The sequence below is a fragment of the Phycodurus eques genome, unplaced genomic scaffold, assembly GCF_024500275.1.
Source record: "Phycodurus eques isolate BA_2022a unplaced genomic scaffold, UOR_Pequ_1.1 contig_251, whole genome shotgun sequence".
Classification (NCBI taxonomy): Eukaryota; Metazoa; Chordata; class Actinopteri; order Syngnathiformes; family Syngnathidae; genus Phycodurus; species Phycodurus eques.
In genome coordinates, this window is record NW_026904248.1 from 1 (window position 1) to 57334 (window position 57334).

A 57334-nucleotide genomic window follows, 5' to 3' on the forward strand; every position below is an offset into this window, starting at 1 on the left:
CACACACACACACACACATGACAGTATTGCAGGATGTTGGTGTGCTGAATTAACGCTGATTTTATGTGATTCTTGGTTTAATGACATTTACACTTTTGTGAGACAAATTAACAATTGGTTGGGGAATAATATCAATGTTGGGTGACAATTGCCGACTTGTCCCTTCTCTGGAGTATGTATACAGGAATTATGTAGTCAATTGGCACGGGTATCGTTTGCAGAGTAGTGATTAATTTATATAAGGGTTTGTTTGCAGGTCTGGTCAGGGGCCTCTCCGACGGAAGGAGACGACCTGCTGGTTTGTGTATGGGGTTGTGTGTGGATACTGTGTTTTGGTGTTAAATTAGTCATTTAACATAGGGGGAAATATGTACATTCTGTATGTCTGGTCAAAGAAGGTTATAATCATGACTCTGGTGATCTCCCTGATTATAGTTACAGAAATCTATTTTGGAATGCCTTCAATACAAGGAGAAAGAGTAACAAAGAGGGCCGTGAAGCCAACAGGGGCCCTAGAATTACACATTGGGGTAAAAGACGGAATACCAATTTGAATTGTGTAAGGTGGTAAATTGTGCACGCTGGGGCGACCCGGCGGGATACGATATTTACTTGTGCGCTTTGAGTACAGGACATGCGGGAGCTGGCCGGTATCCGGTGAACCATTGGTTCAAAGCGAACCAGCAGGTGGATTTGTGTTACAGTTGCAAGCAGGTGATTGTCCACTCGAAACCGAGATACTGGGAGCCGACGAAGAATAGAAATTGGCGGTGGAAGGACAGGATCAAATTGGAAAGAGGTAGTATGCACTCGGTTACCCCAGGGGACAGACATCCCGTACTGTTGACCTTGGGTATAGATGTCTCAGGGGCCGATCCCCTAGGACAGATTATTATTAATTGGCTACGTCCGACACAAAGTTCATCTTGTCCGATAATGAGAAAATTTGCGAAAGTACCAGTATAAAAAACATGCGGATCCAGTGGTTTTTCGAACCTCCAAAGTGATGGGATATGACCTGAATAATGAAGTAACATCGGTAATTTTTGGCTTAAGGAAATTACTGTGGAAGGTAGGGACGCAGTCAAAATCTATCAAAAGGACTGTCTTGTTTGTGCTACGATGAATAACCTCAATTGGATTGCATCTTTCAAAATAAGAGTAAGATAACTTTAGGCCCCAATAACAAAACTTTCCCGATCAATTGGCCACCTGGATCCGCAGTTTTGTAAATTCACACTTTTTATTGATTATTAGGATGCGGCCCGATTAAGTAAGATGAGGTCTGATTTGTGGTGGATGTGTGGTGTTGTTCTGTAGTGGGACTTCCTGCCCGGGGAATGGACAGGCACTGGTGCATTGGTTTCTATGATAACCCCTACTGTGATCAAGCCTCTCTCTCAGCAGGAGATCAACCATATGGCGGATTTCACCTGGGAGAGTGACTGGTGTGGGGGTGTTTATTCATTTTCTCAGGAGTCTTGTCCTCAGGTTTGCTTTCAAGGCCTTTGAAGAGAAGAACCCCCACTGCCAAGATCTGCAGCTCCAGCTGAAAGAGGACGGGCAGACAATGAGCGCGCTCGCTGCCTTGATCGACACAGTTTTTTTTTTTCTCTCTCAATTTGCTGTGTTTAAATTAGGTTTTGTTGAGTGTTGTTGTGAAATGGGCTGCAGGTGTAGGGGTTGTTGATCTTCTGATTATCAGAAGATCAACTTGGGGGATTGAAGGGAATATAGAATACTTTATATTCTAATATGTAATTGTAACTAGTTTGGAAAAGAATGTGTATTGGAGTATAGGAGTATATTGCAGGAAGGCCCCCATCGGGGGGGTATTTGGCCCCATCAGGGGGTATTTGGAGACAAATGTTAAGGAAGAAAGGAACTGCGGGGAGCCACTATAAACATTGAATGCAGGAGACCTCTGCAGGCGGCGTCTGGAGCCAGATCAGATAGTTATCATTTGGCCGAACAACGATGACGTCAGATTACGGACCAATCAGACGACAGCGATTCCATACCGGCCTGTTTGAAACATTGTATAAGTCTGGGGTAGAGTCAGATAGTTTGAGTTCGACTACTGTATCTGCTAAGGATAAGATAGGGTAGTTACGAACCCAGAGCTCTGCAAAATGTAGAGACTCCTCTGTCAGGAATAAATTGGTTGTTTTTTATACATTGTTGTGAACGAAGTTCTTTCACGAAAACGAGCACGCTTGGAACCACGGAAGTTAGGAGATTTTAAAACACAGGTTCCTTCATTAGTCATTAATACAGTGCAGTTTGACACCATGTACACTGGTGCATGTACAGTGGATATATAAAGTTGATACACCTGTGTTCAAATGCCAGGTTTTTGTGATAAAAAAAAATTATCCCAAGATAAATCATTTAAAAACTTTCCCACCATTAATATGACCTATAAACTGCACAGGTCAATTGGAAAGTAGTTAAAATAAACAACTGAAATAATGAATGAGAATGTAAATGAGAGTCAACAACACACCTGCTACCATTTAAAGTGCCTCTGATTAATTTCAGCTCTTCTAGTAGGCTTTTCCAGACATTTCTAAATGTTACCAGGTGTGTACAGACTACCATTTAACATGAGTTTGAATGTGATTGGTTTATTCTGAGCACAGCCACATCCCAGTTATAAGAGGGTGTGCAGATTTGTGCAACCACAGTATTTCAGTATTTCTTTTGTACTTTCTCACTCAAAAATATTATTTTCTTCATTCAATTAGGTTGTACAAGTAATAGGTCACATTATTGTGGAAAAGGTTTTGAAATAATTTCACTTGGTCTCTTGTTGTATCAGAACCTCAGACCTCCAGTCAGCCACGCATTGAAGGAAGATCAGCAGGTAGCCTTTGAAACAGTGTGACCTCAAAACAACCATGGTGTTACTGTTACAGACTTATCAGTCAACAGCAATGTTAACCATAACTAGACTGTTGGTGGGTGTTAATTTATCCATCTGACATTCAGTCTCTTGCATGCCTGGTGTGTCATTAACTCTCAAAAATGATTTTTCATCTTCTTTCCTTCCTGGTTTTCTTCGGTGGTGAATAAATCATGCATGTTTACAATCTTTAAGGGTTAAGTGCCACAGGGCTTCTCCCAGCTGTGACTAACACCAAAATCAGAGCAGCATGATATGAATTGTGTACTTTAACCTTTGTGATGGTGTATTACCAATATTCTAAAAACACCCCATTTATATCTCACATTCTTCAGGTGAACAGATGATTGAAGAGCAGCGACGTCGTCTGGCTGAGCAAAAGCAGAGAGCAGCGGCAGAAGCTCAGTGCCAGTGGGAGGCGCTGTATAGCTTGCAGCCTCAACTCATCAACCCCAGGCCCTCCTACTCCCCAGTCATGTCCTACAGTCCCACACTGAGTCACAGGTCTACAGGCCACCCTCCTCTGGTCCAACTCTCCATCCTACACCACCATCCAGCATCAGCCAGAGAGCAGCCCTACGTCACGTTGAGTCTGGAGAGCTCTGACAGTATGAACACCAGTGTGTCCACGGGGAACAACTCCGCCTGCTCACCAGATAATTTATCCAGGTACAGTGATGCCTCGATTTACAAATTCAATTGGTTCTTGAACGGGGTTTGTAAATTGAACATCATTTTACCATAAGAAATAATGTAAACCTGAATAATTGGTTACAGCCTCCGCAAGAGTCCCTATTTTAGTAACAGTTTGTACACTTTGAACACAGTAAGAAGCTATACAATACTGTATATAAGACACGACAAGGTGTGATCGATCAAAAATCTCTATTAACCAAGTCAACAACAAATACAAGCGGATCTGTCCTCCTCATTCAAATGCAACTGCCCTGGATGGGTGTTTTGCGGTGGTTTTTTCGCCTGTGGTTCTGAGTCGATGGTCCCCGGGAGAACACCGGCTTCCGTTGGGCAAGAATGAATCAAGACTTCGAGACACCGTGGCTTTTGGGCTAATTAGATTTATTGAACAAGCCTTAGTGTCATAGCAGCTGCTTACAAAGCCAGAACAAAGAAAAAAGTCCCCGAAACTCCTGGATGCCAGTTTATAAAGGTTTAATTATCTGGGCGTGGAATTAACCCAGCCCCTGAGTTTAACCGGAATGTGGACGCTCCACATGACCATATTTGGAGTGTTCTGCTGGCCACAAGGTGGCACTCTGTACCCACACCCGCCTGCTGGCGTCTAACAGACTGGCCAGGTGAACAAATAGTACCCTTATCTTGTAAGATGCAAAGCAGTCCTCTTTGAAGACCGGAACCCCTGTTGTAAACCAAAGACAGGTTATTGTCTGACAAGAGAAGGAAAACCGTCATAAATGCACAAATGGCTGAAGGAATTCCTTTGATGTAGAAATATAAAGAAAAGATGGTTGGCTTGATTACTGATCTCAAAACACTTGGTCCTCTCAAAAGAATTCAGACTTCGGTACTCTTTAAATATACTCCAGTTTGAAATGTTTCTAAGCTGTTTTTCCTTTCTTTGTTTTCAAATGCGTTTCATCATGTAAAGCACATTGAGTTACCTTGTGTATGAAATGCGCTACATAAATACATTTGCTTAGCTTAGCTTTGCTTTGCTTTCTCAGTGGGAAGTTCCCACTTGGAGCACTTTTTTAAAAAGTGCATATAATATGTGAAACGCCATTATGAAACAAAAGTAAGTTTTTGAACAAACATAACCTCTAAAACGGTTCAGTTGTTAAGATTTGTTCAATTAAAATATGTGAAATTGTTTGAGACTTCACTGTTGTGCCAAGATGCCAAACAGAAAAAGGGAAACACAAACTTTATTTTTCTTAAATTGAGCATTTTATTTGAACACGTTTCTCCTTATTTACCCAGTACTTGCTCTAATTGTGAAATGCAGCCCTACTTTTATTTTGTAAATGAGAGCACATGTGCTCATACTGTATGTTAGATGACCAGAGCAGACTTTGAAAAGGACACTTTCACACCCACCGAACCACACCACCGACCACAGTCACACCTCTGACTTCTTCTGTGTTGACCATCCACAAACAGGATGTGAGACGCATCTTCAAACAACAAAAGATGAAAAAAGCGGCAGGCCCAGACCTTGTGTCCCCATCCAGCCTCAAAGTCTGCGCAGACCAGCTCGCTCCAGTCTTCACACAGATCTTCAATAGGTCTCTGGAACTGTGCGACGTACCATCTTGTTTCAAACGCTCCACTATCTTCCCAGTCCCCAAGAAACCTTCAATCTCGGGTCTGAATGACTACAGGCCTGTCGCCTTGACATCTGTGAACGCCTCAGGCTGGACCACATCAAGAGCGTCATAGGTCCCCTGCTGGACCCCCTGCAGTTTTCCTGCCGAGCAAACTTCCCTCTTGCCATTAACTTCTTAAACAGTTAACTTACAATTCCATTGCAAAATGCTGGCAATTTTTCTTGTCTTGAGTTTGTTGTCGGCGGCAGGGTGGACGACTGGTTAGAGCGTCTGCCTCACAATTCTGAGGACCGGGGTTCAATCCCCGGCCCCGCCTGTGTGGAGTTTGCATGTTCTCCCCGTGCCTGGGTGGGTTTTCGCCCACATCCCAAAAAGATGCATGGAAGGTTGATTGACAACTCTAAATTGCCGGTAGGTGTGAATGTGAGTGTGAATGGTTGTTTGTTTGTATGTGCCCTGCGATTGGCTGGCAACCGGTTCAGGGTGTACCCCGCCTCCTGCCCGATGATTGCTGGGATAGGCTCCAGCACGCCCGCGACCCTAGTGAGGAGAAGCGGCTCAGAAAATGGATGGATGGATGGATATTGTTAGATATATCTTAGTAGTTATCATTTATTTGCTTAGCTTGCATTAGTATTTTGCATTAGTAGCCTGCATTAGTATTATGGACAATATTTAGATAGAAAGATGTCTCGCCTTCAAGAAGATGACTCAGCAACATTTGATGGAAATCAAATGTTGCTGAGTCATCTTCTTGAAGGCGAGACATCTTTCTATCTAAATATTGTCCATAATACTAATGCAGGCTACTAATGCAAAATACTAATGCAAGCTAAGCAAATAAATGATAACTACTAAGATATATCTAACATTTCCCTCCTGTTTATCATGTATTTGCACAAATTCTCATATCATCTTACAGTCACTTCATTTCGATTTTTAACTGTAGAATCATTTTTATGAAACAAATACATTTACACCCAGAGTAGATTTGTCATACATGAATGTTATAGTTTAAACATCGTAATCATCTGGATCAGGAAACAAATCAGTTAAAGCATAATCATCATCATCATCATTATCATCATCATTATCTTTATTATCAAACAGTAATGGATACATCAGCTCCATACGGTTCTCCATGGGGGTTATGGCTGTGGTGATTAATCTACTGATTAAAGCTCGAATGTATGGGATACAACAACATCCACAAAATGTCAGAATGGCTGCAAAAACAGCAATTGATATCAATATTGGTGAAATTAGGGTTTTATATTTACCAAAAACGTCCATCCAGCTGTCCCACAAAGAAGTGTCTACCCCAGAGTGGCTCTTCATCTTGTGATTGAGGGTCCGTAGACCATCGATGGCTCTGGTCAAGCTGCCATCCGCAGCAGTATTGTTTGGAATGTATGTACAACATTGTTCTCCAAACATACCACAAACACCTCCCTCTCTTGCGAGGAGCATGTCGACAGCTATGCGATTCTGGAACGTCATTAAAGAGGTAGCCTTGAGCTGCTCATGTACAGCTTCCAACCCACTCTGAGTCCAATTTCCTAATCTCTGTACATTGAAGTGGATGTAGTTTATCCTATCAACATTTTTATTAATCGTACACCACCAGCATATGAAAGACTCAAATCCTCCTGCAACTTGGTCAGCCAATTTGTATTGATTTGGAACCCCACGAGGAACACCTATGGCGTTGATGTATATTTTATGTTGGATAATTTTGCCTCTGCCAGGATAAATCTATTTTTTGTCTATGTTCTAGATTGGACAAAAACATTGGTGCCCTTTCCATTAAATCTTGAACAGGCATAGGGTATACTGACACATGCAATATCAAAGTGATAATAGTTCACAATCCAGATCTTTAGGTAATCTATCAAACAGTCTATCATCTCCGGACCACCACCAGCTGCGGCTCCGTGATACTGGCATAAATTTTGGTCCGACTTTTAAGGTTACTTTACACCGTGTGTCATTCAGTGGTCCTAATTTTTTGCCTTTACCAATCATGTTTGTACAAGTGAAATTATTTGGTGCTACTAGAGTAGAAAACATCGGTTTGTTTTTATCTGCTTCTGTTACGGGATATATAGGATCCCATGATTTACATCCCTTAGTTGGTACAGTAGCGTTCATTAATGGAATAATACAATTTTGTGATAATTGTGCCGGAACTATTCGCAACAAAGGCCTTGGACCCATGCAAACCACACAATCTTTTTTTGCTACATTTGCTGCTTGTTCCACCAATAGTAACCAATTGTTATTTTGTCCTGAAACTCCTGTGACTACAAGGAACCAATCATCAGTAGTTATTTTGTTAACCATTAACATGTGTCCACCTTTCTTTGAAGTTTTTAATGGCATTTCTGGTTTAACGCGGTTCCCATAACACAATGCTACTTGGAAGTGGGGATCTTTTCCGCCAGTATATGCCCACAAACTCACCATCAAACACATTGGGTGACTCGACTTGTATGTCAATATTAAATTATGGGTCGTTTTGCTTAAGTTAAACTTCTTTCTATGTTCTTTTGCTGCTTTTAATGACCAATTGGACCAATCATAACCTGTTTCACCAATGAGGTATTCCCATCCAAAGCCTATAGATGCATACCAGTCATATTTATCTCCCCAATTCTGCCCATTCTCTTGAGCTTCATTGGTGAGAGCCGCATATGGAATTATGATTAAAGTATCTTGATTTCGGGGGGCACAAAATATTAACCTGTTTTGCCGCATTTGGAAGCTATTCCCACAGTTCTGATCATCAACTGTACTCCTTTTGGTACGAGTTAATGATTCAACATTTTTTTTTTATTGGGTTGGTCATATTGGTCCAGTTGGTAGGTAATTTCCTATCTAAAAAATGCGTTGTATCGTTTAGTGTGGGACTTCCCACGTACCACATAAACAAAACCAACACTATAGTAACCAAAGTTGCTGCGTAACAGCTTATCGAATCTCGTAACCAACGCGGGTGTGCCATTCTGCTGAGTTCTCACTAAACGGGTTGGTGTCTTTTTTCTTCACTGACCAGCAAGCGTTTTCAGAATCTACACATCTGCGCCCGCTCCGTTATCAGACTTTTGCTCACCTTCCCTATTTGAGTACTCAGCTGAAATGACTCTTTTACAGTGTGTTAAATGAACCCACGTGTTTCTTTCTGCTATTTTTTATTGTCCCATTCATTCTTTCCACTCGACCTACACTCTGAGGGTGGTGGTAAGCACAATGGTTTTTCAAATTGATGTGGAACATGGTTCCTATTTTATTGATTATTTGATTTACAAAATGAGTCCCATTATCACTGTAAATGGTTTCAGGTATGCCATATTTTGGAATGATGTCTTTACATAGTGCTTTTGCCACCGTCAGAGCATCAGGTGATTTTGTTGGGAATAATTCGATCCATTTAGAAAATGCATCTATGATAACCAAACAGTATTTCTTTCCTTCACTTTGATTTAATTCTATATAATCCATGTGAATGCATTGGAAGGGGTATGTAGGCACTGGAAATTGACCTCTAGTAGGTCGTAATTGCCCTTGAGGATTATGTCGTGCACAGATCATGCATGCTCTACAATAATTCTTTGCATATAAATTGAAACCATAGGTTGTAAAGTGTCGATGTATCTGTGCCACCATCCCTCCTGTTGAGACATGTGACACACCATGGCTCAATATAGCAGCCCATTTGAATAGGTTCTTTGGAAGTATTTGTTTCCCTTCTATGCTAATATAAATATCATTTTGTAGCCTTGAACCTCGTTTTTCCCAATAATTGCGTTCTTGTTGTGGACTCTGTTGTTGCATATCTTTTAGTGTTTGGTCATCTAAGGTCTGTTGCTCAATATTTTTTCTTAATCCCAAAAATGGTTTATAGGCTGCCTTTTTCGCGGTTTTGTCCGCAAATGCATTCCCTCGAGAAATTTTGTCAGTGCCAGATGTATGTGCAACACATTTGCAAATCGCCACTTTTCGTGGATGCTGCACTGCCTGTAACAATTGTTTAAGTAATTCAGCATGCGTTACTGGTTTCCCTGTTGATGTAATCATTCCTCTGTTATCCCAATATTGTGCAAAAACATGAACTGTGGAATACGCATATTGGCTATCAGTATAGATTGTAACATCCTTGTTTATCATCATTTTGCATGCTTCGGTTAATGCTACTAATTCAGCAGCTTGGGCAGAGTAGTGTGACGGTAGCGACTCAGCTTTTAGCACAACAGTATCAGTTTCTACTGCGTAACCTGTTTTTATCTTTCCTAGTTCATTTTTTTTTTTTCGAAGAACCATCTACATACAGAACCTGTCCATTATTCAAAGGTTGATCTTTCAAATCATTTCTACATTTAGCAGTTTTTTCAGCCAATTCCTGACAATCATGCTGCGTGCCCTCATCAGGTAAGGGTATTAGTGTGGCTGGATTTAAGGTTGTGCATCGCTCAACAGTCAAATGTGGTTGTGACAGCAAGATGGCCATGCAAGATAAATGTCTTGCAGGTGATAAAAACGCCATATTGGTTTGCAATAGGAGAGCAGACACTGTATGTGGGTCCTTAAGAGTTAATGGATGAAATAACACAATCGTGGAACTGCTCTCTATTGCCATTGAAGCTGCCACAACTGCTCTGACACAATGCAGTAATGCACACGTCACGTTGTCTAGTCTAGTTGAAAAATAAGCTATTGGTCTCAGTTTATCACCATATTGTTGTGTAAGTACGGAGGTCATGTCATAGTGTTTACAATCTACAATTTGAATGAATGTTTTATCATTAAATTTGGAAGGCCGAGCGCAGCCCTGGACACCAAATGTTGTTTAATGTCACAGAAGGTCTTTTCCGCCTCTGTATTCCATAGAACAGGTGATGTCATTTTAAGGTTTGCTTCATACATAAATTTTGACAATGGTGAAATAATTTCTGCATAATTTTGAATCCATGCTCTCCCTTAATTTGTCAGACCTAAAAATGACATCATATGTTTCTTTGTTTGTGGTTTAGGGTTTTTTAAAACTGTAGCTTTTCTGCCTTCTAATATAGTCCTTCCTCCTACACTTAGATTATGTACCAGATATTTGACTTGTTTTTTACACCATTGCAATTTATTCTTGTTAACTTTATGTCCCTCCTCTGCTAGATGACACAGTAAGGCTAATGAATCTTTGCATGTCACGCCCTCCTGGGGGAGTGAATTTAGACATGCTTGTTATTATTACTTGTGAATAAATGGTTGGACTTTCACAGTAACCTTGTGGTAATCTAGTAAAAATATATTTTCTCCCTCAAATTTAAATGCAAACCAAATTTGACTGTTCTTTTCTATTGGTATAGAAACGAAAGCATTGCTTATGTCAATATTTCTTCATCAATTTCAGTGAGGATCATTTGGTCCAATCATACAGGATGCATGTGTCTCCCTTCATCAGCCTGCGTTGTCCAAAACATCGCATTCCTGATTAGACCAGTTGACGCACTGTATTCCAGTTTGTTTTCTATTTGTCGCCAATCATTTGTCTCCTATCCTTGTTTCAGTAATGTTCCCACAGATATTGTCCCAGATTATCGCACTACAAGTGACTTTAAACTGTATACATTTCTTGAAGTCTCGGCACCCTTAGCCTTTATTAGTCATTCAAACTGCTCTAATCACGAGAGGACCTTTTTGCAAAATTGTCCAAAAAAAATAAAAATTGTACCGGCATTACCAGATTACTTGCAACCTTTTATTGCTCAGTGACTGTTTTTCTCAATGTCTTTAAGTTCCCCCCCCCCCCTTCCTAGCTGGCCAGCGCTTAGAGTTTTTTTATAGAGCTTTGCTAACGTTAAAAAGAACAAAAAAGTGAAACAATTTCTCTTCATAAAGGGGAATAAAGTTGAATATGTTTCATAAGCAAAAATGGTTTCCTCCACTTTCTGTTCATGTTTTGGTGTGGTATAGTCAGTGGCGGTTCTCGCATGACTGGGGCCCTGTGCGAGACCCTCTTTCTTCCCCCCAATCCTAACAAAACACATACCAAAACACAAAAACACACTGGAGTGAATAAAGCAACAGCAAAGAATAATTGAAATTAAGGAAATGGAGAATTATAGCAACATACATCGATCATTGCACAAATGAAACAAAAACCTAAGGGAACGTTATTGCAAATAAAGAATTATTTCGAATTTGTTTCCTTGTATGTTTGGTTTTTCCTAATAACAATTACATTGTTTAGTCATTTTCTCCATGCAAAACCATTTTTGCATTACATAAAAGGTTATCCCCTCCTTGAGCCGTCACCTTGTCGTGGTGGAGGGGTTTGTGAGTCCCAGTGATCCTCGGAGCTAAGTTGTCTTGGGCTTTATGCCCCTGGCAGGGTCACCCATGACAAACAGGTCCTAGGTGAGGAACCAGACAAAGCACGGCTCAAAGACCCCTAATGATGACGACAAACAATGGACTTCGTTTTCCCTTGCCCGGACGCGGGTCACCGGGGCCCCCCACTGGAGCCAGGCCTGGTGGTGGGGCTCGAAGGCGAGCGCCTGGTGGCCGGGCCTGCACCCATGGGGCCCTGGCCGGGCACAGCCCGAAAGGGTAATGTGGGTCCCCCTTCCCATGGGCTCACCACCTGTGGGAGGGGCCATAGGGGTCGGGTGCAGTGTGAGCTGGGCGGTGGCCGAAGGCGGGGACCTTGGCGATCCGATCCCCGGCTACAGAAGCTGGCTCTAGGGACGTGGAATGTCACCTCTCTGGCAGGGAAGGAGCCCGAGCTGGTGTGTGAGGTCGAGAAGTTCCGACGAGATATAGTCGGACTCTCCTCCACACACAGCTTGGGCTCTGGTACCAGTCCTCTCGAGAGGGGTTGGACTCTCTTCCACTCTGGAGTTGCCCACGGTGATAGGTGCCGAGCAGGTGTGGGTATACTTATTGCCCCCCGGCTCGGCACCTGTACGTTGGGGTTCACCCCGGTGGACGAGAGGGTAGCCTCCCTCCACCTTCGGGTGGGGGGACGGGTCCTGACTGTTGTTTGTGCCTATGCACCAAACAGCAGTTCAGAGTACCCACCCTTTTTGGAGTCCTTGGAGGGGGTGCTGGAAAGCGCTCCCGCTGGGGACTCTATTGTTCTGTTGGGGGACTTCAATGCTCACGTGGGCAATGAGAGTGAGACCTGGAAGGGCGTGATTGGGAGGAACGCCCCCCCCCCCCCCCCCCCGATCAGAACCCGAGCGGTGTTCTGTTATTGGACTTCTGTGCTCGTCATGGATTGTCCATAACGAACACCATGTTCAAGCATAAGGGTGTCCACACGTGCACTTGGCACCAGGACACCCTAGGTCGCAGTTCGATGATCGACTTTGTAGTCGTGTCATCGGACTTGCGGCCACATGTCTTGGACACTCGGGTGAAGAGAGGGGCGGAGCTGTCAACTGATCACCACCTGGTGGTGAGTTGGCTCCGATGGTGGGGGAAGATGCCGGTCCGACGTGGCAGGCCCAAACGTATTGTGAGGGTCTGCTGGGAACGTCTGGCAGAATCCCCTGTCAGAAGGAGTTTCAACTCCCACCTCCGACAGAACTTTGCTCATGTTCCGGGGGAGGCTGGGGACATCGAGTCCGAGTGGACCATGTTCCACGCCTCCATTGCTGAGGCGGCCGACCGGAGCTGTGGCCGTAAGGTGGTCGGTGCCTCTCGTGGCGGCAATCCCCGAACCCGTTGGTGGACACAAACGGTGAGGGATGCTGTCAAGCTGAAGAAGGAGTCCTATTGGGCCTTTTTGGCCTGTGGGACTCCTGAGGCAGCAGATGGGTACCGGCTGGCCAAGCGGAATGCAGCTCTGGTGGTCGCTGAAGCAAAAACTCGGGTATGGGAGGAGTTCGGTGAGGCTATGGAGAAAGACTTCCGGACGGCTTCGAGGAAATTCTGGTCCACCATCCGACGTCTCAGGAGAGGAAAGCAGTGCACCACCAACACTGTGTATAGTGGGGATGGGGCGCTGCTGACCTCGACTCGGGACGTTGTGAGTCGGTGGGGAGAATACTTCGAAGACCTCCTCAATTCCACCGACACGCCTTCCCATGAGGAAGCAGAGTGTGGGTTCTCTGAGGCGGGCTCTCCTATCTCTGGGTTTGAGGTCACCGAGGTAGTTAAAAAGCTCCTCGGTGGCAGGGCCCCGGGGGTGGATGAGATTCGCCCGGAGTTCCTTTAAGGATCTGGATGTTGTGGGGCTGTCCTGGTTGACACGCCTCTGCAACTTCGCGTGGACATCGGGGACAGTGCCTCTGGATTGGCAGACTGGGGTGGTGGTCCCCTTTTTTAAGAAGGGGGACCGGAGGGTGTGTTCCAACTACAAGGGGATCACACTGCTCAGCCTCCCTGGTAAGGTCTATTCAGGGGTGCTGGAGAGGAGGGTCCATCGGGAAGTCGAATCTCAGATTCAGGAGGAGCAGTGTGGTTTTCGTCCTGGCCGTGTAACAGTGGACCAGCTCTACACCCTCGGCAGGGTCCTCGAGGGTGCATGGGAGTTCGCCCAACCAGTCGACATGTGTTTTGTGGACTTGGAGAAGGCGTTCGACCGTGTCCCTCGGGGAGTCCTGTGGAGGGTGCTTCAGGAGTATGGGGTACCGAACCCCCTGATACGGGCTGTTCGGTCCCTGTACGACCGGAGTCAGAGTTTGGTCCGCATATCCGGCAGTAAGTCGGACTTGTTCCCGGTGAGGGTTGGATTTCGCCAAGGCTGCCCTTTGTCGCCGATTCTGTTCATAACTTTTATGGACAGAATTTCTAGGCGCGGCCAAGGCGTAGAGGGGGTCCGGTTTTGCGGCCTCAGTATTGCATCTCTGCTTTTTGCTGATGATGTGGTTCTGTTGGCTTCATCAAGCCGTGAGCTCCAACTCTCACTGGAGCAGTTCGCAGCCGAGTGTGAAGCGGCTGGGATGAGAATCAGCACCTCCAAATCTGAGACCATGGTCCTCAGTCGGAAAAGGGTGGCATGCCCTCTCCAGGTCGGGGATGAGATCCTGCCCCGAGTGGAGGAGTTCAAGTATCTTGGGGTCTTGTTCACGAGTGAGGGAAGACTGGAACGGGAGATCGACAGGCGGATCGGTGCAGCGTCTGCAGTGATGCAGACTTTGTATCAGTCCGTTGTGGTAAAGAAGGAGCTAAGCCGAAAGGCGAAGCTCTCAATTTACCGGTCGATCTTTGTTCCTACCCTCACCTATGGTCATGAGCTATGGGTCGTGACCGAAAGAACGAGATCCCTGGATACAAGCGGCCGAAGTGAGTTTCCTCCGCAGGGTGTCTGGGCTCTCCCTTAGAGATAGGGTGAGAAGCTCGGTCATCCGGGAGGATCTCAGAGTAGAGCCGCTGCTCCTCCGCATTGAGAGGAGCCAGATGAGGTGGCTGTGGCATCTGATTCGGATGCCTCCCGGACGCCTCCCTGGTGAGGTGTTCCGGGCACGTCCCACCGGGAGGAGACCCCGGGGACGACCCAGGACACGCTGGAGAGGCTACGTCCTTTGGCTGGCCTGGGAACGCCTCGGGATCCCCCCGGAAGAGCTGGATGAAGTGGCTGGGGAGAGGGAAGTCTGGGCGTTCCTGCTAAAGCTACTGCCCCCGCGACCCGACCCGGATAAGCGGTAGAAAATGATGGATAATGGATGGATAAAAGGTTATCGTTGATTTCCTGATGGAACCCACTCCCCACAAGCAACCAATAAGATTAGACTGGGTTGGTATTCCCTGACCCAGCCGGTCACACAAGCTGGTCTGGCCGATAGATGACATTGGCTTGCTGTCTGCCTCAGGGTAATGTCACCACCTTCCTCTGACAGGGGGGCTGCGACAAGTTTCGGGCCCCTGGGCACGGACTGGGATTTCCCCGATGCGGGACCTGAAAGCCTGGTCAAAGTTTGTTGTCACATTTCTGTCGGGCCAATTATATATTACTCGTGCACTCACCTTAGTAGTCTCGCCACGCTGCACTATTTCCCTATCTGTTGTTGACCAATACTGGCCACTCATGTGCCTGAGTAGCATCTGAAACATTTGCACAATCGATATTGTCCCAGATTATCGCACTACTAGTGACTTTAAACTGTATACATTTCTTGAAGTCTCGGCACCCTTTGCCAATGGTCATTGTGGGCTATTGCTCTATTCGTCATTCAAACTGCTCTAATCACTAGAGGACTCTGCACCTTTTTGCACAATTGTCAAAAAAAATTACAATTTTACCGGCATTACCAGATTACTTGAAACCTTTTATTGCCCAGTGACTGTTTTTCTCAATGTCTTTATGTCTCAGAAGTAGTCTGTTGTCGTACTAGAGCGGCTCCAACTACCGGAGACAAATTCCTTGTGTGTTTTTGAGACATACTTGGCAAAATAAAGATGATTCTGATTCTGATATTGATGTTTACTTCATCATCCGCAGACCTGTTTGCTCGGTAGGAAAACTGCAGGGGGTCCAGCAGGGGACCTGTGATGCTCTTGAGGCGGTCCATCACGAGGCATTCAAAGGACTTCATAACCACAGATGTCAAGGTGACAGACCTGTCGTCATTCAGACCCGAGATTGCAGGTTTCTTGGGGACGGGGATGATGGTGGAGCGTTTGAAACAGGATGGTACTTCGCACAGTTCCAGAGATCTACTGAAGATCTGTGTGAAGACTGGAGCGAGCTGGTCCGCGCAGACTTTGAGGCAGGATGGGGACACAAGGCCTGGGCCTGCCGCTTTGTTAATCTTTTGTTGTTTGAGGATGCGTCTAAAAAAAAAAAAAGGGAAAAACAATAAGGATTAAAAAAAACAAGAGGCTGGAGACGTATAAGATTGTACAGATGTAAAGGGCTGTGTTTGAATGATGGCTGTCATGTTGTTTTGATAAGTGTTCCCTGAGGAGAGTGAGTAATTTTCTCCTTTCATCTTTGTGATGGGGAACTGGGCACTGAGAGACAGTCAAAACAAGTCATCATAATAATTAAAGCATTTATTCTAAAATGCTGCAGAGCAGCAGGCTCACACTCACGCAGGAGCACAAACACAGAAACACACATTCTAAATTCCAATTCATTATGTTAACAGGAAGCCAAATGAGCATGTGAGACCCTGACAGGGTGATAATTAAGGAGGAGGAGCCCTAAAAATAATACTATATGGAAATATCATGATATACACTCACATTCTCTCTCTGTCGAGGGATGCTCCAATTTAATGTTATAATAAAAATAAAAACAATGTTAACTATTCAGCTGAAAACCAAACAGCTCTTTTTATGTTCTGTTGAGGCAATGACCTATGAGGAAGTGTCACTTCCTCATCCATTAACTTGACCCAGTTCTACCAATATAGTGTGCAATTGGCCATCAAACTATGCCCACAACTCAGAAAAATACATCTTCTCTGAAGTGGAATGTGTTTTGTGTTATTTTCCATTGCCAGGCAGTGGGGGACCAGAGGTTCTGAACAATGGCGTTAAGACCGTCAGCCACATACATCGCGAAGCGAGGAGGAGAGAGAAAAAAAATAATCTGGCTGTGGCTGCCGAGGCTGCACCTCGGCAGCCACAGCCTGGTTGACTGCTTCGCCCTCCTCCTTCTCCTCGATTAACGGCCTGCTGAATTTCCATTTTGAAGCCTGATTTCACCGACATAATTTCTTTACCCTTTCATTCATTGTCCATCTTGTTGACAAGCCTCTTTTCTGTGATGTGTCAAAATGTAAGGCATTTTTTTGGTCTGTTTGGTTTCACTTTGAATATACTGATGAATTGGATTTTTTTAATAGAGCTTTGCTAACGTTAAAAAGAACAAAAAAGTGATACAATTTCTCTTCATAAAGGGGAATAAAGTTGAATATGTTTCATAAGCAAAAATGGTTTCCTCCACTTTCTGTTCATGTTTTGGTGTGGTATGGTCAGTGGCGGTTCTCGCATGAATGGGGCCCTGTGCGAGACCCTCTTTCTTCCCCCCAATCCCACTAAAACACACATACCAAAACACAAAAACACACTGGAGTGAATAAAGCAACAGCAAAGAATAATTGAAATTAAGGAAATGGAGAATTATAGCAACATACATTTTACATTGCACAAAGGAAACAAAAACCTAAGGGAACGTTATTGCAAATAAAGAATAATTTTGAATTTGTTTCCTAGTATGTTTGGTTTTTCCTTGCAACAATTACATTGTTTAGTCATTTTCTCCATGCAAAACCATTTTTGCATAACATAAAAGGTTATCGTTGATTTCCTGATGGAACCCACTCCCCACAAGCAACCAATAAAAGTAGACTGGGTTGGTATTCCCCGACCCAGCCGGTCACACAAGCTGGTCTGGCCAATAGATGACATTGGCTTGCTGTCTGCCTCAGGGTAATGTCACCGCCTTCCTCTGACAGAGGGGCTGCGACAAGTTTCGGGCCCCTGGGCATGGACTGGGATTTCCCCGATGCGGGACCTGAATGCCTGGTCAAACGACAAGCTGAGCCAGCTGAGCCTGTGCAACCAGGTCACTGTCTGATGGCTGGCAAAATTGTCGCAGACAGAAAAAGAACAAACATTTTCTGCTCGATCAGTAGATTGTTATGGAAATGGCTTTGTGTCATGGAAGAGCAACTGCAGGTGGTCGCAAATGCATGATGTGGGGTAAAATGCAAACAAGAATAATCATTAAAAAAGAAACAACAAAAGTGAACTGAAGCAGTGGAACTAAATGCACTCAGACTACTAACACGATATATTGCTGGACAGGAGATAAGTTGGGGCAAACAGTTGATAGGTAAAAACAAGCAGCATGGCAGACACAGGATGAAACACACAGAAAACAGGTGTAACTACTAACGAGAGAGCATTCCAGAAAGAAGAAGGCATTAATATGGGATAGGAAAAACATGAAACTAAATTAAACCATGAAAAGGACAATTATAATCAAATGACCGTCCATCCATCCATCCATCCATTTTCTTCCGCTTATCCGAGGTCGGGTCGTGGGGCTAGTAGCTTTAGAAGGGAAACCCAGACTTCCTTCTCCCCAGCCACTTCATCCAGCTCTTCCAGGGGGACCCTGAGATGTTCCCAGGCCAGCCCGGAGATATAGTCTCTCCAGAGTGTCCTGGGTCGTCCCCAGGGTCTCCTCCCGGTGGGACATGCCCGGAACACCTCACCAGGGAGGCGTTCAGGAGGCATCGTAATCAGAGCCACCTCAACTGGCTCCTCTCGATGCAGAGGAGCAGTGGATTTCCTGGATGACCGAGCGTCTCACCCTATCTCTAAGGGAGGGGAAACTAATTTTGGTCGCTTGTATTCAGGATCTTGTTCTTTCGACCCAAAGCTCGTGACCATCAGTGAGGGTAGGAATGTAGATCGACCGGTAAATTGAGAGCTTTGCCTTTCGGCTTAGCTCCGTTTTCACCACAACAGACCGATACGAAGTCCGCGTCACTGCAGACGCTGCACCGATCGGTCTGTCGATCTCCCGTTCCATTCTTCCCTCACTCCCAAGACCCCAAGAAGCTTGAACTCCCTCTCTTGGGGCAGGATCTTATTCCCGACCTGGAGAGGGCACTCCACTCTTTTCCGACTGAGGACCATGGTCTCAGATTTGGAGGTGCGGATTTTCCTCCCAATCGCTTCACACTCGGCTGCAAACCGCTCCAGTTAGAATTGGAGATCACGGCTTGATGAAGCCAACAGAGCCACATCATCTACAAAATGCAGAGATGCAATACTGAGGCCACCAAACCAGACCCCCTCTACGCCTCGGCTGCACCTAGAAATTCTGTCCATAAAAGTTATGAACAGAATCAGTGACAAAGGGCAGCTTTGGTGGAGTCCATCCCTCACTGGAAACGAATCTGACTTACTGCCGGCAATGTGGACCAAACTCTGACACCTGTCGTACAAGGACCAAAACAGCCTGTATCAGGGGGTTCGGTACCCCATACTCCTGAAATACCCCCCACAGGACTCCCAGAGGGACACCGTCGAACGCCTTACCCACAAAACACATGTAAACTGGTTGGTTGAACTCCCATGCACCCTCGAGGAACCTGCCAAGGGTGTAGAGCTGTTCCACTGCCCCATGGCCAGGACGAAAACCACACTGCTCCTCCTGAATCTGAGATGTGTCTTCCCGATGGACCCTCCGGACCCCTGAAAAGACCTTACCAAAGAGGCTGAGGAGTGTTATCCCCCTCTAGCTGGAACACAGTGTCCGGTCCCCCTTCTTAAAAAGGAGTCTGTCCCCGATGCCCACGCGATGTTGCAGAGGATGAGATCCGGGCGGATCGCCTTTCCACCGAGGAGCTTTTTACCACCTTGGCGACATCAATCCCAGAGATAGGAGAGCCCGCTTCAGAGATCCCAGACTCTGCTTCCTCATGTGAAGGCGTGTTGGTGGAAATGAGGAGGTCTTTGAAGTATTCTCCCCACCGACACACAACGTCACCAGCGCCCCATCCCCACGATACACAGTGTTGATGGTGCACTGCTTCCCACTCTAGAGATGTCTGATGGTGGACCATAAATTCCTCAAGCCGTGTGGAAGTCTTTCTCCATGGCCTCACCCAACTCCTCCCACACACGAGTTTTTGCCTCAGCGACCACCAAAGCTTCGTTCCTCTTGGCCCGCCCGTACCCATAAGCTGCCTCAGGAGTCCCAGAGGCCAAAAATGCCCGATATGACTCCTTCTTCAGCTTGACGGCATCCCTCACCGCTGGTGTCCACCAACAGGTTCGGGGGTTACCGCCACAACAGGCACTGACCACCTTACAGCCACAGTTCCGGTCGGTCACCTCAACAATGGAGGTGCAGAACATGGGCCACTGGTCCACCTCATCCCGCCTCCCCAGGAATGAGGGTGAAGTTCTGCCAGAGGTGGGAGTTGAAACTCCTTCTGACAGGGGATTCTGCCAGACGTTCCCAGCAGACCCTCACAATATGTTTGGACCTGTCAGGTCAGACCGGCATCTTCCCCCACCATCAGAGCCAACACACCACCAGGTGGTGATCAGTTGACAGCCCCATTTATTTCATTCGTCTTTTAGTCGTGCTTTGTCTAGTCCCTCACCTAGGACCTGTTTGCCATGGGTGACCCTGCCGGGGCATCAACCTCCAGACAACTTTGCTCCTCGGATCACTGGGACACACAAACCCCTCCACCACGATAAGCTGACGGCTCAGTGAGGGGGTCAAATGATTGTATTTCCTCAAATATCTAACATTGTGTTGCTTCAATAATGTGTTTGATGTTTGTAATTAATTATGAATAAATAAAATGAATGCAAGAGTTCCCCTCATTGATGATTTAACTTTAAAGATTGTTGGGATTTCCCTTCCATATACTGTTAATAAATTAAATGAAATGCTTTATTTAGTCATGTTTTTAGCAAACATTTCATGCTTGAACTGGGCTTCAAAACCTGTACTTCTACTTTTGACCAAACCAATCTTCATTTCATTTCTAATGGAGACAAGCAAAACAACACCGTTTGGAGGCCCCATCACTCTGGCATCTCTCCTTGCATGCTTGCATGGGTGTGGTCAGATTCTCTGTGGTGTGCAACTAAAATATGCAGTAGAGCAGTGGTACTGTTGTCCCAGGGTGACAACAGTTGACATTGCTCGACTATCTAGTTTTTAAGATGCGATCCACTTTTATAAAAGTTTGGCACAGTAAAAAAACAATATATATTGTTCAAAAAGAGACATTTAAATCATATTTGTAACCATAACATGCTTTTATGCCCAAAGTGCCTTTCAGACAATCTTATAAAGAAACTGAGGATGAACATAAAAACTGCATGTACAAAATGAAAGTCAAATTAAATACATTTGCACAAAATACAGCTGTTTATATATTGTGTGTCCAGAAGACCAGTTGGAAAGGCATTAAGGGTAGAAGTTCCATCTACCATGTTGGAGATGGGAAGACAAATGGAGTCGGGGTTATTTCAAAGAAAGACTTAGCTAAGTGGCGGCACGGTGGTCAACTGGTGAGTACATCTGCCTCACAGTTCTGAGGACTGGGGTTTAAATCCCGGCCCTGTCTGTGTGCTGTTTGCATGTTCTCCCCATGCCTGCGTGGGTTTTCTCTGGGTACTCCGGTTTCCTCCCACATTCCAAAAACATGCATCTGAAGGAGGTTACAGACTGTAAGGTAGTGGTTGGGGAGAGTGTGGCTAGGCAGTATAGGATGGTGATGTGTAAGATGACTCTGGTGGTGGGGAGGAAGAGGCAGAGCAGATATCCATGTGGTGGAAGCTGAGAAAGGAAGAGTGTTGTGCGGCTTTTCGGGAAGTGCTAAGACAGGCTCTCCGTGGACAGGAGGAGCTGCCAGAAGACTGGACCACTACAGCCAAGGTGATCAGAGAGACAGGCAAGAGAGTGCCATCTTCTGGCAGGAAAGGAGGGAAAGAGAGTTTGTGGTGGAACCTCACAGTACAGGAAATCATACAAGGAAAAAGGTTAGCTAAGAAAAAGTGGGACACATAGAGGACAGAGGAGAGGCGAAAGGAATACATTGAGATGCGACGTAGGGCAAAGGTAGAGGTGGCAAAGGCCAAACAAGAGGCATATGATGACATGTATGGCAGGTTGGTCACTAAAGAAGGAGAACATTATCTATACAGGTTGGGCAGACAGAGGGTTAGAGATGGGAAGGATGTGCAGCAGTTTAGGTTGATGAAGGAAAGAGAGGGAAATTTTGTTGACTGGTGCCAGTCGTGTGCTGGACAGATGGAAAGTCTGGAGTGGCAGAGAAGTATGTTAGAATAATGAGGAATAATAGAATATGAGGGCAGCAGAACAGTGGTGAGGTGTGGTGTAGGTGTGATGGAGGAGTTTAAGGTGGAGGTGGGACTGCATCAGGGAACAGCCCTGAGCCCCTTCCTGTTTGCAGTGGTGATGGATAGGCTGACAGATGAGGTTAGACTAGAATCCCCGTGGACCATGATGTTTGCAGAAGACATTGTGATCTGCAGTGAAAGCAGGGAGTAGGTGGAGGACAGTTAGAAAGATGGAGGCATGCAGAATGAATATTGCGATACACATGCAGTGAGATGCTGTCCTGTAGATACGAGACGAAGGAGCATTTTATGTCCACATTACCTTTCAAAAGGCTATGAGGTCAGCTGACCCAAATGAAATGCATAAAAGCTTTGGATTAATATGAAAAGTGCTATATAAATACATTTGATAGTGATAAATAAATAAAATACTTGATATAGAAAAAATACAATATTTGCAGATTTACTTCCAGAAAACAGCATCAAATCTTCAATTCAATGTGGTGCTGATTCGATGGACAAGGCAAACTTTGACTTGCTTAAGATGTAGAACAGTAAACACCTACTTTAGTTCCACTTCGTACACAGCAGAACTGACCCAGATATCACTTTATGGCACACAACCCACAGTCAGGGTTTCATGGGAGGGGGAGTGCAACATACATGTAACCCGAGAGTTAAATAAGACACACATTCAATGAACTACGAGTAATGTAAACACACATGATCAATGTTACATAAACCCTTATTGTTCATGAACATTAAGGATTAACGTCTTCATTACGGAAACAGTTCAACATTTTATGGCGCAATGCATGCTGGGAGCACACGGCTTCACAATTCTGCTGCACGCAAAATACAATAACTCTCTGTGTGACTTCAACCAAAATCCCATGATGCAGTGGAAACTGTAGTTAATTGCTGAAAAATCACTTTAAGGTATTTTACTGTAAAGTATGTGGTAAATAACTGTAGATTTTACAGGAATGTCTAGCTTTATGAAACTCCCCACACTCTTAACTTCTCCAAACTCCTATTAACCTCAACCATACTCTTAGAAACTTTTTATACTCTTAAACACATTTTAAACTCTTACACATAAAGTAATGTGCAGTAGTACTGTACACTATTTACATTTTATTCCTTGTAATATGTATTTTAATGAATTTTCTATTTATTTTTTGGCTTAGGAAGCATTTATTTTACCACCAAAAAATTACAGCATACATTAAAAATCCTGTGATACACAGCCTGTCGCAGCGGCCTGATGGAGAAAAAAAACACAGCGCTCATTGTCTTTATTTGCCGGCAATTGACAGTGGGTCCGCATTCGACCTTGACTCGGCCCGGACCACCGCAGTCCGCCATATAAAAATGGCCGCACGAAAGCATCCTGTGTTATTTTACTGTTGTGCGTTTATTTTGAAGCCCTGACTTCAACATGCACGACATCGATGTTGCCCGAGTGTTGTTGAGTGGTTCTTGAAAACTTGCAACATGAAATTCCTCATGCTGTCTATTTAACTCTTGATAGAAAATACAACAGATCCATCTAAAAAGTTGAGCCACACGCATTAGTTCCGCTTTTTGTGTTGGTGAGTGCAGGATAAGAATTGAAAAGTGAATTTTAAAGTATAACTGTATTGATTGATTTTATAATCTTTGTTTTGGTTATCATCTTCGTTGGGGGGGATGCGCCACATCATTGTTGCCCCCTCAAGAACCGCCACTGCTTTAACAGGAAGATGAATGAGTTGGTCAGCATTCCTTTGGATTTATTGGCACTAACATTGTGAGCAGAGTCGGTCGTGAATTTGTAACATTGACAGCCTCAGGAATTACCATAACGTATGTGATCAATCATTTTGAAGTATTCTTAGGTGATGTTCTATGCTTGAAAATTGCGACAGGAGCAACACAAAAGATGCCATTGGCGATTCCCCCACCCACCTCTCTCAAATTCCTCATGAATTGTTGGAGTGGACAACTGACAGCAGGCCAGTCCGGTTTTGAACTTTTGGGCAGTGAAACTCGTTTGGCAGCAGGGTGGAGAGTGCAAAAAAAGCAAAGAATGCAGGGGGAGAACTATAAAAAAAGCGAAGTCCAAAAGGTTTGCACCCAGTTCATCAGTGTCCAAGTCCTCCGGTGCAGAAGTCTCTCGGCCCCGTCGGAACGAGGCGCTGTGTGTGCTACACAAACATGGCACCTGTCCTCCAAATGCTGGCGCTCATGCTTGCATCTGTCTTTCTGCAAAGTGCGTCATCGGCTCCTCTCAGTGACACGTAAGTAGAGCCAATCTCGACGCGACTGGTCCATGGAATCATCAGAGGTTTGTTGTCTGCACGACGTGTACGTTTAAAGTTGATTGACCTCTATTTTATCATGTAATTTGGCATTTTTGTATCTACAGTTGACATTGTAGTACCGACCAATCAAGTTTGTCATATACTTAGTTAAGGGCCTCAATATTCAATGCAACATGAATTCAAACCTAATTAATGAACTATGTCCTTTATTTCTCATTGGCAGCAGCGTGTAAGTCCAGTGACTTGAGGCTGTGGTTACAATTGGGAAATAAAACATGAGAAATAACTTTGTCAAATCCGGCCTCGCCTGTGTGGAGTTTGCATGTTCTCCCCGTGACACGTTTCTTTCAATTGTACACGATAAACAGATGTCTGACATTTCACTCTTCAATATTTTGCTAAATTTGCTGTCTTGAAAATATTCAGGTTATGTGACACCGAAGTTGTTTCCCAGCGCAATTTTTGTCTTCTCTCCATCCGTGCAGCATCTTTGCGGTGACTGTGAGCTCCCAGGTGAGCGGAGGTGCGCAGGAAACCTTGTGCGCCGTCATCCAGGGCCCCACGGAGCTCGTCACGTTGACTGTCACCTTGGACATGGACTCTGGCAGCAGTGTCATCCTGGAGAAGGAAGTCAAACAGGACTTTTACCAGTGCACAAACTTTCAGGTCTGTCATCAACCCAAGTATATTTATTTACCTATCCAGCTATCCATTTATCCATCATTATGTACCAAATTATGTATCTGGCGCCATGAATGCAAAGCTATCAGTGCGGCTCTTTGGCAAATAACTGCTCTGGACTGTGTCCCACCACAGCAAGTTGGTTTGCAACCAAACACGTGGACCAAAAAGCGCCCCTCACAAATTTTGGAAGCTATCTTTTGTTATGTAATAACAGCCCCATTTGCATTGTGAAAACAAGTGAACATATGCTTGTGAGTATAGAGTGATTTCATAGTTGACCCCGCAAAGTGGTTTGCTGTTACAACACAGGGCCTTTGCAATAAACATTTTTAATTAAAATTACATTTAAATTAAATTTAAATTAAATTACAATCTATCTGTTGTCCTCTCTGTCTGACGTGTGTGATTATTGGCGCCGTAGGTCCCAGCAGTGCGCACTAATACTGTGGCAACCATAAATGTCACTGTTAAAGGGAAGAGTGACTCCATGAACAAGAAGACCAAAATCCTCATTGTGCCCGCCGCTTTTATCCACATTATCCAGACTGATAAAACTGTCTACAAACCTGGACAGACCGGTAAGTATCACCACGATCAAAATATTCAGAGTTGAGAACTGTTTCGAGGTAGAATAGCTCGTTGCTGTATAACCAGCCCATCTCTACACTGTATAACAATACATTTACAATAGGAGTAATTCTGTAATAATTCTGAGCCAGAAGAGCCGATTGTAGCCTCATTTTATTAATTTATTATGATATAATTAATAAACTAGTTAACATTTATAATTATGTATAATAAGTAATAATTAATTCATATTAAAAAAATTTAATGTAAATAATTATTATTAATATTAATTAACCCTCTACTTGACTTGGAGGAAGGTGTAAGATATTAAACATATTATTCCATTTTATTCCAGGACTGTCAAAATTGACAGCGATGTGCAGTCTTTAAGACAAACACACCATAAACCACCAAGATATATTTAGCATCAGAAACGTAGATCTCTTTTCATCGCAACTCCTGGATGTATATGTTTTCATATGAAATATATACTTGATATTTCGAACAGGTATGACGGACATATTTATTACTTTCACATCTGCGTAATGGCTCTCTAGGACAAACTATTTATTTGTCACTTTTGTTACTCAGCTTGTTTCATTTGTATTTTTGCTACTTACAGTGTACAATGGAGAACAGCCAACATAATTATGTTGCAGATTAAAAATCATGAAATGCATGGGATTTTCCTCAGATCGCGCTGAATAATTTGAATGCAATAATATACACTACAGTCTACTGTATGTGTATTTATTACATTCTCATGATAAATACATTGTGAAATGTGTTATGTAATACACTGGTCCATGTAATTATTGTGTTACTAGTCTGTGGTGAAAAAGGTTGGGGCCCATAGCTGTACAATATGTCTTTTCACAAGGCAGAAGACAGAATAATAGTTCCTTTGGCTCCTTTTTACTCTCATCCTCTATTCTGCTCTTTGTTAGACAAATGTATTTTGCACGGTAATTTTCTCTTTGAGAACCATGTTTTGAGGCATAACACGGAGAAAAATGTCCTCTTTCCTTTTTGCTTTAATCTGATATTTTACCTTTATGTCATGTATTTAAAGCAATGCTTGAAGACTTTCTTATTAATTTCCTACATTCCTGTACAGTGCAATTCCGAATCGTTTCCATGGATTCCGGTTTCATCCCTGTGGACCGGATGGTAAGTTTTCAACTAGTTTTTGTCTTTCAAGGGGTTGTTAAACTGAATGCAAAGGTGAACTTTGTCTGTTGTGATTTCTGGTAAATGTTAAGTACAAGCCTCTGTTTTTGCTTAGGACTGTGGGATGTGAAAGGAGGGCTCTTTGTTGGTTTTTGAAGCCAGCGTGGGTGTGATGCGCTGTGTGGAGTAGTGTGATAAACATGCTGTCAGTTCATTTGCCTCACACTGCATCTGACCCAAACATCTGAATCAATACAGGCTCAAGGCCTTTTCCATTAGCGAGGAGACAATCTACCGTGCATGATGAACATCTGACAAAAGGAATTAAGAGTACTGCACCAAGTTTGGGTTTTTCTCTTTACCTTTTTCCCCATGGTGTATAGCGGTTTACCTACCAGATCAGTCTTTTGCTTTTATTTGAATGTAAAAACAGCCAGCTAGAAACCAGGGTGATGTTTTTTGATAGTATTAATCCCTTATCTACTATTCCAAGGCCAAACGTAAAACTCGAAAATGTTTGATGGAAAAAATGTGAAGCTCTAATTCTGCTATTTCTCAAAATAAATAAATAATAAAAATTAAAAAAAATTCTCGGCACAATTGCTCATTAAATTCAAACCCAATCTGAGAACAAAATGTGCAGAGCAGTATGCACTGGAACTTTTCTCAGCCTTGACATTTCCACTGAACCATGATTTATTTACACATTATATAGCGATTCCTATGATATTTTGTACCGTCAAGTCCTCAGTTCCTTCTTTGGCATTTTGGCTCATTGACATATTTCCACACAATTTGTGAGGTGAAAGAACAACAAATGAGAACACATGTCAATCTGTATTTACCTACCAATAAATACACTGTTTTCCAATTTATTAGGAATCTGGTGTTATGTTCATTTCCCAAAATAATCAATACTGTTTTTCTGTCCAAGTTTTAGGCTATAAAAAAACCACAAAAAAATATATTTAATATATTATAAATCATCATATTTCTGTCATTACATTCATCAATTAAAATGAAAAAAAATTAAAAAGCTATTTCGGCCAAAAGCATCCTTGCCGATCAAATTATTTACATAGGAGCCCTTCTTTAATATCACCTTAACAACGCTCTTATACACTGCAATAATAAGTCCAGAGCCACCAGCAGCTTCAAATACCCGTTTGCTGCTCATCAATGGTTTTTGAGCAGCTGCTTTCCTAATACAATGCATTGGCCGAACAGAACTTAATATGGACAAGCCTGTTTGGTTGCTGAATCACACACAAATTTAACAGTAGGCCCTAAAGTGATTTTTTTTTGTTCCAGTGTTTTCACCACCAACACACAACAATGTTGCTGGTGCTTAAACTACTGTAGGTAGCGACTGCACTAACTGGCTAGTTATAGTGTACGTATGGTATTTTCTGCCAGAGTGACATGTTAATCTCGTCTCGAGAATTTGGAATGTTCATGCCTGCTGGCTAAGTAAAATAAAACGGCTTAAGCTGCAAGCATGTACTGGCTCATTGTAGCTGCAAGGTGGAAAGATTACTTTGGAAATGTAGTTGGTAACAATTACAAGTTACTCTGCTGAAAATGTCAAAAAACAAAATCACAGACAAACTAATGGATTGCACCGTCCAGGTCCATCCATCCATTCTCGTAACTGCTTATCCTCACCAGGTGTGCTTTTAGTAATTTACAATGCTGTGGCCAGTAAGTTACTATAAACCTGATGACACTCCTTAGTGACAACAGTGTTAAGTTAATGTTTTGCTTCATCGTGGTGCTGATGAGTTAGATGAGGTAAACAGGAGCTCTTTTGATTTCAGAAAAAGTAGGCCAGGTAATGCTTATTTTAGCATCACTTAACATCCAGCAAAGCTGACCGGGATGTTGCACACAACCCGCAGCCAGGGTTTTATGAAAAAAAGCACAACATGCATGTAACGCGAGAGTGAAATAAGACACACATTTAATTAACTCTGGGTAACATCAACACGAATGATCAATGTTGTGGTTATAACTGTAGAATTTACAGTAATGTCTGAAGATGTAGTGACATATTTCACCAGCAACTAATGAGTTTGATTTTTGTTTTTGTTCTTTTTCAGTACACAGTGGTGGAGCTTCAGGTAAGAAGCACATTTTGAGCCACACCGACACATTCTGTTCGCTTGAGTGGTTATTGGGAGCCACAGCAAAAGGGGGATTTTGTTGCGTTTGAAACCTGATATAATGGGTGTGTTTCCTCAAGGGGGATTTCACTGAATCACGGGTATGAATCTCCAGGAGAATCTTGCTCTACTCACTCACACAATTAGCGATTTAACACAGCATACGGTGGAAACAGTTTTTTATTCAATCAGCTATTAGACAAAGCTGGACATTGTCACCAATCATGTGCTACAGAAAGTAAACTATAACATTGTCCCTCTTCAGGTTGTTTGGTGATTGTGACGATTCTACCCCAAACGAGACCACTACAGGGCCAATAAGCACACTTCTGTCTTCTGTTTTCATGTAGGATCCCAATTCTAATCGAATTGCTCAGTGGTTGGATAGATTTGTTGCCGCTGGAATCCTTGATCTTTCCCATGCCATGATTCCAGAGGCAGCACAAGGAACCTATGTAATCACTGCCACCACAGACAAAGGAGAGAAAATCTCCCACAGCTTTGACATCAAGGAATATGGTCTGCTATAGTTGCTATGCAATTGTTGTGCTCGACTGTATTAATTTAAGGTTCCTTTTTTGTTAATGTTTCTTTATTTTGATTTTTCTTTTAGTTTTGCCCAAATTTGAGGTAACTGTCCACCTCCCGAGTGTGATTACAATCCTGGACCAGCAGGTCACGCTGAAGATTTGTGGAAAGTGAGTGTTTTAGTGTGACTTTGCCTCTTCGTCGTCGCTTTCTGTCAGGCAGGAAAGCTACAGGGAGATTTTGGAACTTTTAGGTTGTGAAAAAATGTTGGTCTGAAAATCATGTTAATGTAATAAGAATTGAATGTAATGCCATGCTCTTCAGATTCATCAGTGATACGTCTTATAGTATGTGTATAACCAATGTAGTGCACGCATTTTGTTGTAGTCAGTCTCATATTTCATGTTTTGCTTGCTTTATCACCTGTTTTTGGTGGAATTTTCATCATTGATGTTAGTTATAATAAGATAAAAATGTCTGTATGAAATTAACTTGTGCTTCTCCCTGCAGATACACTTATGGAAAACCAGTTGTTGGCTCAGTCAAGGCGGTGTTTTGTCGGAATGCTTTTCACTTTTACTGGCGTGCCATATTACGGAAAGACCTCTGCAAGACATATAAACTGAGAGTGAGTAGTTGACATAATACTGTTAACTGTTGCTTCATGTAAATCCATGAACCTTTTGAGTCTAAAAGTGACACTCTTCTAGACCGATCGCAGTGGTTGTGCTACACAAATGGTGAGCATGGCAGACTTCGCCCTCAACAAGAACATCTATGACGATAGGTTTGTGGCGGATGCCGAATTGGAGGAGCATGGCACAGGTAAGCTCGTGGAATGTTTTACTTACCATAATGTTCATTCTATGTCTCGATGCCTTGGCGTAATCTATTATCATATTTCCCGTTTAGGGGTGATACTGAAGGGTACAGCGCAGGCAAGCTTCAGTGCCCTTATCAGAACCGTCACTTTTGAAGATGTACCTGAAGCATACAAGCCTGGCATCCCATTTGAGGGAAAGGTAGTCACTTTTTTAAGCGTTATGAAAGCCAGTATAAAACCATGTCAATCCAATGATCATAGGGATAAATTGCACTTAATTGTGGTTAAAGTACAATAAAGTCCAGAAGTATTTGCACAGAGTTTTAGATTGTTACACCACCGTAATGGATTTGAATGACAGTAATTATGATGTAATTGAAGTGTAGCCTTTAAGCTTTAATTTTAAAGGTTTTACTCAGTTGGCTTCACTTGATGCTGCTAGTTTGTAGGCATTGCTTTTGTTTTCAGGACACAAAAAGTTGATTTTGACTTTCCTCTCTGGGGTTCAATCAAGGATGAAATGTTAAAAGCACAGGTTGAGATTTGGCAACTGACTTAGCTACTGAAAAATCCGAATTTATGAACCATCAAAATTTTCACATGAGCTGATCATTAAAAAAACAAAAACAAAAAAATCAGAAAACAGATCTCAATCCAATAGAGCATCCTTGTTACTTGTCTAACAAAAAGTGAAGGTGACTTCAATGTTCAGGCGAAGCATCTCCAGGTAGGAAAGTCAGAATACGTCCATCGTCTCCAGTTTTTTGTTTTTGGTTAAAGTATTAAATATTTACAATTGCATCCAAATACTTTTGCTTCCCTGAAAATAGATGTACTTTCTGCAATTCCGAAATGATAAATAACATATATTCTTTAGAAATCTCTAAAAGGTGAAAATCTAAACTTCAATTACATCCTAATTGTTTAAAATCCATTGTGGAAGTGTCTTTTTGTAATTTTAGGAGATGATTGTGTCCATTATTGTGATGTATTAGTGCTACTGAAATGCTTGGCTGTTTTAGTTTTACATACAGTATTTACATAGAGGTGACGGAGCAACATCTTGTTTTAATTTTACATTAATGTTGGGATTCTCTTGAGGAGCTAGTAGATCAAACAAAGGAGGTCAAGATGGTGGCGCGCTAGTTGTCGCTTTTTGGAGTAACTTATCACGGTCTCCTCCTGTTCAGGAGCCAGGATGCCTCTCAAGTCTCCAAAGTATTAACGAGGCCCAACCATACTTCACCACATCACTAATATAAGCTTGCTGACATGCACGATGTAGACATATTTCATTTTGTAGGGTATTGAATTGACTTTTTTAAGTTTCACGAATGTTTGTCCACTGGGAGAAGGCATAAAATGTTGAACTAAACATTTTGTCCTCATTCATCTTGTTTGCAGGTCAAAATGACTGGTCCAGACAGAAAACCTGTGGCCAATGAGCCTGTCTACTTAATCGCCCCAGACTCAATTACCTTAACACTCACCACAAACACAGACGGCGTGGCCTCGTTTTCACTGGACACCAGCAACTGGGGGGACTATGTCAATCTTCAGGTTTGTGACTCCTCTGTTTTAGGCAACTGTGGTACATACTGAAGAAATAAAACAAAATTTTTAACCGACATAGTCACAGGCTAAATATGCCAAGCTCAACAGTATCAAAATATGTCATCATAAACTCTGTCTGATGCTAGTGATGTTAGCAGCTGTTAGCGGCTAACAACACAAAAGGCTAGTCCAGAGACCACCAATGTAGCTCTGGTTGGTATGGTAATGCAAGGCTCCTCATTCATTAAAATGCTTTCGCAGCTATTATTTTAAGGTGATATTACTACTTATCAGTGTTTTTATAGGAAAACATTAGTTGAAGCACAAAATGTATACCATGGAAATAACAGTAAGATTATACTCTTTGATGTGACACTTTCTTGAAAAACAAAATGCAGCTATAAATAACCGATACCGTCTTGATTCATTACGAAAACTTTGCAACTGAAATATATTTTGTAACTATACAGCAGACGCAGCAATGATTCCTTTTCCTGGTCTTGTTGCATGGTTTCCTGGCCACTTGTTAGGCAGAATCTAGGGAACACAATCATATTACCACAAAGCCCAACAGGAAAAGAGGCAGAAACAGGAAGTCAGACAAACACACTCAGGAAATTACTCCAAGAACAACATGAGGAATATGAGATGATGACGTATGTTTAAAAATAAAATATATTTGAAAGAAAGAAGTATATCAGAAGTATCTAAGTCAACTTGGCCGAACCTAAATTCAAGTCGCTACTGTTGCGTTAACGCTTCCTCTCATGAATTTCACTATTGTTTTGTTTTGGTGTTAACAGGCCAAGTCCAAACTGGTTGAAGATGATGAGCCATATGTTCCAGGTATTCGGAAACCAGAGTACGGGACAGCTTTCCACAATGTTTCTCCCTTCTACTCCAAGAGTAGTAGCTTTTTGAAGCTCACGCAGGTCAGCGGGACGATCTCCTGCGACACAAATGCCGCAGTAAGAGCCAAGTACATCATCCACGGAGAGGAGCTCAAGAAGGGACAGGAGACCCTTGACTTTTTCTATTTGGTGAGTCCAGTTACTGTCAGTATTGGCACTCTAACTCACTCTTACTTGAAATTTTGTAGAAATGTGTACACTGAATATAAAAGTTCGAAATGTCTGTGTGGGAAAACTCACACTTGACTTCTTATTGTGTGTGTACTTCTAAGGTGATGTCCAAAGGTGCAATCATGCAGCACGGTCATCTCCAAGTGGCTGTTCGCCTGGGTACAGGTAATCTAATTTGACAGTCACTTTTTTTTCTTTTTCCTACCTGCTTGGATTGTTACTGGGTATGCTGGATTCTTCGCACATTCTAACGATGTGGTAGTTTAATCAATGACTCTCAATCCGGGGTGGCCAAACATTTTTTTCACCGAGGGCCACCTGGAAACTATTAAGACTTCCAAAAGCAATCCATCAACCAATTATGTATTGTTTTTACATACATTCTAGATAGTTTGAAACATCACAGCATTCTGCTGAAGGTGACAAGGTGAATAGTTGAGTATTTTTCAGGATTTTGGGGTGGCTCGCAACATTGAACCATAACAAGAGCAATCTGTAGGCTGAATTTTTCAAAGCAGTTACTTAAGGATCATTAATGTGAAACGTACACAAATAGGACCTAGACACAGAGCAGAAAATAGAGCAAATGATCTGAAACATAATTATCCTTTCTTAACCATTATTAAGAGTAATTTTGTTACTATTATTTTAGTTGTAAATAGTTCATAGATTTGCTTGGTTTTAGTCTAGTGGTTGATGTTGTTTACTTACCAGTCATCTGATTTCCTTGGGCTCTATTTTCGTGACCGGCATAAATCCAGTCGGGCGGGCGCCATAAATCTAGACAGAGGCAGGTTAGACTGGGTTTTCGCAATTTTGCAGATGTGTCCAAGTTGACGTATTTAAAAAAAAGGGTCGGTCTGCACCGTTGTGGGAGTCAACACAGTTGACTTCATTCCACTTAAATATGGCGCACTCACAGCCTTGCCTGGAGACATCACCGTGCCGAAGAGAACGCAGCGATCCGTGCGTGAGTGGAGTGTTGTCACTGCTCTTGGCGGGTGCGGCAACAGAGAACCTGACCGGGGACCCTTTAAATTAAATCTACATACTGAGCTGATAAATGCCGACAACTTAAATATGTTCGTGGACCCCCAAACGTTTGCATGTCCCCCCCTCCTCATAGCTGTGTGCCGGACAGTGGAATGATTTAAAAAATATATAATAATCATGATAATGATAATAATTAACAATAATTATAATGATGCGTTCAATGAATTGATTTCTACAATGATTCAGAGGGTTTGATGCCCGCTGTTTACATATTTATGAATGGAATACATCTGACATCCACCACACATGTCCGCGGACCTAAGAATCTTTCTGCTTCTGCCTCAACCAAATTCAACAAAATCGCGTTTCACCAGCGGTCTACATGGCGCCAAAAATTAGATGTGGCCCCAGCCGACGTTAGTTGAGATCCACTTTCTACCACTAAATTGCCACATGTGCCTGGCGCATGTCAAAGGACACATCCTCGTTGCGCGAGCTTTGCGCAGACCGGTCTGCCAAATTGGCAAATGGGCACAGAGAGTCTTGGAATTGCACGAAAATAAAGATACGCCACTTTTTGTGCTGCATCGCAGATGCGCCAACTCTGTAAATGGAGACTATTATGTGAAAACCATTAAGAGTAACCCTTTTTTATTGCTTGAAACATTTTAGTTACATTCTCCAACATTTCCCATTTTGTTCTTACGTCTGTCAGTGAACAAAGGAGAGTTGTCCATATCCCTCCATGAAGTAATCAACCTGGCGCCGTTTGCACAGGTTGTAGTTTACACTGTGTTGCCTGGTGGCGAGGCTGTGGCAGACAGCCAGGATTTCCCCATCCAGCTCTGTCTCAAGAACAAGGTTGTACCTGGTGTTATTTTTAAATACACAAAAAACAAATGATAAATACTTGAGTTTGAATGGAATTAAGATCTTTTGAAAACTGGATTTATCGCCACTGACCCACTGTTGTCCTCTGTACAGGTTTCTCTTAAGTTCTCGTCCCTCCAAGAGCTTCCATCAGAGAAGACCACATTGAAACTCCAGGCTCAGCCAGGCTCTTTGTGCTCTGTGAGAGCCATTGACCAAAGCATCCTACTGCTGAAGTCAGAGAGGGAACTCACTGTTGACTATGTAAGATCCCTTCAACTTCATACCAAGACACGTCTCACCCCCTGTATATACATTCATTTCTACAACACTGACTTTATTGATGGTGACACAGCAATCAAGTCACTTCACATCAGGAAGGTTCAGGGCTCAAATCTGTTGGCTTGGGCCTTTCTATATGGAATTTACATGCGTCCCTCCGCCTGTGGGGGTTCTGGTTCGACACGCCGGCTTGGTCCCACTGTCTAAAATCATGTACACCCATACTATGTATCGATGCGCAGCGACGTAAGATTACTGGCTAGATTACTAGAAGGCACGCTTAGTTACTGTCGTCCTTACTGTTTTTCATTTGCTTGTTTTATATTTATAGTATGATGATTTTTTTTTCATCCAAATTACTGTATAATTACTGCATCATTACTGTAATTTACTGCATTTACAACTATTGTGTTGATGATAGACTATGGCACATTCTGACTTGCTTACAAATTCGGGTTACATTGTGAGAATGGAACTCTGTCGTAAACCAAGGCGCCCCCTGTATCTTATTTTCACTGAAGACAAGAAGACTAATTTTTAAAAAGCTAATTTTCCCTCACTGTGGTTAAGAGAAGAAACAAAATCACTGGCCACATTACTGTAGAAGCCTTTTGGATTAGAGATGAAATGTCTTCTTCAACCAAGTCCAGTTGTCAGCAGTTCATCTTTGGCAGATATACAAATTTTTTAAACAAATCTATTTCCAGACAAAACAGCATTCCCACATGCTGTAACGTGCTATGTAATCATGAAATGTAAAAATATTTTTCATTTATATCTCAAAGACAATTTTCTCTAGTCTTTTACACACAGTAAAGTATACACGGTATATTTGAATCCAAAAAGCTAGTTTATTTTTAGCCTTGTTGCGTGTCTTTCAACGTAATACTGTAAATATCTGACCGCCAATAAAGCTATTTAAAAAAAACAACTTGTCGGCGGTGTGGGACAGACAACACGTAATGCGTTGATCAGACAACAAGACAAAAGTTGGTCTTTCACGATTGCACTTGCACATGTCAGACTACTGCAATAAAATTATTGCATTCCGTCTTTTACGATCACGGGGCTTTATCTTGTCAACTCAAACGTGATAGTAGACACTTGTTACCATGGCGACAACATTGCGAAGCGTGTATTATAAGAACAAAATGGGGAAAAACGTGTGGTGGTGGTCACCGGTGCTCGGGAGAGGACGTTCATTTAAGGCTTGCTTTAGGTATGTTCACGTACTTTTAATACGATACGGCTCGCAAGCAGACAACAAAACATTTTGTAGACTAGCAAGCTAGTGCTAGCACTCACGGTTGTACGTAAACATGCCTTTGTTCTGTCGACTCAAGCTCTAAAGTTTTGGTGTGTGTGAAGTAACTGAATTACAATAAAGTAATTTAATTACAGTAAGTTAGCAACCATTATTTCTGTCACATTGTAATGTTGGTTTGACCTGACTGATTAGAATACATGATCTGACGAGAGAATACTTTGAAGATACTCAGTATACAGTACATAATTATATTCAGGAAATGAACAAGTCATTTAAATAGACACATTGCTCCATCTTGTGATCGGTTCGGTTATCGTTTTTTTAAACTCGCTGATCGGTGATCGGCCCCAAAAATCCTGATCGTGTAAAGACTAGTAAATATTATGCCAAGAAAAAATATTTTGACATATTGTCTATTCAGCAATACAGTACCATATCTTATTACATACAGTATAATACAGCCAGTCACAAGGACTCAAGCCACGTATGACAAAACTTTGCATTTCTCTGCTTAATGCGGTGGCTGTCTTCCCCCAAATTTTCAAAGTATTCAGTTTATCTTCAGAAATATGTTTGTTTGCCTTTCACTAACAAAGCACAAAGCTCTCTTTTAAAAATGGGATACAAGCTGTCAGGATGTTTTGTGCGCAAAACCACGGCGACGACCTGCCAGTTTGTCGTCCTCCTCCCTAATCAAGTGGCCAACTGGCCACCACTTACAGATGCAAACAGCTGGCCACTTGAAATTACCACGAAGGAGGAGGGGGGAAAAAAACAAGACAATGTTTTGCAAATGTAGTTTTCTTTGCTTAAAATGTTAGTAAAATGTCAATGCTTGTTTAGTCTTCAAGTATTGACATGGATAAATTTGCTTGAATAAAATCACGATGGGTGAAATTTAACCATGTTTTGAGTTATCTTGTGAAGAATGCAGATATTTTGCATTGAGATATCAGTCTTTAAAACCAGATGTCCTTGGCATAAATCCCATTCTACAACTACAAATCTAACTTTAATTTTTAAAGTTTGGTGAGAGTTTTAATAGTATTGTGTTTAACTCTGTGTAGGTGTACAGTCAGCTCCCTCTGCAGAAGCTGGCAGGATACCCGTATGAGATTGAAGACTACGAGCCATATCCCTGCCTTCCTGAGCCAATCCGAGAGCCTCAACCTGAGCTGTTGGTGGCTCCAGAACCGCGGAGGAGCAAGCAGTCATTTTACTTTGGACCAACCAATCAGAAGAATGATGTCTACAACGTCTTTAAAGTAAGACTTGACCATCAAGTAGGCTACATTAAGTACTGACATTGACCTGCTTTTAACATTAGGGCATGTGCCTATCTCGCATGGAATTACTGTATAGTACAGGGCCCGTGGGCCACATGCGGCCTGCTCGCATTCTGTCCAGTCCACTGGCATGCATTAGTTTACAGGCAGATCTAACACAATCAACGCGGCCGATGCGGTTCTGCATCCCAGCAATGAGCCACCTGCTCAAAGCGGGGTCTATGTACAGTATATTTTCAAAGATTCAAGAAATTTTATTGTCATACCAACACACATTTACACGCTATGGCACAACAATTTGATTGGGGATGACCACTTCACCACCCGAGCCATTTTAAGATATTAAGTTAATATGACACATCAGGTTACCATATTGGTGTGACCCTCTACAAGATCCAGTTTCTCCCTTGGCACCCTGGGAATATGAAATGCCCACGGTGCCAACTGTGACACACCAGATTCATTGGTTTATCGATAAGGGATTTTGTTAAACAAAGATGTTTTGAAAAAATTAACATTTTGAACTTTGGAGAATGTGCATTTGTGTTCCAACGCGACCGTTCCCCAGGGCACAAAATAAGGTGCATCAAGGCAAGCTTCGATGAGATTAATTTTTTTGTGACTTGACAAATGTTTCTCTCTTTTCCAGGAAATCGGAGTCAAGCTTGTGACAAATTCTGATGTGAAGAAACCCTATGACTGCCGACGACGTAAATTAGAGTATTACTTTGATGGTATGTTTGCGACAAGCAAGGCATCCGAAGCCGACAATGTATTGTTTTCATTGAATTGTATTCTTCTGAAGAGCTGGAAATACTCTGCTTTGCTGGGAAAGGGCACAGAGTTTCATTCCTTCCACTGTGGAAATACAGCACACCGAAGAGTCACTGCCGGTGCATGTAACATAGCACCTCAGTACGCCAAAGCGCATCGTACCCCCTGCAGAAAACGGGGAATTGCTGTATTTGTATTTACTACTGATATTGTTCTCTATTTATTCAAATGTAGTGACAATGACTGTGATCTGACAGCTGATCAATGTGGAGTCCTAATAAAGGTACATTTTTCTCTCTTATTAGCAAATTTTCCGGTTGCCATGGCTTTCAATGAGATGCGAGGCTCTGGTCGCGGTGAGAAAAATATGGAGGAGAAGAAGGAGACCATTAGAACATCCTTCCCGGAGACGTGGATCTGGGACCTAGTTTCTGTTGGGTAAACACAAAAACTTGATTTCATTTAATCAAGTTTCTCTGTGTCACCGTATAATTTCTTGACTTTTCTAGCCATATTGTTCGAGCTCAAAGCTTTCTGTTTATTTGTCTCTTTTGTGTGCGCGTGAATAGAGGCAATGGTTTAGTGAATGTGGAGAAGACGGTCCCAGACACCATCACCAAGTGGGCTGCTGGAGCTTTCTGTGTCTCCTCTGTGGGCTTCGGTGTGGCGCCCACCACTGCGCTGACGGTCTTCCAGCCCTTCTTCGTCAGTCTTACGCTGCCCTACTCTGTCATCCGTGGGGAAGTGTTTACTCTAAAAGCCACCGTCTTCAACTATCTCTCCAAATGCATCATGGTAAACATCAATGAGTTAGCGTTGGAATTAAAATTGACACGAATGTAAAAATTCTTCCACATTTTTTTGCTGTTTTTCTGGTGGTGTTCATGTTATGGCACCACATATAACTGTTGGAATTATAACTTGCTTTTTCCACCCACATGCAAGGCGCAACCAGATCCCTGAACTAATTGATTTATTCGACTGTAATTGTTTGCTTACAGATACTGTCTGTGTGTGTGTCTGCAGGTGAAAGTTATGCTCGCTCAGTCTGAGATGTATAACTTCAGGAACTGCGACGGCTGCCAGTACAGTGTGTGTCTATGCGGTGATGAGAGCAGAACCTTCACTTGGATTGTCACTCCAACTGCCCTTGGTAATAATGACTACATCACTTTAAATGATTTTGGCTTCCACATCTCATTTTGAATCATGTGATTTTTCAGTAAATTATTCATTATGTCATGGTATTAGAACTTACAGGTTGTTATTCAATTCGATCTTGACTCTGAATATTTTGTTATTTGATTTTAACTGATTTGAACATAATGAAAGCACTCATCATATTTTAAATACACTCGATATCTGAACTGAAAACGAGCAAGGATATGAAAAGACGAAGCGGGTACGATCTGTGAGACAGAATATCAAGAAGTTGTAGATAGTTTCCAAACTATAATTGAGGTAAAGTACATGAGTGGAGGCAGCATGCGGTGAGGCTAGTCTGGTTTACTTGGATATTGATATTGTTCAAGTTATAAGTAGTCATCACAATCATTTAGAGCAGCTGTTCGCAAACATTTTCCACCATGTACCACCTCAAAGAATACCGAGTGCTCCAAGTACCACCATAGACGTAAAAGTATTATAGGAGCAAAAAAAAGGTACTTAAGTCCACCACTATTTTGGATAATTTGAAAAAAAAAACATGCAATATGACATATTATATTGCAAATGTTTCTCCATGAGTTGAGCCATAAAAAAAATTAAAATAAAAAATACAAATGGATGATTGTCATTTATACACTATGAATAGTATGTTACCGTGTGTACCGAGGGAAAACTATACTAACAGAGTACACGGAACCATTACAAAAATGTGTCTCAAACTGAAAGGGAGAAAGGGAATGACAATGTGAAACAAAACTGGATGGATTATGGTACAAACGTTGTATTTGGAGCACAAGCTGGCCGGAAAGCGGAGGAGTTTTAATTGCTTCCATCAAGCGGCGATGAGGACGAGGCGCTGCTGAATGTCAAATCGTGCTGCTCCATCTCCTCTTCGAGGCATGCTGACAATCATTTGTACTAACACGTCAGGTAGCATCTTTGATGAAACACTTGGAAACCTTTTCCTCGGGGTCTGATCTGTACTTGGCCTCAGTGAGAACAATTTTGGGCTGTGAAAGACAAGGAGGGGGTGGGAGATAAAGAGGTATTGGGAGAGTGTGCATTATAAGGAAACAAATGGGGTTTTTAATGACGGTGAATAAGACAGAAATCTGGGAGAGAAAACAAGATTCAGAGGTGGTGGGCAGGATAAACCCTAAAAATAAATTGGACTGGAAAGCCGTTCATGGTAAATTTGTTGAAGGCTGGACTGAAGATGCATGCCTTAACATGACCACTGAATAAGACTGTTTGTTTGCACAAAGGCAAGGTCGACCTGAAGGTGAGCGCCGAGGCCCTGAAGACCAACTTGCTGTGTGGCAATGAGGTGGCTTCTGTCCCTGACGTGGGCCGTATTGACACCGTGGTCCGCAGCCTGCTGGTGGAGGTTAGTACCTCTCAGACACAACGTACTGTATATTGTCATTTCAAAGCGCAACATATTATAGCATTGTCATAGACTACACTGTCGTACAAATTTCTTACCCAATAAAAAACAGTTTCAACAGACATGGAACACAAACAGCTGACATTACATACGTGATTGATGATAAATGTCAGGAAACACCATTGAAATAAAATAATAATAATAAACAAAATAAAACATGACAGAGAATGACTGCCCAAACTGGAGCCCAAAACATTTTTTATTCCTTTCAGCAGCATGGCCTCTCTTCAATGCAATCCGCTTAAAAATAATTACATTCATAATAATTGAATTGAACACAGATGATCTCCAATTATTAAGGAGCACAAAGGATATATCAGCCTCTCGATGAACTACGTCTAATTTGAATAGTGTCTCTGTAATGCATTCCAGTTTAACATTTTCTACGTTGGTCTCCCATCTAGGCTGAAGGAACGCCTCAGTCAGTGAGTCACAACGCGCTCCTCTGTCCTGCAGGTGAGCTTTCCCATGTACAAGTTGTTTAGAAAATCTCAGACACAATTTTTGGGGTTTGAATTCAACTCATTGACATTTTGCAGCTCCTTGTTTTACACACACGAGAGTTTGACAAATTAATATTCATTGTCATTTTGTCACGAAATAGCAGCTTGGTTTGTCTCTATTGTTTGTGTGCGACCTAATTGCTACAGTTTTTTATATTAACTTGTAACTTTGGTTGTAATTGATAGTTATTAAATCATTTCTTCCCATTAAATTATCAGGATAATCCTCACATTGATGAAAAAAGATGAGTTCCATTTGGTGATAATAAATGAAAGATCCTTAAAGATCCAATTAAACTTGCTCCGACGCTCTTATCGCAGTCTATTCTCATCAGATATGAACACAATTTGCTCTTTGTGTGCAGGATCACAAGCTGGAATGACAAACCACAAATGCAAGTCGCGCAATTGGCTGCAGTTTGAATTTAACATGGAAAAACCCATTTAACACGGTCTTATCAGATGAGGTTGTAATTTTTCATCTTGTCCCGTTTGGATCGAGATGAAATTTTAATGCTTCATGAAACTTTACCTCCGTCCCAGATCTTAAGATTGTAGCAGTTCTTGTTTAAATTCATTATTATTCTTTACAATAGTAACTTAAAGCAGTTTAATTCTTGCTGTACATTATTTGTTGCTTGTATTACACCACAACACAAAGAAACAGAACAACAACATTAAAGTAGTATTTTGAAAATGTAAGTCTTGGTGTGAGTTCTCCCATTAGAGGTGGAAACCTTTTTGGCCATATGAGATTAAATTGTTGTTATTTATTACTAAAGCACAAGTGGCCAGTATTTGTTCAAAGGTAAGTGATGATACTCACTCACTCGTTTTCTCTTTGTTTTGTTTCCAGAGGGACCAGTGGAAAAGAAAATCTCTCTTGTGTTGCCAGAGATGTTTGTTGCTGGATCTGCCAGAGCATCTGTCTCTGTACTGGGTAAAAATACCTGTTGTTATGCTCTCAGACAGCATTTTCATAAAGGTCCTCCACATAGAACCCTCCCTCATGAGATTTTTTTACTGAAGGTGACCTGATGGGCCGAGCCATTAAGAACCTGGACCAACTCCTGGCAATGCCATATGGCTGTGGAGAGCAGAACATGTTGAAGTTTGCTCCCAACATCTTCATTCTCAACTACCTGAAAAGCACAGGTCAACTGACTGCTGAGATTCTGGACAAAGCGACGCGCTTCCTTGAGAGCGGTGAGTCATCATTCCCACCTTTTACAGAAGGGTTCACAAAACAAGACTATCCAAAACAGATCAACATATGGTACAGTAAAAGGCAAGGTCATTTTCATCATCAAAACAGCTTGAAAAGTAAGCTATGCTCAGTAGGTAGTTTAAATCGACCCGAAAATGAATGTGTAAATATTTGTTTGCTACTTGTTAACATGACCTTGAATGCATGTGGCGTTTATTTAGGTGCAAGTTTTATTTAACTTTTTTTTTTTTTTACTTTATTTAGGTGGAATTTTTATTTCACATTAATGTGCAATATAGTTTGACTGAATGCTTTTTTAATTACAGTGTTTCCTATAATTAAGTGCACTGTTAATGTTCAAACTGTATGTCATGTCACAATGGCTTACAATAATAGTCTCGTCACCTCTGTCTCGTTTTTGATGAACACCTGGGTCTACTATGCGACTGTATTTTATTTGTGGTATGATAGTGGTACTTTTTGGAGCTCAGTATTATTTTTTTTAGGTGGGTGGAACTTGTAAAACGTTTTGAGAACTTCTACATTATGGACATACAATTTTAGTCATTTTTAAAAACTTTCAGCCATAATTATAAACCTCGAGGAGAGATGGCATTTTGTGCAAGTGAAACACAATGAGACCATATTTCCTGCAGCGTGTGTTCACAATCGGGAATATGACGTGCATTTGTCTATATGTGTGTTCCAGGATACCAAAGGGAGCTCATCTACAAGCATGACGATGGCTCCTACAGTGCCTTTGGGAAAAGCGATGAATCTGGCAACACCTGGTGAGTAGAAAAGCAGAGGGGCTAATCAGTGATGGTGCTTTGTAGCAATTTAAAAGGATTGGCATTTTGAAAGAAAAATCAAACATGGCTCAGTTGTGGAAACAGTGTTGAGTATCGAGCATCTTGAAAGTTGAAAAGATCAATACAAATGAAAGCCCATTTACCATTGAAAATAGAAATAATCCTTTCCAGCGTCCATCTGTCGCCTTCTTAAAACCTTAAACTGTTGAGCAATTGGACAGTGTAAACAGGCATACAAGTATAAAAAGACAATAACAGTTGAAAAATAAAAAATAAATAACCATTATTCATACAAAATACAATGTAAATTAATTTTTTTCAAAAAAAAAAAAACAGATCTCAATCCAGTTTTTATTTATTTTTGTTTATTTACACATTTATTTACAATTTAAAATTACAACATACACTCAAAATCCCACAATATGGTGAATTAGGCGCGATATGAAAATGAAAAGAAATCCGCAATGCACTGAATCTGCAATAGATGAGCCGCCATTTCGCGAGGGAACACTGTATTTAACCTTAATACACAAAAGTTAAGCACTACGAACAGTAAAAAGAAAAAATAATTATACTTGGCTCACTGTTAACTTAGATGACTGGTAGTATACTGAATATGCAGAGGGATATTAGTCTTTCTGACATGACTCGCCTTCCAAGCAGTTAAGATCTTCATCCGTTAGGGTTTTAAATTTGCCATATTGCCTTAGCAGCCACGACTGACGTGTGCTCCATTTCCCGTTCTATGGTCATCACAGTTTTTCTGTTTGCCATCACTTGTACGCTGATGTGGTTGTATCACTAAAAGGAAAAAAAAAAAGAAAAAAAAAGATCAATACACCTGTGGAGTCAATCCTTTTGAATGCTCACTAAACTGAAGTATCGCGAGACCTATAAATGTCTCACGTGAAGTCATAAGTGACGGCATTTTCACCCCTGAGGTTTTGTGCACCTTAATTGTTTTATTACAGTTCTACTTTTGAGGTTCCACTGTACTGGATATGAAGGGTTTTGTACACCACACAAATTAAGGGCAGTTATTGAATGTCTCAGTGAAATGTTTGTTGACCTGTTTTTAAATATGAAGTGCTAAGAGATTACTGGTATTACATTGTGACTGTTTGAAAGATTTTTTTTTAATTCATCTGGCATTGTTTCACTTTTTACTGTCACAAAAATATTTATAGTGTATTTGAGCCTCTCGCCGTATGTCACCTTGATGGTGATCTGAAAAGACCAAAAATACCAGAATAAATGATGTAACACACAATACAGTGCAGTTGCATCAGATGTCATAGAACATTTTTCAGTACTTAGCACTTTATTGTACAGTGACTTTATTAAGCTTAAAGTTCACACTTAATTTGATGTGAGACTAAAAATGGCACCCATGAGGCAAGCGTACACATCTCTGTTTTTGGCACCAGAAAACATCCTAGCCATTGACTACACGAGGAAGCTGCCAGAAAATGTTCATATTTCCTTTAAATGGGCTTAAAGCACATCGCTCAAGTGTCCAATCACATTAATATTTGCAACAAAAGATTAGACGAAACAGCTTGAATGTGTTGTTTTCTTGAAGTAATGTAGGACTGTAATGAGGGCAAAACAAATTTGTTCACACTTATCACATCAGGCAGCTTTACAAGAGTTGGGGGTGTTATGTGAACAAATAATAATAAAAATAATAACAATAGCTTATAGCGCCTTTCAAGGGACCCAAAGATGCTTGAACCTTAAAGTAACAGGAAGGAATATTTCTTGCTTTGTGGCCTCCCTCAACAATTCTTAGACTCGGGACCTGATTTGCTAAAAATTTGCAAATGCCCAAGGTGATCTACTAACTGCTGCAGAGTTGATTTTGCACTTTGCTGGAGGAGTATATTCAAATAGACTAATTTAGCACTTGCAATGTCATTCATCAAACCTGAGGTGAATTGTGCTGGCTGATTTTGCATCTTTAAATAACGCATCTGAAAGGCAGGTGCAAAGCAGTACCAGGCAAAATGAGAGGCAGCATGGAGGACTTTTCCGCTCCAGTAAATATTTTTGAAATGCCAACAAAAACTCTTGTGACATTTTGTCTATTTAGCAATGCCATTTTGGAGCTTCTGAGTAATTTCAGAGCTGACCTGGCTTGACCGTCACAAGAAGGAGTCATGCCATAACACAACTTGAAACTCTGCATTTCCATGCGTTGTGGGTCATTTCAGTGAGTTGGTGCTGGCCTGTCCCAGAGCAGTTTTGCAGGCGTGCTGTCGCAAGTTTTAAATGTAACGTTAAAGCTGGATGGGTACATGTACATCCAAGTGTACCCAGTGAAGGAACCTGTGTTTTAAAATCTCCTATAACTCCCGTGGTTCCAAGCGTGCTCGTTTTCGTGAAAGACCTTCGTTCACAACAATGTATAAAAACCAACCAATTTATTCCTGACAGAGGAGTCTATACATTTGCAGAGCTCTGGGTTCGTAACTACCCTATCTTATCCTTAGCAGATAAAGTAGTCAAACTAAAACTATCTGATTCTACCCCAGACTTATACAAATGTTTCAAATGGGCCAGTATGGAGTTCCTTTCTTCCTTAACATCTGTCTCCAAATACTCCCCGATGGGGGGCCTTCCTGCAATATACTCCTACCCCCTATACCTACTCAATACACATCCTCGCTTACCTTCCAAACTAGTTATCCCATGAAACTCTATATTATATTCTATTACATATAGAATTACATATTGGAATATAAAGTATTCTATATTCCATTCAATTCCCCAAGTTGATCTTCTGATAATCAGAAGATCAACAACCCCTACACCTGCAGCCCATTTCACGACAACACTCAACAAAACCTAATTTAAACACAGCAAATTGAGAAAAAAAAACTTGTGAAGGGGACACAAAGGCGTCGATCAAGGCAGCGAGCGCACTCATTGTCTCCCCGTCCCCCTTCAGCGGCAGCTGCAGATCTTGGCAGTGGGGGTTCTTCTCTTCAAAGGCCTTGAGAGCAAACCTCAGGACAAGTCTCCTGAGAAAATGAATAAACACCCCACACACCAGTCACTCTCCCAGGTGAAATCCGCCATATGGTTAATCTCCTGCTAAGAGAGAGGCTTGATCACGTCGGGGTCACCATTTGAAGGAACCTGTGTTTTAAAATCTCCTATAACTCCCGTGGTTCCAAGCGTGCTCGTTTTCGTGAAAGAACTTCGTTCACAACAATGTATAAAATCTGTCTCCAAATACCCCCCCGATGGGGGGCTTTCCTGCAATATACTCCTACCACCTATACCTACTCAATACACATCCTCGCTTACCTTCCAAACTAGTTATCCCATGAAACTCTAAATTCTATTACATAGAGAATTACATATTAGAATATAAATTATTCTATATTCCCTTCACCAGGGAGAGTTAAATCAAACAAAGGGTGGGTTTTATGCGGTTGCCGGTTCCCCCAAAGTTAGTAAAACGATTAATTTATTCTCTGTATCTCAGTAATATGTCACTAATATCTTTCACTACAAACTCCACTTTACATTACGATTGCGGTGCTCTCTCAAATTTGTAATGGTAATAACACCACCAATCAAGTATGCAATAGAAATGTATGCATTGAACAAAAACGTCCTCGTCACAGCCTAAATGAATGTAATCTTAAACCGAGCACTCTGGAGGAATAGGGGAGTGTTTCACTTTATAAGAGGGATTGTGTCAACACAGTTAATATTGACACGACTACAAATCCTGTTCATTTCTGGCTGCATTCATAACAGTATTGCAGTGGGATCCTGGAGTGTCACAACATTCATTCATTCAGCTTCTGTACCGCTTATCCTCACATTGTTAGGATATTTCATTGATTTCGTACAATATTTTAGTTCGCACTCAAAGCATTGCTGCCCCTCTGTCTGATTCAGCTGAACTCTTTTGGAGCCCAAAGGCTTCATATCACACACAAGGTCGTTATATAATTGTTATATGGCTGGGTTCATTTCGGGGTTACCGCCACAGGCACACTGTGCTTTGATTTGTTTTCAAAAGTGTGTATGTGTGTGTGCGTGTGTCTGTCTCTCTCTAGGCTGACCGCCTTTGTGATGAAGTCATTTGGGGGGGCGAGGCCTTACATCTTTGTAGATCCCAAGCACGTTATGGATGCCAAGAAATGGTTGTACTCGAAGCAGGGGCGTGATGGCTGCATCAGATCTGTGGGGAAACTCTTCCACAATGGCATGAAGGTAATGATGTCAGTGTGGCCATTGACATGCTTGCACTGCTGTCCCTGTATGTTCGTTCAGTGTTTTACAAAGCAATACAAATGCATATTTTACTATCCCATCAGGGAGGAGTGAGCGACGACGTGTCCCTGACGGCTTACATTCGTTGCCGCCCTGTTAGAACTGGACTCCGACACTAAAGTGAGTCAAACGTCGCTCCCCTTTTGTATCCAACACTTGGAACCCAACCTCTTGTGATGTCATGTTTTGTTTGATTTTCATTTTAAATGGGTTAATACGTGCATATTTTTGTATTAATCCCACCTTGCCTGCTTGGTTTGTACTTTAACTGTTCGCTGTTGATGCTCTCCAAACCATGATTCTCAAAAGATCCTCTTCAAACTTTATACAGTATATCTGACACAAGATGCTTGAAGTAGTCGGGGTCAAATGTCATAACAGGACTTGCTTCTTGTTAGCACTCATTGCAACTCGGGATGGGCATTTGACCAAATTTCACTATGGGGAAAAGTTAATGACAGCGTTTTAGTTTTTGTATTTATTTATTCAACAGCACCTCTCTTGGTTGCATTCAAGTATTGCTAAGTTACATTTTTATGAATTCTTTTTCCATAAACAATTCCCAGGTGTCTTAATATGTCGGTGGCATGGTATTGTCAAAATACACCTGGGATCACAAATTACAGTGCATTTAACATTGTCTTTAACAATCTGGTTGAAATCACTCTATAATAGATTACAACACAGTCGAAAAATGGGTGTTAAGTATGAAAGGCGAAGAACAAGAGCCTGCTTTGAGTGACCTCCATGACAAGCAAAGGAGCGGCAGATCATCTTCAGCGGTTAATCCTTGGCGAAGTGCTCGGCTCTGGTTCTTTGCCTTTGATCCTGGACACCCACTTTTTGACTGTGCTGCAGCCTATTACAGCTTCCCCATAGACATTTTGCAACCTTTTGAAAATGTTTGGTGGTGGTTCTCGTTCCAAAGCAAGAAATTCCATCAAGTTCTCTGCTTCTGATTGGCATCCAACAATAATATCATTTCCAAAGCACAGCAAGAGGACAGGCTTATACAATGGAACATGGCATGTTTAGGCATCTGGAAGTTGCACCCAGGGATGAACCAAGCTTGTGCAAGTCCGCAATTCTCTTCCAGATATCTTGGGCGTTTATTTTGTTTTTTTTTAACTTTCTCATGATATCACACAAAGAAGCAGTGGGTTTTAGGTGTGCCTCGTTAAAATACATCCACAGATATGGCTCTAATTAACTCAGATGTTGTCAATAAACCTATCAGAAGCTTCCAAAGAAATAACATCATCGTCTGGCTTTTCCCAAATTGTTTATAAAGGCCTCGTAATGTTACTGTATATAAATTTCGGACTAAGAGAAAAGTAATGAAAAATTCCCCCAAAAAAAATCATTCTCATTTTTCTGGCATTTAGCGAATAGAAATAATTTTGGTAATCCTAATTGACCAAAACAGGTTTAGTCTGATTTTATGCCAGAAAGTTGAAAAAAAAAAGCATGGCCAGTATTTACTGTGTAGGCGGTGTCACCAGTCACATTATGAGTTCACTCTTGAGACTACTCAATCCCTCATATCTTTGTGTGTGTTTTATGACAGGATCCTGTGATCCAGAGGTGTTTGGGCTGTCTGAAAGAGGCAGCCGGCCAAATGGACAATTTGTACACCACAGCGCTGATGGCCTACACCTTCACTCTGGCTAGGGACGAGGCGATGAGGCTCAAGCTTGTCAGCTACCTGCACCAGCAGTCCAGTACAATGGGTACATCATCATGTTACACACATGACGCAATGTTGGATTCCTTTCAAATCTCCTTTCATTTTTGTTGAATGGAAACAGCTCCAAGTGTGTACACTGCAGTTATACTCCACTCTTAATTTATAAACACAATGATAAAGAGGAATTAGATCTGACAGTATCAATCAAAACTGACCTTTATAATATCACAATGTTTGATACAGCTCTTGTACAGTATATCTCATTAGATTGTGCAAGTCGGTGTACAGTATGTGTCTGTTCAAATGGTACATAGGCCTGTAGGAGATGGGATTCATTGTGGTCGCCGTGACCCAAGCATTTGTCTAAAAATTAGGTAACCAAAGATAATATATAGCTGACATGATAATACAGTGCAGTTTTACATCACTGTTAATTAAAGGCATAGTGAACTTAAATTGTTCATCAAAATTGAGGATTATTACCGGTATTTTTTTTTAAGCGTAATTGTTGCACTCGTTCTGTTGTTCTTAGTTGTCCCTGTTTTTTGGGGGAAGAAAACACAGTTACAGTGTACCCTGAATTCCACATTCCCTGTACCAGTGTTTCCAAATGTTTATTGGGCCATCACTATACTTATATATACTTACATATATAAATATACGAATGATGTATTCTGTATGTATACACACTAAATATGTACCTTCTGGAATCTAGTGGAAGAACATTTCATTTTTCGGCCTGTCGCTATACGTCGCAGGCTTAAATAGATGACCAAAGATGCATTATTTGAAGGGGAAAAAATATTTTTAGACCAATTAAGTAAAATTGTATCATTTCTAGCAGCACACTTGATCCCTGCCCTATACTGTACTTTTTATTGCTCTCAGCCTCAGTACTTAATGGTTACCAAAGAGCTCAATGTCATGTTTCCCAGTCCTTTCTGTGATACATTTTGATTGCTAATATTCTTGCGAAGGGGGAACCCGCCACTGGGAGCGAACGGGGGCCTCTATGAAAGGACTGGATTCTCTGGAGGTGGAGATCACTTCCTATGTGCTGCTGGCACTGCTCTCCGGCCCTGCCCTGCCAAATTTTGGTCTGGGCTACAGCTCTGGCATTGTGCGCTGGCTCACACAGCAGCAAAATCCTTACGGTGGTTTTTCTTCAACACAGGTAGGCAAAATTGTGAGAAGTTTCTACCATACTCTGCAGACTTAATGACTCTATACTCATATGCTCCTTAGGACACCGTGGTGGCACTCCAAGCGCTGGCTAAATACGGTGCCGCCACCTATAGCGTTGGAGGCAGGACTGTCGTGATGGTGACGTCATTAGGAGGTCTGAACAAGCAGTTCATAGTTGACCAGAGAAATCGGCTCCTGTACCAGGAGGAGAAGCTGAGCGAAGTCCCCGGAGAGTACACGATCAAAGCAGAGGGACAGAGCTGTGTTCTGGCACAGGTGCGATCTTAGCTGGCAGCTTAGCAGTTTTTAACTAGGCTAATGCTAATGCATGCTAATAATTGTCAGTTACTTTGCTTCGACAATTGTATCCTAGCAGGTTTATTCATTGGTAGCTGGAAATGAAATGGTATGAACATTTCACGTCACGATTACCATGACCAAAATTATCATCGCCATATTGCTCAAAGAAATGTCTGCAAGTCAATCACATGTGAAAGCCCGATTGACCTTTTTGACTGCAACACCCAAAGTGAATTTGCACAAAATTGACAGTACTTGAAATGACTCAACTAGACCGTGATATATTTAATAGTGGTTGGACTGAGAAAACATAAATCATTTAAGGCATGGGTGTCGAACTCAAATTCAATTTGGGACAAAATTTAAAATTGGGACAAAGTCTTGGGCCAAACTCAATATTTATTGAATATTGACTGTGATTGTGCATGTTATCCCGTTTTGCTTAAACACTGAATCTGGAATAAGCAAACTTTAATATTATAAACACAAGAACTCTAATTTGTAAAAGAAGACATTAGTGGTATTTGTTTCTTATTTTGATTCATAAAATAAATGGTTTTGTTTCTATCTGTAGCTTTTCGAGGAAATTGTTTTTCAAAGGCTAACAACAAAACAACTCCCAACAAATATCGTACTTCAATGAAAATCCAACCTTTCAACTATGAATAGTCCCTGCCATGGAGTAGAAAAAGTGTGGAAAGAAAACATTCTTTCAAATATGTTCTATTCTTTCGTTACAGCCACATTGACTTTGCACACAAGACAAACAAGTCAGTCCTTTACTTGCGTGAACAGATAATCGCCTCCCACCTGGCTTGAAAGCTCCTGTTTTCCATGTTTTGGCCATTTTGGTGGTGGGGAGGTGTAAATTTGACAGAGAAGCCTCGGTAGCACTGGGGGGCGCTTGCTGGTCTCGACTGACGCACCAACACGCGAGCAAAGCATTCTAGGATTTGTCGTATTAGCGGTGCATGCGCTATATACCGACAGGCCAGCTCGAATACATATTTGGGCCAAATAGAATTACATATGGCCCGCGGGCCCGAGTTTGTCACGTATAAGGAATTTAATTTTATAACATTTAATCAGATCAAATATTTTACATGATTTCAATTGAAATTGAATTTGGTCTATGTAAAATCCAATAAAATATCAATCAAAATATTGTATTTCCCACCACAGCACAAACAGATGAGTGCCATTTATAACAAAGTGCACTTATAGGAATGATTTCAAGCTGATTGACTCGGGGGAGCAATATATTCATTCACTAGGCTCGAAGTCCGAAATTCAAGTTGGCAATATTCAAGCTTTTGTCATCTTATCCAGGCCTGAGCTGGCTCCCAAATCCGAGCTTTGTTTTCTACTCAAGGGAGATAATTCTTAGTTTCTTCCACATTGCAGGAATAAGTGGACACAGACTCTGGTTATGACTGTTCAACATTCTGGCATCAAAAATATAGCATTCAAAAACAACAGCAGCTTAATAAAATGGTCGGTACCCAAAAAGGTTCTGCTTGGGAATGTACTTGTACCTTTTTGGGTAGAAGTATGCGTATCCCTGGGTCAAATAATTAGCCCATTAGGGTTATGTAGTGAAGATTGTACATTGAGGGACATAATTTGACTCCTCCTACATCCCTGTTTTTGATTGTCTCATTTAACATCCTGCAATTGTGAGATGAAAGTGAGGTTTAAGAGCACATGTTGGTCCTTCCTGTCCCCTCACAGATTTCCATGCATTACAACATCCCCCCTCCTCCAGACTTTTCCGCCTTCGAAATCTCCGCTAATACCATCTCCAAGTGCAACCCCCCCAGGCCACAGATCGTCCTCTTTGTCCATGTCAGGTCAGTGTGTGCGCATATCTGTCTTTGCCTCGACAGTCATTGACCAGCTTGTCAAATAAACGTGATTTGCATGCATAAAATGACCTCCAAAGCATGTTGAGCCTAATTGTTTTATCCCGTCTCATATGATACAGTATAATATAATCATTTAATACTGTACAGTACTGTAAAAAGTCGTTTTTTTCACAGCCGTGAGGTGTTGGAAAGCTTGAAAGTGTGATTTTGTTTTGGCTCCAAAATGCTGCTGCTATCAGGCCATCTAAATTGAAAGTTTTGTTCTTGTTTTTCCCTCAGTGCAAGAACAAAACAAGGAAATGCTTTGTTTCGTTGTATCTTTATTCACTGTTTTTATTTTAGCCCCTTCATGTATTATGAATGAATACATATTTTGATAGCCAAACCAAATGAATTCCTAAACAATCCATAACTCTTTTTGTCCATAATCTGCAAGAGATGAGAGAGAGAAACCATTTGTGTTGTGTTTGCAGGTACCAGGGCATGAGAGAGGAGACGAACATGGTCATCATTAACATCAAACTCCTGTCCGGACACATTTTGGATAAAAGCTCTCTGGAGTCGGTGGGTTCATTTGTTCTTCTGCACTCACATATTTGTGTCACCTGTTGTCATTGGAACGACGCTGATGGCAGTTTACTGTGTGATGTTCTAGTTAAAGAAAAACCGCTCAGTGAAGCGCGTTGACCTGGATGAAGGTTATATCAACATCTACTTGGACGAGGTAGGAACAATTTGATTATTATTTTTTAAATCTATACTCTATAAAATGCGGAGTTGGACTTTACAAATGAAAAAGTGCTTCTTTAGCTGTTGTCATTTTTGGTTGTATTAGTTTCAACACAACCAGTTCAGGGTGTACCCCGCCTCCTGCCCGATGACAGCTGGGATAGGCTCCAGCACGCCCGCGAGGAGAAGCGGCTCAGAAAGTGCATGCATGCATGCATAGTTTCAATACTACTACTCACAAGATGTTAGCGGGGCTTTCGGATTAAAATTAATTAAAATTGCAGGATGATCGAAAATGCACAACCCTTCACAGGAAAACTCCATTTGACCTCATCAAAACTTTTGAATGCACATGTCCAACTGGACAAAGAGTTAGCTGGATGGCAAAATTAACAACAGGTATTTGAACCATGAAAATTTCCAATGATGTCCGTTTCTACGACCACCTGCTGATGACACTCTGTGACACTCAAAAAGCTTAGTGGCCACTTCACTCTGAGAAAAATCCAGTTTGAAGCCTTGCAGTGGCGAGTACTGTTGATCAATTGTTACGCGTCATCTTGGTCTCATGATGTCGAAATTTGAACAGCATGATGAAGAGTACTGTTGAAATACTAATTTTAATTGAACCAGGACGTGAAAAATATTCATGGAACACTCACTGTTGTTAATTTTGCGCTTTATTTGAAGACTTATGGCTCCATTTTCATTGACTGTGCATCTGGAGCGAAGCACAAAAACGGGTGGCTCCTGATTTTCGTGCAAATACAAGGCTCGCTGTGCGTCTTTGCCAATTTGGCAGACCAGTCTGCGCCAAGTTCGGCATTCCGGTGCAGTGAGGTTTCGTTTTGGAGATGCGCCCCGGTGGAGTGACAATTTGGTGGCACGAAGTTGGTCTAAACTTACACCTGGTAAGACCGCGTATAAATCTAGGCGCAGCTAGTCTAACGCAATTTTGGTGCATTTGATCAGGGCACAGGCAGACAGTTTCTGAGGTCTGTGCACATCCGTGGTGGATGTCAGATGTATTCCATTCTTAAATATGAGAACAGTGATGCTCAAACCCTCTGAATCATTGTAAAAAACAATTCATTGAACACATTATTATTACAGTGGACACCCGCAAATTTCGCAGGTTGGGTGTCCGCAAGATTCCCCTTTTCAGTGATTTTTTTTCAAGATTTACGGTTTCTTTTCTTTTTCAATTTTTCTTTTTTTCTGAAGGGGGTGGGGGGGCAACCACATTTTTTCATGGAAAACGCTGAGAGGAACCACTTTGATGGGCTGTGAATGAAGTTGGCTGTAAACTCACCCACAGTGGCGCAGCCCGCCCCACTCTAGGATCTGCTAGGTTGCGCTGGTCTACCAAATTACTAACACTGGTCTAACCCGCCCCTGGCGTACAGTTACGCCACCCGTAACGTCAGATTTGAAAATAGAGCCCAAAAACTGTTTCCTTCAATTTACTGTGTACTGCTAAGATGCCACACTATTCGTTTGGAGGATGCGGTTATAACCATCCCACCTACACACCTTGCAGTAGAAACTCATACCCGATCAGAGATGCTGTGTCATGGCGAGTTGAACTGTGTCCACATGGTCGAAATGTGGCTTCAGTGGTGTGTGGTTTGTGTTTTCAGCTGAAGAAAGGTAAGACGATGGTTTACAGCGTCACACTGGAGGAAGACGTGCCTGTCAGGAACCTGAAAGCAGCTGTGGTCAAAGTGTACGACTACTACCAGACAAGTAAGATCCTCTTATGATCGCCCCGTCTTTCATGTCTGTCGTTTCTGTTATAACACTGGCTTGTATATGGTTTAAAATTGTGCTTGTTTTTACTCTGCTGCTACCAACCAGTGACTTTATCTTTGCAGAAAAAAGAAAGTGAACATCCTTGTATCCAAAAGTTTAACATACAATTATTTGTATCTTATTTGCAGGTGATGTGGCCGTGACAGAGTACACATCCCCCTGTGCAGAAAGTAAGTCACATTGATTTAGTTTTATGCTTGGTTTAGTGGAAATTAAAACCCTGAAGTCTAATAGTAATTTGACACAATTTGAGGAAAATGCATGACCTCAGTTCAGAATAAGCTCTGATTATGTAGTGTGCTTTTTATTTGGCTTTTTGCAACGCTTGTCCCACCCAAAAACGTGTGTGTCTATATTTGTGTGTATGTGTTTATTATATCTATACACACACTCACACACACACACACACACACAGTTGTACACTGGGAGTGAAAAACCTCCAGCTTTACCATAAACCATACACTTCAAGTTGGACAGTGGTTAACATTGTTACTTTACGTATTATTTTTGTATGTGTTCTGACTACATCAATATCAAGTATTTAGCATTTTTATGACAGTTATATTAAAACAATCTGGAGTTATTCAAGGTTTTATGGTGACAGTTAAACGGATTATCAGATCATTTGTATTGTTTCCTATAGGAAATAGTTTCAAAAGTCCAACAAATTGGAAGTCGACGAGTGCCCTGGAAAAAAAATTTGACCTCAAGAGATTTCACTCTATTTCAAAATTTAATTTCAATCAACTCAAATAGTAATGCTAGTTTAAAGGGGGATCCTTTTGGTTAGGGTTATGCAATACATACTGGGAGATCATATATAGTCATTTAAATGTGTTTGCTTTGCAGGTGTCAACAAGATTTAAATGAACATAGAGGAGACTACTCAGATTCTCATCTGGAAGACTAGATGTTCATCAAAGATATATGTGACTTTTTTTTCCATTGGTGTCTTGATTTTAAGGGAATCCCTGTGATTGCAAATGATGTTCTTTTCCTTTTTCTGTGTTCCTTTCTTTTAAAAAAATATTGTTGCCTCACCTCAACACTGGAAATGTGTTAACACTTTTTATACACTGAACCCAAGAAAATCAGACTGTGTTGTGTAACAGTTTTAATAGGATTGACAAATCCATGTTTTTAACTCAAAGTGGAGGATAATGCAAGGTACGAATAACTGAATGGTGCTGTACCATTTTATAAGTAGATACAATTCATCACTACAGTACCATACAATTTGAAATGTAACAGTCATGTAATAAAATTGAAAAAAGCAAAAAAAAAAAGTGTCAGTGTTTCATTTCAAGTCTACTTCCATCTAGGCACCTTCTTCTATACACTATATTTTTATATATTTTTTCAATACAGATTACATCAGTACATCATATATCGACAGACAGGATTTAACAGCGTGTCAGTTCGTCAAATTTGGTTTCCACACAGGAAGAGTAAAGGCGAGGAAGACATAAGGTTTTCAGACAATTTATAAGAGGTATACGTCACTATCTGAGGCTCAACAACCTTCAATTAACATGACCACCCTACTCAGCTTGAAGCAGTTCCATGTCCTCCTCTGCTTGCTACAAACTGGTACATTCATGACAGACCTGTCGACTGGCAAATTCATGGTCAACACAAGACACCAACATCAAGCCACTCTCGTGTAGTACGCTCAGAATCACAGTGGGAATTTACAGAAGCAGTAATGTTACAATGCATCGTGCTGCTGCGTGGGAGATGACTGACATAGCTCATTTGTTTTGGTTGTTTGATAAAATCACACTCCTAAATTTAATCTCACTATAGACTAGGGTGTTTTTTTGGGATGGGCGGGTCAATACCTTGATAAAGTCAGGATCTTATTATATCCAGACATTGCACTGCAAAATCTCAATATCTTACCAAGAATATTTGTCCTATATCTGGTCAAAACTAATTAAAATAAGACTCATCACATAAAAAGTAACCTGGTTTTAG

General features: G+C 41.7%; 1 pseudogene; it reads left to right on the top strand.

Moving 5' to 3' along the window:
- The first annotated feature begins 25457 nt into the window (after positions 1-25457).
- LOC133398675 (alpha-2-macroglobulin-like protein 1) lies at positions 25458-56626 on the top strand (annotated as a pseudogene).
- The last annotated feature ends 708 nt before the right edge of the window (positions 56627-57334 follow it).